This window comes from Anguilla rostrata, chromosome 18 (assembly GCF_018555375.3).
Source record: "Anguilla rostrata isolate EN2019 chromosome 18, ASM1855537v3, whole genome shotgun sequence".
In the NCBI taxonomy this organism is placed as follows: Eukaryota; Metazoa; Chordata; class Actinopteri; order Anguilliformes; family Anguillidae; genus Anguilla; species Anguilla rostrata.
In genome coordinates this window covers 24550667-24622755 of record NC_057950.1, presented here as the reverse complement: position 1 = coordinate 24622755, position 72089 = coordinate 24550667, and the positions used below count along the sequence as shown (strand labels likewise).

The following is a 72089-nucleotide window of genomic DNA, read 5'->3' as shown; positions in this document are numbered from 1 at the left end:
ACTATCTAACCTGTGTGTCAAACTATGGTCAAATGATTATCTAATGAATTTGCAGTGGGTGTGGCATATCACAAAAATGCTAATAATTATGAAATGTGTTATGTGCATTAACAGATCAACACTCTAGCCTTAAAGTTTTAGCCCAATCCAACCAAATGGTGAAGCTATAGAGATCAAATATTTTAACAAGAATTCACCTAAAATGTGGCATTTTGCCTCAACTCACATGCATTTATAAGAATATAATTTCTTGTGGTTATGTCTAAATAATGATCCAATGTATTTACTTGGTATAAGCAGCGTCAGTAGGATCAAGACTCCAAATATTTAAAATAAAAAAAAATCAAATCACTCCTGCATCAAACATCAGTTTTTGTTTGTAATACAAGGTGTTAACATTGAAATAGACTGTTTGATGCACACTTGTGTTCCTTGTGTTTTTCAGTAGAAGGCAGTTAAAAGTGTGTTAATATAATTTGTACTAATTATCATATATAAAGTATATAGTTTTATGTGAACATGACCTCATTGTCCTCATACAAGGACATACATTTTGCAAAAACGACTTCCTATGCAAACACATTGCTTAGTTTCCATGGGTATCTGGTGCTATTAGCTACGAATAGCAAGGAAAATGCACACATAAACATTGTCTGGGTCTCAGGAGGCTAAGAACAGCAAGTACATTTTCAGAGATTTCCTTTGCAGTTGGAATGAAAACATTCTGCAACTTTTTTCATTCTAAATATGCAAAAGCATTGTATTCTCAGTTGGGACCCCCTCCATTTTTAAAATGACTAATAAAGGGCGATTCCTATTCTTCAAACCAGGGTTTCTCAGCCCTGGAGTTCTGGTTGTGAATCATTTAATTTACCATTTAAAGCAGTTTATCCCACATTTAACTAGCCTCACCTGGTTTCTGGGCTGGAACTGCTTGCTAATTTTTAACCCCTTTGCGCACATGCCAGGCCTGGCCAATTCTCACCAATTTTGGTTAGTGTTCTATTTAAGGCTTTATAACTCCAAATGTGAGCATCACAGAGAATAGGAAAATGGCTTAAATGAAGCAGGATACTTGGACCATTTTAATATGTCCCATTCAAGGTTTGGGGGTAATTTATTGTGTTGAACAATCCGTTTGAATAAACATGCAAATAGAAAGCGGTGGCAGGCATTTACACGGGCCATGCACAAAACCCCACTCGCTTTTTATGCCGTAACTTTTTCAGTTAATTCTAGTTTGATTGATTGTTGCAGATGAGGCTGCGTGGAGGGTACCTGTTAAATCGACTAACTATGCAATTAGAGTGGCACTTATTAACTGTGTATTTAGCTTGTTGTAAGGTATCATCAACTAATAAAGCTAGAACACCGAGTTTGTTTTTTCCACTCAGTTTGGTTGCAGTACCACTGAATGTCTGAGTTGAGCGATCTCCAGTTGCTGGCATCCTGGCCACTAGGGGGCGTGTGCAAAGGTGAAAACAAAAAACCAGCATGCCCTGTGGCCCTCCAGGATCACGGTTGAGAACCCCTGCTTTAAAAACATTCTATAATGGCTTATTTTTAAATGCTTTGTTTCTACTCCCAAGCAAGTACTCGTACAAGCGTATCCTGAGTTTTGACATCTTGGATGAGCAATTAGGTACCCTGCAACAGCGACTGAGCATCAGTGTGCAGACTATGCTTTCATTACACGCACAGGGGAAAAAAATCTTCCGGCTGTCTACCCTCATCTGCTGCTCCACCCAGGGATGTGTGCTCTGGAGGATATGGTAAAAATTTTGATGGTAGTGTACATTAGGCGACATCGTGTAAAATAGTCTAAGTATGACGTTGTGATATCTACTACACCGCTAGAAAGCAAAACAGAGCAGGAAATGATGATGTCATCTGTCAGAGTCAAGAGTGCACCTTAGCTTGGAACAGGGAGTATGCATAAGCTGCTGCTGCTGAAGACAAACTTTAATTTTTTATCTTTTTTTTTTAAAACCTCAGACGGAGTGATCAGTCATTTATATTTATTGTGTAACCCATACAATGCATTACATACATTGTGGTGAATACATTTTAATACCTTACATATCATACAATACATTACACGCATTGCACTGCATATAGTACACACATGCGGCAATAGGTTATTTATTTATTCTGTTTTTTTTTTTCTTTTTTTATAGCGCACATGACCATCATCCCTGTTTGCTTGTCCTTATCACCAACACTGTTTTACTTTGCAAAAAATAAAAAATAAACGATAAAAGAACCCCAGTCCTTGTGATATGATTTTCTTTCATTGGGAGCACTAATTCGTTTTTTTTTTTTTTTTTTTTCCTATTCATGAACAGATGATCCTGGTAGCCAGTGTATATGAAGTGCTCTGTTTCACCATGGAGAGTCGTGATACACAACTATTTGTACGTACGTGTTCCTTTTTCAAAACTTAAGTCATAAAGCTCATCATTAGTTATCATTAGTTAATTTGCCTGTCTGCACTCCTTTTTTTGCTCAAAAAAAAGGAGTTTTTCTTGACAGGAAAAGTCTATCATATTATTATTATTATTATTATTATTATTATTATTATTAATAATAATAATTTTACTTTTTCCCTGTTTCAAACCCAGTTAATAGTGGGCAGGAGGCTGCTGTGACATGTGACTGACTCTGCCGGCCATACCACACAGATTAATTGCCCGACACCATGAAAACAGCGATTGCCCTGTAATGACAACCAATGGTGCCGCTGCTGTGAGCTACATTAATGCCTTCATTATAGAGTACATGCTTTTCATTCAGACCCGTCCAGCTGTACATATTCTATTACTTTCCTTTTTTTCACTAGGGTGCAATCTAAGCACTAAGTGAGCACTGCTGCATTATTGTTAATCATACATTTGAAACAATGTGCATACATGAGAAGTTCAAACATTAAGTCAGTGGCATTAATATTTCATACACAATTTAAGTCCATTACGTACCATTGCACTGTATGAATAAGAAATACGCTGACCCTATGTATTATGGAGAAACAGGGCCGCTGGTTGTGAGGTGACTCCTCTTTCCGGGGACCGCATACGGGGAAGTGGTGCTGGAAGCGATCTGCTCGGGTGGTGCAGTGTCCCAGCCCAGGAGAGGAGAGGAGAGGAGAGGCACAGGGAGCTCCTGAGAGCTGAAGCTGAGCGAACATGACTCTTTCTCTCCTGGGTGTTTTCCGAGAAAGTCTGCAGATAGCCTGTATTGGCTGGGACAGTCAAAATGACCTGGTAATTTTTTTTTTCTCTGGCTCCTGGGGGACTTGTACATTAATTCCAGCGCCCAATCGGAGAGCCAGTATGAATGTCGCCTTGCTCTGTCAAAGGGTCAGGCACAGCTTCCCTTGATGTGAGCCCAGATCCTTATTCCACTTCCTTCCTAACTCTCTTTCATGTTGAGGGAAAGGGAAAATAACGTTTTTTTCCTCCCTGTCAGTCACAGACAGTGGACGGCTTTCTGCTCTGAGTGACCTCTTGGGAGTCTGCTTTGACCATGCGTATCACAGGGGCCCCCAAACCATTAATAAAGTTAACCCTGGGGCCCCAACACCATGACCAGAGGTCTACCGGGGGATCCCTCATTGCTGACAGGACACCCTCGGCTACCAAAAACAGTGGAGAAGGTCCAGCCATGGGCCCAATGCAGTGAACAAACCACGCTTAGGCGACCAACACCAAGAAGGAGCTTATCCAGGGACCAAAATATGGCAGACTGGGCTTACCTTAGAGCCAAACACTGAATAGAGCTCACCTGGTACACTGTGGACTGTGGATGCAGTGCAAAAGTTTGGTTGTAGACCCTTCTGATCTAATGAGATCCAATGAACCACTATCATTGATATTAAATCCTCTTCATTGGACCAACCGCCTGGGGACCTGGAACAGTGGCTCACATCTTAATCATATGGATATTCCATAAACTAGCCCCATCCTACCCAAAAATTAACAACCAGAGCTCTGGTACTATAGCAATTTCTCCCAGAATTGAATTTTAAGTTCAAGAGTGGATGGGGATTTTCTGCAATAGAGAAGACATCTGGTATGAAAGTAAATTATGCTTCATATCCCCTTACAATCCATCACTTCTGACACCGTATTGTGATCGGCAATAAACAGCACAACCAAAACAAAGATGCATTAGCATTTAGGTAAGAACTGCTTGGATATACAGCATCATTAAAGTTCTGTTGCTTCATGAGCGAATCAAGTACACATGCACATGTCTATGTGTCAAGAACTCCAGTAAGACAAATGGATCATTTCTCATTCATAACTGTATTTGATTTGATTTATTTAGTTGCACTCATAAAAATGACGAAATAGAACAAATATACTTACTTAAAACAGTACAAAGAAGGCTATTGTAAAAAGTGAGATGCTAAAATGAGAAACAATTGACTGTAGCTGGCTTCTCTCATTTGTTTTAAAACCACAATGCAGTATCATAGCTAATGGACCTATGTCTCAAGACACAGTATTCAAGTAAGGGGACATTTTCATTCTGAGCAAGTGAAACAAACAGTGGGAGAATGTGAGGGACTAAAACAGCAAGTAAAGAAAAATATCAGTAAAATGTTTTGTTCAATGAAACTAGCATTGTGTTAACGATGTTAATCGGAGAGCTGGAGTGAGTGCATGCATATAAGTTTTTTCATATACATTCCAAAAATAAACAAATTGCGGGACATCAATCTCTAAACCATCCATTCACATCGTGGACATCAACTAATCCGTATGTTTTTGGTGTTCACATTTAAAGTTTTTATGAGGTGAAACCTGTTGTTGTTGTTGTTGTTACCTTCACAAAAGTCATCCAATTCAAGCTAGACTTTTGATTTGTTCCAAAAATTATAAGAAGATGATTCACAATCAAGATAACGGATTGTCTTGAGGAATAAAGACGCAGCCTGTCAGATGTGTGACTCCGTAAAGACACCCCTCGTCTAGTTCTGAGCTGCTGATAGTCATGTTGATTGATTACCCTGAATTTGCAATGAATGTCCGAGTGACTGGTCCCTGATAGATTGTCTGGGCATACTAATCCAATTTCCTTTATTTCATTTTCATTTATTTCAGAGTTGGAGGACCAGTTAGAGCTATGTGTGTATGTGTGTGTGTGTGTGTGTGTTTCAAGGACATTTTAAGGACAACCCTAGGTCCTCCCAAGTATGCTATCTCTGACTCTCTGAAGAAAAGATTTTGTGAAACATACACAGATTGTGAGAGATGGCTGTAGTGTGCTGGAGGAAGGAGGAGCCGAAGGACTTCAGCCTTGACCATGGTGCATACTAGAGATTTTTGACTGTGATGGCCATGTGAAAATTTTATTGGATTTTGAGTTAAAATGTAATATGAATGCAGCTTAAATTCCACCTTTATATGGTGATAGCAGCAGCACATTTTGTGTTTGTTTGAAATAGCTGTCATCCATTTGCTGGCTTGGTTACATGCAAGTTTTGTATTTTACTCATATGTCTAGATTTCTAAATCAAAAGAAAAAATGTGAATGCATTTTTATACCCAATTGATTGCAGTTCACATTGGAAGGGTATGCGGGTTGTCTGCACACAGATTTATGGAGGTGGTGGCAAACATTTATGAACTGAGTGTGGTTTGAGTGGCTGAAATCTGAAATGGGTGCTCACAAGGATGTGAATCACCAGTCTGGCCTCGGGGGGGAATTGCAGAGAAGCAGAAAAGGAGGTGACCTCTCTGCCCCCAGGTGCCCTACCAAACCTCAGCTGCCCTATTGACCCCCAGGTGCCCTACCAACTCTCAACTGTCCTACCAAACCCCAGGTGACCTATCAACCCCCGGCTGCCCTACTGACCCTCAGGTGCCCTACCAAGCCCAAGATGCCCTACCAAAACTCAGCTGCCCACAGGTCAGAAGCCATGGATGGGGAGGAGTACAGCAGTTTTGTGGTATGTCAGCCCACACCAAGGTTTAACACTGCAACTATCTAAATCCGGTGGTGAGGTTTGCAGTTCTGAAGTCTGTGGCAGGAGTTAAACATTCTTCTGATTTAAAATATGTATGAATGTTAACCGGGGTATTTTCTCCACCATGGCAATACATCAAAATATCATGGCTGGTGTCCAGAAATAAAAGGGAATTATTTCTGGACCAGTGAACTCTCTAAGCTTTCTTTTTGCTGTTTTCATTATACTGACAGGCCACTTTCAACACTGTATTGCAACTTAAACCATTCAGTTCATCGACAGAGTAAAAAAATTTTTTTAAATGTTTGACGCATAGCACGCTCTGCATCCTTAAAGTATAATAATCACGGATCACTCCTGAAATAGACTTTTACCACTTATTAAGTGCTAAATATTCCACTTGCTAAATATCCTGTGGCATGTAGAGATGGCCACAGAAACTTTTCTCTGTCCCCATTACTTTGAAATATTATTCATTGCACATTCTAATTAATAACTTTTCAGCCCTTGAAATGTAACTGATTGCGAAAGTATTCCGTCCGAAAATGTGAACTAAAAGTGTGTACAGTTTTAAGTGCCTTCTTTTAGAATGAATAATTAAGGAAGTCCATATAGCGGGCATAAAAGCCATATTCAGCTGTAACTCTGAATGAGAAATAGGCTCGGGAACCCATTTTAATAAAGATGACCACTTAACTGCAGAGTAGATAATTACTTTGAAAGAGAACTCCAACAGAATAAATTGATGTATTCCCATGATGTCTTATCTTGAAATATAAATGAGATACTTAGAAAAGTACAATACTAAAATAAAATAAACTGGAAAAAGAAATAATAAAATGTGGCAGAATATTTTCAGTAGGATCTCCAGCACCACCCTCAAATACAATAAATTTACTTAGATATCTGGACAGGGATAAAAAATGCGTAGAGAGCATTTGATTTGCAATGCAGGAATGAACCTGATTGGTGGATCCATTCTCTACACATTCTACCACCGCCTCATTTAGCTCTATTTGGAATAGCCAATGGCAGCTGTAGCCCAATTTCCACGGCTGCATTATCCTCCGGTGATTCATAAAAAGAAGGACCACTAATGTGTCCAGCCAATCACAGATTTGAACAGTAGAACCCATTGCTGCACAAGATGCCATTAATGTGTCCAACTCACCACAGTTTTGAGTCATAGAACCCATCACTGTACAAAACACTCTGGCACCATGTGGTCAGAGTTTTTTTCGTCTTCTTTTTTCTCTCTCTCTCTGAGCTTATTTTAAAAAAATAAAATGTTCAAAAAAGGATGTTAATGAGGTAAGAGCACAGATAACAGCTGAAGTTCTCTCCAGTCTTTGAAACGAAATCGCTTGTATAAGGGCTGGTCTGCACAAATACGCATACACAAACACAAGCTGTTTTATTTCTTACATTTTGCTATTTAAAATAACGTTATTCATTCTGAGCCTACATCGGCAATCAGAGATCTGATTGGCAGCCCTTCTACAATGCATTCAACATTAAGATCTTTTTCTGTAGACATCTGGTCTGTTATATATTCAGAGAACTTGGCAACACCTTGCTCGAATTGGGTCTCATGTAGAATTCCTATTGCCTTAATGAGAGTTACATAATTAATCATACCCATTGTCAAAAAGCTTGCAGGAATATTATAAGCAGTTTATACCAAATGGTTCTCTGATCACATGATATAGATCTTATATAATTGACGCCATAATGCTGTTCATTATGTGCCGCGTAATGTATGTCAGTTGGATCAGTTTGGTCATAATTCTTTAAATGTAAGCTTATGGCAAGCATTATGCCATTAAAAATGACAAAGAGATTATGAGACATTTAGAGGACTCATTTGAAATAAATTAACAAATATAATTTTTGATGAACCGGTAGCTGATCATATTCATAATTCAACTTCTATAGCTTCAGCATAGAGACTTCATTCAAGAGTGCAATTACTGAGCTCACCACTGCTCTCTTTCTTATAACTGTTCATTTGGTAAGCCCTTTTTCCCTCAGCTTCCTTGACTTTCATTGCCACAACTCTGTAAATTGGGTTGCATCCTTTGTGTATAGTAAGCATAGGATGTAATGTCCTTGTAGTGATAATCTCTTTAATGCTGATATATCATTTATTACCAGCTTCCCTGTAACAAGACTTTCAAAAGGCTTAGATTTAGCTGACAAGTCAACTGGACATTGAGCAGCAACCCCTTATAATGATTGTTTCAGCCTATTGGGTTGGGGGGGGGGGGGGGAATTGGAAAATGTTTAGGAATTCACATTCAATATTGATTCAGTGAAATGTGTGAACTAGTATCTCTCTTATGGATCCACAGGTCTGTCCTTCATTAACACATCTTGCTGGAATGGGAAAGAAAGAAAGAAAAAAAAAAACTACGAGCATAATTAAATCTAAATGCACAGGTGCCAGTGTCTTTTAAATAAGGTTGATAATATCACATAACGACAAACTATAATATCACATAACAACAAACAGTGAGGTTAACCAGACCAGCTGTACCAACACTTTTTATAGTCAGAAACAACAAATTTGATTAAACCGCGTGCATGTGTGTGCGCGTGTGTATTTCTGTCTATATGTGATCCAGACCAATCTAAGCTGAACCTTGAATAAAAAAAAATAAATAAACATTCTTTGCTCTGGAAAATCAGAGTAAGAAACATGTTACGTTCTTATCTTTTCATCTACTTGCTCATTAATTTAGAAAATTGTACTCCCTGTTTGTACAAAGAGTTTAATTATGGCCTTCAAATATCCACATATTCACCTGATTAATTCAGTGGTAGGAAGCTTCTAGTTCTATGAAAGCCCTTTCTGAAAAATGGTTAAATAACCAACATTGAAACCTTGACTAAAAACTTTGATTTGGACCAAAATGACCTTTAAAAATGTAACCACAAAAGCTAACTGTAGAAGAACCATTCCAAACTGTCATACCCTTTCAAAAAAAAGCGTGAAATGTATTTTACTAAGAAGGTAATAAAAAAATCTTTTATGTATATACACATCAAGATTTTGACCTGGTCACAACATGGAGGAAGTGTCTCTGTATCTAAACTGTAAGTGATTTCACTCCCCTTACCTGGAATGTATTTTTCCCATCTGCTGATGGATTTCTGTGCTGTACTTGAGGAAAAAAAATTGTTCTTAAATAATTAACTTAAACTAAACTACAAACCTTTATCGTCCTTCCCTTTCAGCTGATGTCTTGTTAAAAAAATATGCTTCACATGTAGAATCATAGAGAATCCTTTCTCTCTCCCTCTCAAAGACACAGACAGACAGACACACACACACACACACACCACTTACGGGTATTGATGTTCTCTTTTTTAATCAATCAATCATACAGCCTGTCTGACGATATATAAAATGTGAACCATTCAATCAGTCAGAAGGACTGAGGACTGCTGTCAATATAAATGTAGATGATGGCATACATTCTGTGTTAGACGCTGCTATGTGCACGTGTACACATTAGTTTTATAACAGTTCTGTTTATCTAAAGGAAAACTGAGGAGGAATCGCCGGGTGTAGATGACACCGTCGCCTTCGAAGTGGCAAAGGGAATCACAGCTTCCTGTGCTGTCACAGAACTGTTAATGAAATACCGAGGTGGTGTGCTAGCAACACGGACAGCGCAGGTAGCTAAAGCTTTTCGTAAAGGATTGCCCCCACTTAACAGATAGGGAAACCTGCTTTGTTCTTTTATCTCTGGTGGTTACTCTATCTACACTCTGAAGGGGTTTACTTCCAAAACGTGTCAGTGTGAAATTTAGGAACAGACTTTGCTGTCCTGACCTATGTTTCATTTTGTTCTCAATTTGTTTTCATCCAGTGTTCTTTCTGGAACATTCTTTTTTTCTGTGTGGGTAGAAGAATCATCTCCAGTACCTTGGAGTGAGCCACACCTACTTTCAGTACCTTGGAGCAACACCCTACTAGTATCCATGAAGACAAAAAAGAGCCCCCCTTTGTCTTCATGGTTATCAACAAAAAAAAAAAAAGATTAATCCAAGATCATTAGGTCCAACTGTACTGTTCAAGCAAACGATGACGCATGCAGCCGATTGGGTGCAGGATGTTGAGGCGGGGGTGGATTCAGCGGGAGGAGGCGGAGACCCGGTCGTCACGGAGACCCGCAGCCTGTTCTCGCTCAGCCTTCTCCACCGCCCACCCCCCCCTCCCCGGCACACATCATGGCCGAGCCGGCGTGCAATTAGAGGCCCGAACCAACCAGGTGAGAAAAGGTCGCGCCAGACGGGACGTGTAGAGCGACTCAGGGAAGTCCGGATTACCTCTCTGGGTCAGCCTGCTCCCTCGTGCCTTGTACGTTTCTCCAAGCCCCCGGTCGGCGGGATTGGCGGAGCCCCAACCCCCGGCGGCTCCTCATTATCGCGCCGCCGGCCCCGCGGCCCGGCTTCCCTTCCGAGCCGGAGGGGGGGGGGGCGGGGCCCGAGGTCCGGCTGGGGACCGCGCGCGGGTGTGGAAGTTCCTCCGGCGGCGCGGCGGTCGTTCGGATTCAGGGGCAGCGGGGGCCGCGCAAGGCGCTAGCGCGACGCCCGGGCATCGAATCGCGCCGCGAGGCAGCAGCCGCCGTGCGGTGTGGCCACCTGGAAAATGAGGTGAAACCGCGACGGCGCAAATGGAGGGTTCCGGAATGGGGGGCGGGCTGGAGAGACGAGGGGGACGGGGGGGGACAGGCGGTCCTCTGGGCCATTAGCTGGGAGAGCTGACCCGTGCCAGATTAACTCAGGTGGGGAATAGATGTAGGTGAGCGTCTTCCATGCAAATGCCTGCCGACCGCCGCGCGGACGGGGAAGCGGTGTAGAGCTGTAGAGGTGGCGGTAATGAGAGGCCACCGGTGAGGAACAGGAAGCTGGGGGGAAAGAGAGAAGGGTGAAGGAGGGGTTGTCGCACGTATTCCCGGGGCACCCCTTAAACGACGGCATTATGCGGTAAGGGAACCCCTTAAAATGACAACGTTATAAAATACGAGCAGATTGGGAAAACGACCCTCGGGTAAGAGAAGGACCTTGGAGCCACAGGCACTGTTCCACACCCCCCAACCCAATGAAACGGTCTCTCGTGGAGGGGGCAGGGGGGCGGCCCATTTCGCCGACACCCCCTTCTGCAGCGGGCTTGCGCAGTCAGACACCATCATAGTGCTGTGGGCGAAGGGACTGCTCCTCTCCCAGCACGCTAATAAAAAAAGGGCCCAGACGCCTGTTCCAATGAAATCACAACGCTCGCTTCATATTTACTGTTTGGCGTACGCTTGGGTTCACTGTAGAAAGAAGAGAAATATGCTGGCAATAATATCGGTTTGCTGCAATACAGAATAATAATAATAAAAACATATGAAATAGAGATAAAAACCTTGCCTGACTTTTGTTGAACCTCCAAGCATATATGGATACATATGTTATATTGTAACAGGGGTAATAGCCGTTGAAAAGGGGTCGTATCCCAGCAAATACTTGTCCCAGCCTTTTCAATTCTATGTTCATTTTGCCATTAATCCTGGATTCAGCTCTCAGGAATATAATTGGCTTACACAAATCTCTCAATGGCCAATGACATGTGTGTGCCCTGCGTTACATGGTGACTTCTATGGAGAGAGATTAGTCTTAGTATTACTGGCAAACACATGATCTAGAAATAAGGGACACATTTGCGAATGTGTTTGGCTGTCCACAAACAAATATCTCTGAACTTGTCATTACAAATGAATGAGCATTGATCTGTACATACGCATACTTATTTGTAAATACGTGTTTTCTCTTTTGCTCAAATACCTCTCACTTTGTATGTAAGAACCAAGTATGTGTTTCCAACTTGTACATTGTATTTTTGCAGTAAGACATTCACAGATATATAAGCCTGCGTCCCACCACCAGTTGTTTTTGCTCTGCCGGCCAATAGCTGAGGAGTGCGGTGTTGGAGGGCCATCAAAGTGCTGCAGCTAGTAATCTACCCCACAAAAAGCAAGGAAATCCCTGATGCCTACAACCACCCCGGCCTGGGCGACGTTGAGGGCAACGATATAGCCCTCCACAGGACCCCAGTCATGGTCAGCACTGGATATACAGCAGCATCACTATACCATGGACAAGCAATACCAGCCAAGAGCAGCTTTTCCCATCAGAGATGATGGAAGGAAAAGGACCATCAGAGAATCTGACCCACTGGGGCCTGCCTCATTGGCCTGGCTGAGAGATCGCATCACTGGCAGTGTTTTGCCAGGGCGTGCACTTCGTTACCTCGACGACGCAGGCTCAAATGTGGGCTGATTTTGCTTAAAAAAAAAAAAAAAAGTGAAACAATTTCAAGGTGAAAAAATAAAATTAGGTGTTCACAGCCGGAAACGTGTAAATTAAATCAGGAACGGTGCTGAAGTTCACACATTCGGGCAAAGAAAAAGTCCATCGGTCTCTAATTCCGCAGTTAAATGCAGTCGTTCTCCCTGAGTTTACCGTCTCCTCTGTCATGGACTGACAATAATGGGCGAAAGCCTGCCAAAAAGGAAACAGACTTCTGTCAATATCAACAGAATTTGGAAGAACTGTCAAATAGTGTTTGGCTTTCTGTGTTAAAGTGGCAAACATTTTTTTATCTATCGACTAACCCAGAAATCCCTGAAGCCCCAACAGAGGATGTAATACTACTTTATTTTATTTTTTTAAAGTGTTTAGTTTAACATTTGTTAATGTCACCTTGAGATTTTAAATTATCTCCAAGGAACAGATAAACTAGAGTTATTTAATGTGTCAAAGAATGTATGTGCTTATATTCCATAAGTATTTAGACAGTGACACAATTTTTGTTGTTTTGGGTCTATACTTCCAGACATTGGATTTGAAATGACACAATCAATATGAGGTTAAAGTTCACTTAAGGGTATCTACATCCATATGAGGGGATCTTTGTAGGAATTACAGCCATTTTTATACATAGTTTTATATGTTGTCCCCCCATATTAGGCTAACAAACACTTACGGATTGCATAGCGTGTGTGTGTATGTGTGTACACGTGTGAGCCTTGCATACAGTTGCCAACATTCAAGTGTACAAATTTCAATCAACGTTGGGGTATCTGCAGTTTCAACACAGATAAATACTCATTTTTGACCAATTCCCTTTGTGCATCACTATGTACTCATAAATATTCTGCCGTGTATATATTCTGCCCAGTATACAGTACTATGCAATAGACACTGAAATGTCTTTATTATTTTCTGTGCGCATTGAATTTTGTATTATCGCCCAATAATTCGTATGTGAAAACTATTAAAACATGCAGTGCTCGTCTCCTCTCCCCGTTAAGTGCGAGGACTGAACTGGGCGACGGCTCGTGGGAGGGTGATATAGCGCAATACGTTCCCACAGCTGCGCTGCTGAGATACTGAGATGCAGACGCTCGGCTCTCCTTCTCTGACAAAGGCTATTGTGACCCGTTAGCCACTCCACCCCTGCTCTCGGGGAAAGTCGCTGGGGGGGAGACGGGGGGCTTTGTTGATGCACGGCTTAGATGGAATTTCTCTCCACCCCCACCCCCCACCCCCACCCCCCCCTTCTCCAAAGCAGTGGAAAAGGGTTGCCGGTGGAAAGTTGTGGGTGTTCATGCGTTGCACGCACAAGGCAAGAAAAAAAAAAAAGAGTTTAATTCGGCTTTATGTCTATTCTCAGGAGCCCATCGGTGAAAAAATGTAGCTGCCCCTATAAAGACACAGAGGAGGACAAAAAAACTGACCACTAAACCGATGACTTTAGTTCCTTTTATTCAAGCGTGGGCATTTTTCATCCTGTTCCGACACTGAGCACCAGCAACATAGTAATATCAGTAATTCCAGTAAATACAATAGGATGCCTACCCTCAAGCAAAACTGGCTAAAATAACCTTTTCAGAACACAGTCTTTTGTCTAATTGGTGCGGACCCATTAAGTTAAGCAATTATTTTCATAATAATGACAATACAATTCATTGGATGTAATGCATTCATTTTACAAGGCAATCAGCAACGTGTGAAACTGGAAAAAAAATTGGACAACGCCAAGTACTGTAATCTACCAGTGTTGCTAATCCAACGACAGTCAGGCTGAGCTATATTTACAGTGAGCCATACAAATGAATACGGGTCTTCCTGCATCTCCTCAGTCTAAATACATGGAGCGCTCTATGGTGCGGTTGTGGCCTATCAATAATTGAATTTGGACATCCTGGGAGGGAGGGAAACAGTGGAGAGTAGATCAGACAGAGGCCATGATGTACCGGGGTCATCTTTGAAATCCCCTGCGTCCAGATGCAAAAGCTTTCTTGCATTTTAATAGGAAATGACTCAAAATGTCCAGAAATGGCTGCCCTGGAAGCGTCCCACTTCTGCTCTCCGTCCGCAGCGGCGGTGGCCCACTCTTCCAAGCCAACGGCACACGCAACCTCGTGGTTTGCAAAATATTTCATCTTCCCTCATGAACACTGCAAAAAAAAGGTCTGTCCTAACAAGTGTTTTAGCCTTGTAATGACACTTAAAATGAGGAACTCAGGTGGAAACCAGTTAGCTTAAGATGGTGGAGTGGGGGTTGGTGGGGTCTGTTTAAGAAAAGTTCCTCTAACTGTTAATCACTTAAGGGCTTCCGATTGTTTTGGTTCGACTAATGGGTTTGCACATTTATAGAACCCAATTAAAATAAGCACCTTACACCCCTGGCGGATTTCTTTGCACTTTATTGCACCTAATGTAGTTACAATAGTTGTGTGCACTTCTCATTGAATCATTTTGATTGTAACAAAGTTATTGCGGTCCATTAAATAATCTTGCTTAAGAGATTGATGTAAATCTCGGACCACCTTTTTTAATGCTGATGTAAATTCTCATTTAGATTGGAGTATTCTGAGTAATGACACACATGTTAATCGTATAAAACCATCTGGCTGAAGAATATATTTCCAGGTGCGTGTTTCTTATTTTACACATCTCCCATTTTCAATTAGTGTCTAATGCAAAGTTTCTCAACGCTCTCAACTCCTTCCCTCTGCACCCCATGATGAGCATCCACATAACATTTCCTTATCCCAGACCTTCCATATCCTCTTCCGCCAACCCAGGAAAGGACTCAGATTTTCACCTTCTTTATTTCAAGTTCACAATAATCTGCTCATGGACTCAACCCTGGAGATTAATCTACAGATGTATCAAAAACAACAAAGAAAGACAACTGGGCTGAATGTTTTCTCCTGAAATACCGGAGAGGCAAGGAATTTGACAAGGGACTGAATTAGGTCAAAATTGCTCAACCACCTTAAAGAAAAATGCAATTTATCCAAAAAAGCTTAGCTATATGGAGTCAAATCAGTGTTCCTGCTTTAGAGTATAAAAACCCAGGAAAAAAATGAGGCAGCATGTTGGTGCAGTAAGGTGGTCTGTAAGAAGTTACTGAGCTCATAATCCCAGCCGAAGGCCTTTCTGTGTGCGGCTTGCGTTTTCTTACCATTTCCACCTGTTGCCTCCCACCGTGCAGGGAGGCCCACTGGAGAGACACAATTGCCCTCAGGTACGAGTGTGTGAGTGAATGGTGTGTGAGCCCTGTGATAGAATGGTGACCTGCTCAGGGTGTGCTCCTGGCTCTCGCCCACTGCATGCTGGGATTGTGCATTAAAGCGCCCTCACATGTGGACATTGCAGTTTGATTTGATGTTTCCTAGGTAACACGACCTGCAGAAAATCTGCAACAAACATTTTCCTCAGCATAAAAATAATAAAATACTTACTTTTTCAGAACCAGCAAACGTTAATTGTATAGATTAGTCACGCTAGAGGTAAAATCTACTGTAGTTGCCATAGAAACTGTTAATAGGCTGCTTTACTGTAAATTCTTATTTTGATCCTCCACAAAGCAACATTCTAAGATGCTGCCTCTTTCACAGCATCACAGCAATGTTATGGCAATTTTCAGTGCCGTCGCCTTGTGTGAACAGGAGCAGGAGTCGATTCTTTTGTGCAAGACTTTCAATTTGCCGGGTCAGGACCTGGTAAGATTTACAGGAAACTTCCCCCACAGCTCAAGTGCGAACAAATGATTCCCAGGCAAAGAATGCAGGTTGCGGAATTGTTATGTAACACCTTTATTTCTGGCACAATTTCTTTTATAAATACTGAATCTCCCCTCTCAACAGTTCCTGAACAGATATGAGACTTCACACAGAAGATATTGCATGTGCATTGCGTGATTTTGTGAGGGAAATCTGAGAATTAATTTTAGGAATGGAATAAATAGTTATTTTTTAATCCAATGTAGCAAGCTGGCTAGCACTACATCTACATAGGCCACATATCAATGGTAAATATGGCAAGCTATTTAACTATACAGTGTACTAAAAGGAAAATACATGTTTTACTTACTCCATCAAAATCGTTATTCAGCTTCATGCTTCTATTCAGCCATTTCAGGTTGCTTAATGTGGGACATCACACTGTTCCTTAACTCAATGTCAGCCTGCAGAGTATATTTATTATTGGCCTGGGCATACACATGACAAGTATTCAAATTTTATTGAACCATTTGACCTGAAATTGATTGATTAACAAACCAAAGCAGAAAAAAATTGATCAAACTTCACAGAACTTGACTGATATAGTGCGTATTATATAGTGATTTTTCTGTCAATATAATGTGTTAACAGCTGTTTTTGTAAAATAGTAAAATATATGGGCATGTACATATCACAGAATAAAAGCTATTCGTTTGTACTTCTGTTTTTTTTTTTATAATGCAATGAAATTTGATTAACGGGACAGCATTTATGATTTTGAATACTTTTCTACAATTTAAAAAAATGCATTTTGTGATCATGAGCCCACTGCAGTTCTTATCTGACAGGAGTGGAACCCGGCGTGGTCTTCTGCTGCTGTAGTCTATCCGCTCCAATGTTTGGTGCATTCAGAGATGCCCTTCTGCACACCACTGCTGTAAACGGCTGTTATTATTTGCACTTGTGGCCTTTCTGTTTGAATGAGTCTGCCCGTTCTCCTCTGACCTCTCTCATTAACAAGGTGTTCTCACATGCAGAACTGCCGCCGCTCACTGGATGTTTTTCATGTTTATGGCAACGTTCTCTGTAAACTCCACAGACTGTAGTGCATGGAAACCCCCAGGAGGTGTTTTAAAGGTGCTGGAACCACGTCGTAACGTACGAACTCGGGGAGGAGTTGGCGTGTTTACAGAGCACCCGTCGAGACGCGCGCAGAAGCGCTAGCCGCGGTTTCACTCTTCCTCGCCGCGTTAGCCGCGCGCGGTGGTGCCGTCCGTGGCATTCGCAGACGGGCCACGGTCAAAGTCGCTTGGAGCACGTCTTTGCTCATTCTATTGTTTGATCAAACAACAACCAAACCTCTCCTCACCATGCCTGCACGCTTTATTTATTATTTCAGCCACATGATTTGCTGTTTGGATGAGCAGGATATTTTCATGTATCTGAAAAAAAAAAACTGAGGATAGTGAAAAAATGTGAAAATAATAATAATAAAGTGGCCACTGAGTATATGTATATACACACACACACACACACACACATATATATATATATATATATATGTGTGTGTGTGTGTGTGAACACAAGTGAACGTGTGGTATCTGCGTGAAAGACAGCCGCAGATTGGCTATCCTCCATGCGCCTTCCGTTGCAGGCAATTTTTCATTCTCTGGCTGACCGATCCTGACTTTGAACAGGGATGATCTATATTTCTGTGGAGTCTGGGGAAATGAGGGGCCGCTGTGGGTAATGTCGATAGAAGCTCTTTTTTTTTTTTTTCCTCCTCCTCCTCCCCTTTTCTGGCTGCTCTCCCGGGGGAGGGGGGGGGGTCGCCTGCCTCTGGGTACTTTTAGGTCCTGATTCGTTCCGTCTTCACCTGCGGGGAGAGAAACACCTGAGAGCTTTTCATGTCTCCTCTCGGAGGTTATTTGGGTTGTCGTATCTCGCGCTTCGCGGCGTCGATTCTATTTTAAAACCCGCTGCCTGCTACGCCGCCATTAGTCCTCCAGAGGTTCACGCGGGGGATGACCCAGCGAATCAGATTCTCGCGTGGCGCAGATAAAGCCAATAAACCGAGCGTGGCAATGTCCAGTCAAACCATGAAGGACATTTTTTCTTTTTTTTTTTTTCTTTATAGGCATCGCATTAGTTTGATGTATCGTCTTCGTGGCTTGGCGAAATAAATCACTCGCTTCAAGAAAGATGTAAATATATGAACGCTGCAAACTGAAACATTGCTCAATAATTTCATTCTCCTTTGTGGTGTCCTTGACTTTTTTGTTTCCCTGATGCAGCAGGGTCCAAACTGCAGACGTGGAATACAATTTTCTCGAATGAGAGTTTTCTGGGAATATTCCAACGCTCGCAGAATAATGTTTTATTATTTTTAAAAATGTGTAGCACTATTAGCCACAGCAATGATTGTTTAAGCTCCAGGATTCTTTCACTGGCTTTTTATTTTGTACACCTTAACATGAGGTACATTGAACTTCCATGAACATAGCACCAGGTTAACAGTAGTTCATATATTTGTTTTAGGTAACAAAGATGACCGTCAATATTTCATTGTCAAAGACATGAGACAATTAAAAAATAATGTAAGTATGTGTGCAGTACAGTGACCACTCATGACTACTTTTATTGAATCATTTTTCATATCTGTAAACTGAACGATGATAGTATTGGATGTGCCTCATATTTAATATTTTAATATATATTTTTTTCTTTAATTTATTTTTTTGTTTTTACTCTGAGAACTTCTTGGGAGAAGTGAAAAAAATAAAATTAATTTGAATGAACTTACGCTCAATTGTCGTATTTTTATTTTGTTCAAAATGACAAACCAGCCTTTTGGGCCGAGTCTCCAGTGAGAGGAAAAGACGACAGCATTTTAATTTCTACGGCCGGGGAACTCCCCTCTGAATACGAGTCAGACGCTGACCTACATACGGCCTTATTGAGCGGGGCGAACGGCGAACGGCGAACGCCGATGGCGCCCGCCCCCTGAAACTACGCCCGCAAATAACGGCTTCTGACGGCGATTCTTAGCCCCCCGCTTCTAATGAGATCAGAGAAACGGCGGCCCCCTTTCCCGCCCGCGACCTTCGCCGACCCGGCTGCCGCTAATGCTAACGCGGCGACCTTCTCGCGCGCTTGCGCAACACGGCGGGTAAAGGGCACCACCGCGCGCGGCTAACGTGGCGAGGAAGAGGGGAAACTGCGGCTAGCGCTTCTGCGCGCGTCTCGGCGGGTGCTCTGTAAACACGCCAACTCCTCCCCGAGTTCGTACATTACGACGATGAGAACGAGGTTGTGATGTGCAGGCCTGAGTGGTGGAGTGGCTCTGATGTTCCTGCATTCCTGCACGCACCTTGCATTCAAAACCACAGCGTTTCCGTGTAGCGCATGCGTTATCTCTCTTCCGACTACCTTCTTCATGTTACTGAGATCCAATTCACTTCAGCTGATTCCTTGTACTACAAGGAAAAGTATTATTCTTGCAAACGGATGGCTGAGTAGACATATCAAATAAATTTATTTTATTATTTATTTTTTTATAATATATGTAAATACTTGAGTATGGGGGGGGGGGGAGACAACAGTACAAAGTGGTTCCAATATCAGACTCATTTCTAAAGGGGGAGGGGGGGAGGTATACTAGTCTGAAGGAATGTTGCATGGCCCTAAACCAATTAGTCTGGCACCTTTTGATTTCACTTTGATTTCATTTTTAATGATGGCAATCACCCCGACCGTACTCTATGCAGGGTTTAAGTTAATTAGGTATAATTGATTCTCGCTGTCAAACCCTGAACCCCTCCCCCACCACCACCACCCCCACCACCGCCATTGGCTTACCCTCCACCCACTTCTTCTGAAAGGCTTAGCATCCTGTAATACCGAAAGCTCCTCTTCTGAAGCACCGTCTGTTCTCCGCTGCTCCCTCCCATCCCACACACAGCGTCACAGCTGGAATATTCAAATTCGGATGGATCCTGAGGAAGGATGATGACACCCACCCTCAACAATTACAATCACAACAGAGCTCCACGCGCCGGGGCCTACGCGCTACGTAGGACGAGCGTGCGCGCGGGGGGACGTTTCAGACGGAATTTAACGGCTGGAGGTCGGAGGGAGGAATCATCCCACGGGGAGCGGGGGAGAGGCGGCATAAAGAGCGACAGAAAAGAAGTTCCTTTTCTTCGCTGGCGTTCCACGCCCCGTTTTTCTTCCCCTTTAATCCTCGGCGTGATGGAGACGTGGAAACAAACGCAAGCCGACGCAAAGTGAACGCTCGGCTTTAATAATGAATGATCTTTTTAAGAGTATGTGTGCACAAAGCCTGTGTTTGCGTGTGTGTGTGTGTGTGTGTGCTAGATGCAAATGGATGGTATGGCTATTTTTAAAGGTTTGTAAAATTAAACAGACCCAGCAGAAATAAACAAATAAATAAATAAATATCAGTTGTAAGTAGTGCTTTGACCTAAGGTCTTAGCTGATTTGAAGCCTTATTTTCTAAGTGGTGTAGGAGTTTGATGTTTATTCATACGGCATCACAAATGTTCTCAGCCCTCTGGCGACTTACATAAGCCAGCGATAGCGCTGTCGAGTTTCACCCAGCCAAACGAACCGAAATCAGGTTCTGCCTCCGTGTGTCTTCAGGGTAGGAGAAACAGCAGTCACCAGGAGGAGATGCGCCGAGCATGCTCGCAGCAGTCCGACTCCCCAGGGTCTCCATGGCAATAAGGGCAGGCCATTCCCCCTTAGTCCAGGAGACTCCAGCGGTTTGAGCACGATTCTCAGATGACCTGACAAATGGCTGCCAGAACTCTTTTTCTGGAATCCTGCCAACACCTTTGTCTTCTGGATTTATGTATAAAAGTGCTGTTATCTTTACGTGGTGAAATGAGGGCTGAGAATCTGTACTTTAACCACATATTAGCCTTTTCCCAATCTTTTTGGACCAGTGTTGATGATGCTTAGCCTACTAGAGACTTTTCGTCTTGTTAGCAGCACGCAAGGGCTTTTTTTCAACAGATTGTAGTCGCCATTTTACTGTAGTCAGAGAAACTGGTTTCTGTCTATTTGCAGTTCTTCCCGTAGCTGTGCTGCAGTTTTATGATGGTTTCTTTGGCTATACAACACAATACATTTGTCTTCTGCCTCTTTATCTTCCTGGTCTTCTCCTGTTAACATTACTGTCCATCAGCTGGACCATTGTAAGTGTGCACTGAACACTACACCTGGAAATATTAAGCTTCTTTGAAGTTTTTTGTTGGGAACAACCTTCTTGCCAAAATACATTTACCTGGCCCTGCACATCTAAGCCTCACTCATTCTTTGCCATATTTCTTGCAACTTTAGTGCCTGTTTTACTTGCACTACAGTCCAACGGTATTAGGCTACCTGTGGTTTAAAAAAAGTTAAGGTAGATAAGATTTCACTCCATTTAATTACCCCTCCACCTCCCACTTTGCAAAATGATTGCATAGACTTCCAATAAGTTGTTTAATTGTAATTAAAGCCAAATTAGGCTATTTTGAGAATAGTCATGTCTAAGAATATTTTGTGTGATTGTAGGTAGAAATTTAAAAAAAAAAGTTTTTAGTTTGGTTTATTATTCAATATATGTGTATACATAAACTGAATTCTTCTCCACCATTCATTCTTTTTTTAAACCACATGTGCCCTAATGCCACCAATATATATTTTTACCCAAATGTAATATGACATAAATCGTTGATTTTAAGTGCCCAGTACACTACATAGATGGAAATATAAAGACTTTAGTTTTTCACTTCCAAAAAAATTAACGGAATTTGGAATGTCTAAAATGACCTTCATATTGATTCCCCAAAATGTACTACGTTTAGAATGAAATTATGAATACAAAAATGTCAGGAGAGTTAAAGAATGTACCTGAGAAAATCTGCTGGAATGTGTTGCTATTGGCAATGCGCTTGCCAGACTCATAAGTCCTTCACCATAGCCCAAACACTGACTCAGACAGGCATAACTGCACTCTTCCCCTATGTCCTCCCACATCAGGGCTTGAGAAGAGGAAAATGTAATAAGGCAATAAATCAAACATCTCTTTGCCTGACCGGCACGATCACTGTATCCTCGGGCCTTCCTTTAATTGGAGACCTCTCATCTATTGCACCTTAAAATACCTCCTCCTCCTCTTCCTGTGTGCCTGGTGCTCTGACGTGAAAAAAAGAAGCACCTTATGAATTTGAAATGCCGTAAATGGCTTCTCCTAAGGTCACCTGCTCTGCAGAAATAGGCCACCTGCTTTGAAAAATCCCAGAGAAGCTGGACACTGGTGACCCTAAAAACAGCAGAGATGTGGGGGGCAGTAACCCCTTTTCTTTATCCGTTTTGGATAAAAACAAGCTGCCAGTGTCCACAGGGGCTCTTTTTCTCTAACTTTCACCCATCTGAAGAAAAGCATTCCAATCGATGCTCTTGTTACTCGTGAGTGCAAATAAGTTAAAGCCGCAGATGAAAGGTCCTCCTCTGACTCCGCTCTGTGAGCTCAGGAGCAGTCCGCGGTATGAAAAGGGCAGACGTCCATCACCACATCCTTTGGCGGGAGAAACGCAGGTCTCCTACACTCTCCCAAATCAGCAGCGGGGTTCGCGCATGAACGCGGCTGCGGCTGCAAACGGTTGGCCGGTTCAAATTAGGGTGGGAATTGGACATGCTCAGCCTCGCGATGCGCTCCAAGTTTTTTTTTGTTTTTTTTAAAAGAAGAAAAACTCTGCTCCGTGTATGTATTTATCTTCCCTTGACTCGAATACAGTATAAGCAACCCAACTCTAAATTCAATGTCAAGATGTTGTCTGCATATTATTCAATTCTGATTAGATTCAAATGCTTTTGATTTGTGAATAATAAAAAAGTACTTCCTGATTTCCTCAAAATGTAACATTAGACAGTTTCTCCAAGGGCACAGTGACAACTAATCCGGAAAGTCACAAAATATCCCAGAAGAACATCCAAAGACCTGCAGGCCTCTCTAGTCTCAGCTAAGGTCAGTGTTCATGACTCCATAATTAGAAAGAGACAGGGCAAAAATGGGATTCATGGGAAAGTAGCAAGGCGGAAACCACTGCTAACCAAGAGAAACAGCAATGCACCATTGAGCATTTGCAAAAAAGCTCCTGGATGATCCCCAAGCCTTTTGGGATAATGTACTATGGAGAAAGTGAAACTGTCTGGATGACATGGGTCCCATTATTTCTGCTGTAAAGCGAATACAGCATTTCACATTTACCAACATGGTGGTGGTAGTGTGATGGTGTGGGGATGCTTTGCTGCTTTGGGACCTGGACGACTTGCCATTTTTGTAGAAACCATGAATTCTGTCCTGAACCGGAAAATTCTTATGGAGAATGTTCAGTCATCTGTCCGTGAGCTGAAGGTTAAGTATAATTGGGTTATGCAGCAAGACAGTGATCCAAAACACAAAAGCAAGTCTACATCTGAATGGCTGAAAAGAAACTAAATTTAAGTATTGGAGTGGCCTAGTCAAAGTCCTGACTTGAACTCAATAGATATGCTGTGGCAACACCTGAAACAAGCAGTTCATGCTTTAATTTAGACAAATTGGTAGGTTTTCAAGCATTTCTGCAAAGAAGAGTGGGCTAAAATCTTTTCACAGCATGGTGAAAGACAAATATCAAATTACAGGAAGGGTTTGGTTGCAGTTATTGCTGCCAATGGTAGTCCTACCATTTATTAAGTTTAAGGGGGAAATTACTTTTTCACATGGGTGATATGGATGTTAAATAAATTGAATAATAATTTTTAAAATGTGTTTTGTGTTTACTCAGGTTCCCTTTATCTAATATTACATTTTGTCTAAAGACCTGAAACAATTCCACGTAAGAAATATGCAATAATAGACAAAATCATGGCACTGTATTTCATTGGGTATCACTCATAAATAATATATTATTTATTTACTGTAATCCCCTTTTCCCCTCCAATACTTCAGTCATAATAGCTCCTTACCAGTCTAAATGAATAAATAAAAACATGTACATATGTTTTTATTATTGTCCAATTGCTGATTTGTTGTTTACCTAAAAAAATATATATAATTTAGCAATGGATCTCAAGTTTGCATGGGCTTACATACTTATATTGTAGAAGACCATGGACTAGCTGTGGTTTTGCTGAGAAGTTCCAAAACCTACTTCAGAATTATATGGTCCTGCATAGGGTTCTATGGGTTTAAAAAAAAAAATCTAACAACTATTTGTAGCCTACACCAAGTTCTACATCCAATTGTAAAGTGGAGGGAGATACACGCCTTTTCTGAGGTGGCTTTCCAGTTTCCTGGTTCGGCCCTTGTGTTAGCACACGCGGCTTACATGAGGAGAGCCAGAAGAACACATCCGCATTACACACAACAGAAACCAGATAAAAAACCAAGTCCGGTCCAAATATGGGCAGAGAAAATACATGAACGTAATGTTTTCCACACGGCACGGAGCAACTTTCAGCTTTACGGTGATGACTTATTACATTACATTACAGGCATTTGGCAGACGCTCTTATCCAGAGCGACGTACAACAAAGTGTATAACCATAACCAGGAACAAGTATGACGAAACCCCTAGAGAGAAGTACCGGTCCAAGTACAGGGAACAACCGCATAGTTCAACCTGGACCCTGGTGGTTAAACTGATTAACACTAACAACGAGAACGGCAACAACGCAATCTATGGAAAAATAAAAATAAATAAAAATACAAGTAGTCGTTAAGACTGGCGCATCAACTAAGTCACCTATTAAACAGCTGCCTAGTTACAACCCTAAGTTTAGTCATTTACAGGGGGGAAGGGATGGGGAGAGGTGCAGCCTGAAGAGGTGGGTCTTCAGTCGTCGTTTGAAAAGGGTCACAGTCTCAGCTGTTCTGACCTCCACAGGGAGGTCATTCCACCATCGTGGGGCCAGAACAGAGAGGAGACGTGTTCTGGAAGTGCAGGTGCGAAGAGGGGGAGGTGCTAGGCGTCCTGAGGTAGCAGAACGGAGGGATCTGGCTGGCATGTAGGGTTTGAATATCTTTTGAAGGTATGCTGGGGCTGATCCCTTGACTGCCTGGTATGCTAGAACCAATGTTTTGAATTTGATGCGAGCTATAACAGGCAGCCAGTGGAGGGTAGTGAGCAGGGGAGTTACGTGGGAGTGTCTGGGGAGGTTGAAGACCAGACGAGCCGCAGCATTCTGAATGAGCTGCAGGGGTCTGGTGGCAGATGCCGGTAGTCCAGCCAGAAGAGAGTTGCAGTAGTCCAGGCGGGATAGAACCATTGCTTGGACCAGGAGCTGGGTTGAGTAGGTGGTGAGAAAGGGGCGGATTCTGCGGATGTTGTATAGGAAAAATCTGCATGCCCGGGTTACTGCTGCAATGTTGTTGGAACTTATGGTGATATTTTACCAGAAATGCACTACAGAACATTGGATCGCATTGTGTGCGTAACTCCAGCTGCTGAGGTCGTGTCCACCCGTGGGCGTGAGCTCAACCTGAGCTCACGCTCATTTTCCAGTGTGGGCAAGGAACTGCCTCCAAATATCAAAGACAAAAGAGTGAGCTGAGCGAGTCTGAACACCTGCTCAGAAAACACACGTATCTTCGACTTAGCAAAAGGCTTAAGCAAGTGCGTAAATCTGCCGGATCTGAATCGAGCCCACGGAGAGGGCGTGGGGGTACTGAGAGTCACAAAGACCCTGTGAGCAACAGATAAGGGCCCCGCCGTGATTAAGATCAGACAGGCGTTTGAGCCAATCAGATCGATAAGGGGGGGGGGGGGTCCTGGGACCTCTGATACAGAACCACCCGGCGCGGGCAACGAGGGGGCGAAACAATGCCTCCATCGACGAATCGAGCTTGATGGTCAAGAAAAGTGACAGCACGGGATAAGGCGGCCGGGGGAACTGTCGCAATCTCGAATCGAAGCGCGCGTAACGCCCCGCAAAATAATCAACTCGCGTCAAACGACAGTCGGCGTGTGACAACGGCCAGACCCGCTTTCTATACTTTTCGATTTATTTATTTTTATTTATTTATTTCGGTGATGCTTGAGCTTAAATTTCAAAGTGGTTCAGGGTGGAATTTACCGCTTCCCTGGCCAGCGGATTACAGTTTATCCAGTCCTGGTGTTTTGCATATCACAGGAGATTTCGCTGCCTCATTCTATTTTATACTACTGCTATAAAGTAGACTGCTATAACTGCGCGCACACACACACACACGCACTAGAGTTTGAAAAAAGAAAAAACACGGAAACATATATTAAAAGAAAATGCACAGGTATTCAATCACAGTGATGCTAATTATCATATTCAGACTTTATTTAGTCCCTGTACATCAAGTAGCAGAGAAAAAAACAAGCTCTGCTTATTGGATACTTATTTTCCACTTGCGAAGACAAGCAGCCATTAATTCACATTCTGCAAGATAGGCTCCTTCATGGAAATCTAACCACCAGCAACTTCCTGGCTTTGGAGGCTGGGAGAGGGCCAGCTTTGTCTCAATTTAGGACCTGTTTACACTGCCCAAAGGCACAGTCCGTTGGATTTCACAAGCTCAATTTATAATAGCTGCCTTTATTGGTTTTCTTTCCCCAGAACACTCTAAACCTTTTTTTGCGATATGAGAAATGACAAACTTTAGCCAGCTGTTTGTGTGCCTCTCTTATCCCTTATGTTTGGACTTCCGGGTCAAAAAGTAAAGCAATTCCTTTCCTTTCTAAAGTTGAACTGTGGAGTTAATTTATTAATGACTGCATACTGTGTAAACAGGGCTGTTTCCAGAGTGCCATGCCAGAGAAAAGAAATGAGGATTATGACGAAAGCCTCATGTTTGTCACCAAAAAATATTGGCTCAAGTCTCGGAGCAGTCATGGCAAAATTGTCGAAGTTCTCAGAAAACTGAAAGTGTCAGCAATCATGGAGTATTTAAAAAAGAGAACATTAATTTATTAAATTAACTGAGGTCTCAAGTACAGCGATGGGAAATGACAGAAGTAACTCGAGCAAATCCAGTAACATGGGCTTGAAGTTTAAAAAAGAAAAAAAATCAGTGGCAGTTGCTGCAAGGGACAAAAATGAGTACAATACATTGACAGACTGGTGCATTTCATTGTTAGAAACAGAGCATGCTCAAAATGCACTACTAAAATAATAGGTTACCATGTGACTGGTGTTATTTCTTTGAAGTTTGTTTTGATACGACATGTTGTGCTCCTTTTATGAAGCGTGTGTCGTCAGGAGAGCATCTGACTGCAGTCTGTGGGAGGGCGGGGCTTGATGTCACAGTCAACCCTTAGACATGCTAAGGGATAGTCCAATGGAGAGATTTGAATGGCGGAATTGTTTTTAACCAATTCCAGGTGTCAGGCTGGATGTCAAACCCCACCCATCGATATCCAACACTGCCCCCCCCCCCCCCCCCAATCCTGCAGTCAAATATACTTGGTTGTCACTGACAACAGGGGCTGTCAAACGCCTGATTGCAACTGACAAGGATGGGAAGCTCAATCCCAGCACGCTCCGGAATCCGTATACATTGTCACACTTTGTTTATCTCAGCATTTGCCAATATGCTTAAAATGTGCAGGCTTATATAAACCACAATGTAGGCTATGTTAAGGTTGACAGTTGCCATCCAAGACTGCCAAAAAATCACAGAAAGCAGGAAAAATGGGAGGAAATAGCAAGAATGGCAAAAAAAACAGAGAAAGTCACAGAACTACCCCCCCAAAAAAACACTCCTTCAAACACTCAGCAATAATTATCATTCATTTTTGCCAGAATTTGAATATGCCAATAACCTGACACAAATTAAAATAAATAAATAATTCTAAAAACAAACAAAATATTGGATCATCCAATGGTTTATAATTTTCACCAAATGAAAAAGGATTTTGCCTTTTATTTACAGTACAAATGCTAAAATGCTGTGTTGAAACATCCATTATTTGAGGATAGAAACTATTCCAGTGGTTACTGGACCTTAGATCTTGACCATCATTTCTGCATCTTATGCGCACCACAGCCTGATCGAAACGCAACTTCCTGGTTAAAGTCAGTGGAGTGAACGCTGCTATGTGCTTCATCCTGCTATCCACTGCTGCTGTTCATTGTGCTGGAGGAAATCCCAGCTCACACGGTTTATGCAGGGAGATTAACCAAAAGAGCTGCTGTTGTTCAATGAGACAGAATAACTGGCGTGGGGGGACATGGGTCGAGGGAGGGGTGGAGGGGGGACTAGAGTAGAACTAGAGTTTGAGGAGTTCCACACTACTGTTTTTTAAGGCGATGTTAAAGGTGACATAACAAAAGGTAACATAAAAATGACTTTTATGGAGAAAAGGATGTTTCAACTGCCAATGTAAAGTTGCGCAAGGGCTGTGTATTCTGTAAGATGGCATTTTGCAAGGGAAATGGGAGTTTGGCCTGCACAGAATTTTCAGTAGGTTTAACTGCGGCACAATGTGAAGTTTCTGTTTTTAAGTATGTTTCAAGTTGTAACCTAATGTAACGGCACCTAGAGGTGCCAGTAGAAGCACTATGTCTGTATCCTTCTGCATATTCTACACTGAAAATCATTCCAAAAACTCTTCACTGTTTCACTATTAAAACTTTGATGTTGTGATCATTTTAATCTTAATATTAATCATCCTCCGTCCAAGTAAGTTTACCCCCCTCCCCCCTATAAAAAATAGTTCCACATAAAAATAAAGGAAAATAATGTACAACACTGGTCATCTTTAACACGTAAGAGTTCAACCATTTTTTCTGAGGTGTACAATGTCGCATTTTTTTGATTGCATGGTGAGCTCAGGCTTCATGGAATGGCAAGATTGGGACCAGCACAGACGGAATAAATATGCAGGCAGAACAGATTGGGCATCAAAAAATATATATATATATATATATATTTTTATTTTTTATTTTTTTTAAACAACCTATCATACATACAAGAATGATTTTGATGGCCAGTAACTGACATTACAAAATGGAACACACAATGAAAAAGTGGTAAGATTAGGCACAGCTACACTAAACATAATACACTGATACACAATCCATAAATATGGAAACCCTGTTATCTACAATATGGCAGGTCATTTCGCAGAACTCACTGATGAAATGAAACATGGAGCTTCTTTCTTCTCAAAGTAATGCATAGTTAATGAAAGCAGTCAGAAGTTAATTACTACAATCATTATTGTTGAAACCTTAATGTGAGCTGTGAATTGAAGATTTCCTAACTGAAATAGCAAACATTAAATAAAAGTTGTAAAATGGAATGCGCCATCTTCAACACATTTCTACTATTAAGATAATAAAGTTATAATTATAACTTTTAAAGTTATAACTAATAAAGTTAATGAGAATTTTTTTTAACTATTCAAAAAATAAAAAATAAATGATACGCATCATATTTAAAAAAGCTTAAAATAATCATCTGGAATATTATAAGCTGTGTACTATTTTCAATACATAGCAAATGATGCAAAAATATACACTGTGGTAAGCAGTAACACCTACACATGCGCGCGCACGTACACACACACAAATCTGTCAAAAATGTTGAAAGAACATTTCATAATCAGGAACTAAATTTAGAATGACTGAATCATATGAAACACAAAAAAAATGGCAGTGATTTCTACCATTATAGCATTTAGCATTTACATGTATATCTCACATACTCTATCATAGGGATGTCCAATATTTTCCGAACAGGGCTGGTGCAGTTGCAGGTTTTTGTTTAAGCCCAGCACTAAGACCTGATTCAACTATTTAATTAATCACCACCTTCAATCAAGACACTGATCAGCAGAATCAGGTGTCTTAATGCTGAACCAAAAACAAAAACCTGTACCTACACTGGCCCCTTTCACATAAGACTGGCCTCCCCTGCTCAATAAAAACAATGCAAGTAAATAAAGGGCTGAACAACATGCTAACTCTAACGACCGCTCATTTTTCACATCTCGGGGTCTTGCGTGGAGTTCGTGGGTCTCTCCCCCAGGTCCGAGGACCTCTCCTGGCTGGCAAACCACTGCGCCCTCTTCAGGCAGGGCACGTACCTGCGGGCCGCCTCTCTAAAGTCGCCGCGGAGGAAGATGTAAAAGACGGGATCCAGGAGGCTGTTGAGGCAGAGCAGCGCTCGGCCGCCCTGGTAGGGCAGGTACACGGCGTCCTCCCACTCGCAGTCCCCCGGGCGGAACAGCAGCCCCACGTACTTCACCGAGCCGGCCAGGTGGTAGGGCCCCAGCACCAGCACGAAGGTCACCACCAGCAGGGTGAGCAGGCCGCGGATCCGCCTCTTCTCCCCCCGCGCCAGGGAGCCCACGCCCGCCAGCGCCCGCAGGGTCGCCCGGTTGAGGGCGGCGATGAAGGCCAGCGGGAGGAAGAAGGAGAGGACCAGGGTGACCAGGCGGTAGGTGACGAAGGCCTGCTCCGACGGGTACTTCTCGATGCAGAGGGCGGAGTCCTCCGAGACGGGGAACAGGACCTTCAGGGCGACGGAAGGGGGCACCGCCACCGCCACCCACAGGCTGAGCGCCACCCAGCGGGCGTTCCTGAGGCTCCGCGCCGCCTGGAACCGGAACGGCCGGGCCACCGCCAGGTGGCGCTCCAGGGCGATGGCGCACATGAAGAATATGCTGGCGTAGATGCTGACATAGAAGACCAGGGCCATCACCTGGCAGGCCTGGGGCCCGTAGCGCCAGCGGTGCCCACTGCTGTAGTAGTCCATCCACAGCGGCAGGGTGAGCAGCTGGAGGAGGTCGGAGAGGAGCAGGTTGATCAGGTACACCGGGAGCACGTTCTCGGACTTGATCAGGCGGTAGAGCCCGTACATGGCCAGCAGGTTCAGCGGGAGCCCCACGGTGAAGAAGATGCCGTACAGGACGGGGAGAAACACGGTGTCCTGGCTGAAGTCGATGTCGCACGCGTTGGCCACTCTCGCCATGCTGAAGCCATCGGAAGAGTTCAGGTTTGGGGCGAAATCCATCTGTCATCTGGTGATGGAACAGGCATGCTAAGAATACATGCTCCAAATGTATCTATTTCTTCACTTATTTTTTAGTATGGCACTTTTTGCTTCTTTACTTTTACATAGATGCGATATCCCGGAACAAATTTCTGTCTGGAAAAATTCCATTAAACAATGGTTACTAGTGTATTACCTTGACATGGACGTTACTCCTTTTGCAAAATTGAGATTTATCATTTGAAAAGTTGAATAGAAAATGGGTGCGGAGACTGATTCCTTTCAGATTAGAAGGGAGACAGCAACTTGCCTGCAGAGCATGCAGTTAATGTGCATCATTGTCATGTCTACTGCACTGAAACAAGATTATTTTTCCTGACATTGCAAAAGATCAGAAAACACCTTACATTGTATTAATTCCATGACCATATCCAACTTCATGTAACACTTATAATTTGGCATTTTGTAGGTTATCATTTTTTTAAGCTATTATTTACAAATAATGAGGATTGGAAAGTTAAAGTTGTAGCTAAGCACAGTAGGAACATTTAATTCAAAATCCTGAGGAGCTTCAAGTAAATATACACTTCTTATGCGCCTTAACACATCACGTGAATTGTTTGATTACAAATCTAAATTTATGAAGTACAGAGCCAAATCAAGAAAAAATGTCTTTGTCCCAAACATTATGGAGCTCTGACGATCAAACTGTTTTTTGCTATCAAACACTTTTTGCACAACTATGAACATTTATTTAAAACTCCAAGGGTTTTGTTTTGTACCTCCTTAATCTTATGCTTATTGTTTTTTGATATTCATGGTATTGCCAGTTCACATCCTGTACAAACAGTATTACTTCATCTGCAGATGTGTGCTTAATCCATAAACCTAGTAATGAATGTATCAACCAGATGCAATTAAAACTCAATATTTTTAATATTATATGCTTGACTAAATTCAATGAAATGATAAAACTTACTCAGGAGGCGGTAATCACAAGCTGTGGATGTTTGGAGAACGGACAGTCAGAAACTCACAGTGATGGTTTAACAGGATATATTGTAATGCAGTTGTGGTTAGTTGCACCCCACCATCTCTAGTGCGCATGTGTATTTATGTGTGTCAGTAGGGCAGTTAGCCATACAACAAGGTAAGCAATGTCCAAAGTAGGTTTATTTGAACTGCAAAAAAAAAGCAGTGAAATATTTAATATTTATAAAACACATCAATACACATACACATACACACACGTGCATGCACGCACACACACAAAACAGAAATCTGTCAAAGAATGTTGAAAGGACACATTTCATAATCAGGAACTGAAAAAAAATGACTGAATCATATGCAACACAACACACTGGCAGCAAACCAGAGTTGTGTTCTCTAATTTGCTTTTGCATGTTTCTCAGCTCCAAAAATTGTTATAAAAAGTCCATATTTTTTGAGAAAACATGTTGGTTGTTTGTCCTTTTAATTTTAGGATCTTGTACAAAAAAGAAAGCCATTTAAATTTGTCCTTTACATATTTTAGAAGCCATCGCAGAAGCGTTTATCATGCTCAGGTAACTGTAGAATTGAATTTTGCATTTTCTTTCTCTTGTATTTGATTATATTCGATTACATTTTCTCTCCCTGTAGATGCTGCATTTGATTGTATTTTCTGCTTTTACCCAGTGGATTGCACGGGAATCATTTCAACAAATTCATCTCCACATGTTCTGCCCTTTGCTATGAATATATATACTGTTTACATGTGTAGTGTATGCACAGATGGGTGACATTAAAGGAAAGTGTCTTAGTAAGTTGGGCCTCCACGAGCCACGAGTCCAGGGTGTATTCCTGCCTCTCTCCTATTGCATGCTGGGATAGGCCTCAGCACCCCCCGTGACCCTGACCAGGAATAAGCGGGTATAGATAATGCATTGGAACAGTGACACAATTTTCGATTTGGCTCCGTACTCCAGCACATTGGATTTGAACATTAGGAATTACAACCATTTTTATACATAGTCCCCCTTTTTTAGGGGACCAAATGAAATGGCACAATTGGCTGCTCAGCTGTTTTTTGACCAGCTGGATGTCCATGCATCATTAGTTAATGCACTAGAGATATATTTTAGGCTATGTACAGAAGAATTTTATATATAATTTATATACAGTATATAATTCATTCTATTGATTTATCATGTTTTCTATGCTCAGCAATATGAGAAAATTATATCATCTCATTGTGATACCATTTCTCAGGGGGAAAAAAAATGCATATAGTATTTTCTGCACCCTCCATCTGCAAAGATAGCAAGAGTCTCCTTCTATAATGTGGGATTAGGTGGGAGAACTGAACAGAGAGCAGAATCTCCAGATCCATTAAAGTCCATGGTCTTCACTTGTGACCTGTCCTGGTCTGCTCACACCACGGGTTTTCAATTGAGTTTAGAGGAGAGTACTAAGATGGCTGTTTGTTGCAAAAGCTTGACTCTGTGGCCATTTTGGAGGAAGGCTTTAGATCGTTGTCCTGCTGTAAGATTCAAACATGACTCACTTTTAGCCTCCTCGAAGATGGCAGATGTCCCTCTTTTAACACCAAATCTAACTCTGGTGCTTGTGGCCAAACAAACAAACAAGCAAACAAATAAATATATTAACAAACAAACAACTAAATAAATAATGAAAATTCCAATGTTTAACAAACTCCAGGCACTTACATTTTCAATTTCATTCCAAGAGAGGCCTTTTTTTTGTAAATCTTCCGCATAACTCCTTGATGCAAAATCGAATTTCTGAGTAGTTTTGGAGAGTTTCTGAAATTCTATTTGAAATCCAAATTTTATTTGTATAGCACCATTTTCAAACCCAAGGTCATTTAAAACAACATAAATGCATACGCCACATTGTATAAACAAATAAAAGGAAGGAAATATTTTGTAAGCAGTACAGCAAATCTGGTTGGTGGGGAGAGGGTGAACTGTGAGGGAAGCAGTGTTGCATGGAACAGTTGGGTAGCGTTGCATCCAAAGTTTGGGGGTCATGACGCTGAAAGATCTGCCACCTATAGCGGATAGTCTGGTCTCAGGGACCAGAAGCAGACCAGTGTCGGGGGACTCAAGGGCACAAGTGGGAGTGTAGGAAGAGAACCATTCAGAGAGGTGGGAGGGGGCAAGACTGTGAAGACCGTTACATATGAATGGTGAGCCAGTTATAATGTATGTATGATGTAACACGGAGCCAATGTAGCTGACCAAAAACGGGGTTTGTGAGCAGATTACTTAGCGTGTGTGTTTACAATATGTGTGAGTACCCCGATTTCTGGATATACTGGAGTCCATGGAGAGCTTTGGATGGGAGGCTGGTGAGCGGGGCATTGCAGTAGTCAAAGAGAGAGGGAGGAAATGAGGGTTTCAGCGTGGGTAAGGCTCAGAGACGGGCAGGGGCGAGCGGCTACGGAGATGGAAGAAGGCAGGTCTTGCGAGGGAGTTAATGTGAGTTTTGATTGACAGCCTCAAATCAAATTGCGAGCTTCGAAGGGCAGTGTAGAGTCAAAAATGACTCCTAGACTGCAGACACCGGGTGATGAAGCCGAGATGTCATTACCGTGACAGGACAGTATTCAGCGGTAATGACTATAGCGGATAGTCGGATGTGTGGACTATAGCGGATGTGTGGTCAGAGCAAACAAACTCGCAAACTGTGTTGCACAACTAGTAGATATTTTTTATAGCCAGATTTTTTGAGTTATTTAGTTTGTGTTGACCTTCATAAATCAAGCCATGGCTATAACAAATCTCTACTAGTTGTGCAACACAGTTTGCGAGTTTGTTTGCGCTGACCACACAATGCAAGAACATAAACAAGAAGCCTCTTCCACCCCCTCCCTTACCTGAAAATTTCTCAGCAACACTATTGGGAAATCTGTACAAGCGATGGAGTTCTTTGGCACAGGGAGGGGAGGGGAAGAGCCTTGTTTTGAAAACACAATGGTTAGTGGCATATAACTTAGTGTTGCTTTAATTTTATCCCAAATTGGCAAACAATAAAAAAAAAACGCTCAAAAATACACACACTCAAAATAAACAAGCCATAAAAACCACAACTCCCTACTTTTTGCAACTTTTATCAGCATCTTTCTTTTTTTTTAAAAAAGAAGCCAAAAGTCGATTGTAATAACTGGACTTGGCAACAAGCGATGAACATCTTCTGAGTTCATCACTTGAAGAAGTTGAACTCAGAAGAACTCTGAAGATCACTGTTAAAAATACTTAACACTTGTAGGATAAGTGAGGGGTTCTAGCACGCTATATCACTTGGTTCAGTATTCAGAGAGCCGAACATTTAACAAAAGCATTGCCTGTTGGGACCGCTTCATTCAGAAAATAAACTTATTCTTAATTAATCCTTGCTTGTCTGACACACTGTAGGATACAACGTTTAGAAGTAGTTCATAAATGGTACATGTATGTGTAAAGTATAATTCCAGAAAATGTTTGAAGTATACTTAAAATAGGCTAAGTATTCTTAAAAAAAATAATTTGATGTGCTAAAGTAACCTTTAAAATAAAATAAAATTTAATGTACTATTTTTTGTAAGGGAACACGCAAAGGGAGACTAGTAGAGCCATGTTCCTGTTCACGTTTGACAAACTGTTACAACTCAGTCAAGAAGGTTACAGGAACATAATATTTCGTGCTGTAGCAATCTATATCTTTCCAGCAATTCTGTCTCCACACTTATCCAAAGGGTGGGCGCAAGCACCTAAGATTTTTGGAGCATACCTCTGTTTCCACACAATTAAAGGAAACGCCAAGCTTGCAAGGAAAGAACCGGATGTGCGAGAGGACTGCAATTTACACGCAACAAATTTTCCCGAAGAACATATTGACAAGACATTGTGACCTGCGAGGGGAAAGATCTTCGCGAACCGCTCTTGTGAAACGAGGCCCAGGTCCTCAAGAGTAATGGAATGTAAAACAACTCTGCCCATGAGAGAGTACCACGAGAGAGAAAAAGACAACATTAAACACATTTTAAAATCTCACCTGGGGAAAAGGAATCAAGCGTGGAATTTAATCACACACACAGAAAAAAATGAAGACTTTTGGAGCAATGGGATTATCAACAGGAGTGTGAACACAATATATTTACGCTTCATAGAAAGAGAAGCGTCATAAAAATAAAAGAAAAAAAAAATTCTTCTGTGCACTTCTGTTTGGAGTGTAATGAGGGGAAGACCCCCTGTGGAATCCCATAGCCAGCCCCTTGCCAACTGGGTTGCGCAACAAGAGATTCAATTAACTAGCTGAGCTAAAGACCGAGGTCCCCAGCGATGGGAACTAATCACTCACTTTTTTGAAGCTTACGGGGGGTGACGGCGCCTTCTGTGGCGGGGTGTTTGTACGCTCGCTGACGTCTTTGAACTCTCGCGATTTCCCACGCGTGCGCCCATCACAAACGGGGCCGCACCGCGAGACCGGCAGCCTTAGTCAGCGAAGCAGGGGCATCACTCGCCGCAGGTAGGCGAGGAAAACGGAGCGCTTTGTGAATAACACATAACAGGTACACTTTAAAGGCGTACTATGCAGGCTTTTTTACCTATAAAATCTTCTAGGATAACCCTGCTAAGGCATATCTGTGATCAGTGGCGTAGGTTTCGTTTGAACACTCGGGAGACACATTAAGTGGGGGGTCTGGGTTTCCTCCCCCAGGAAATTTTGAGCATCAAACACATGATTTCCTGCATTCTGGTGAATTTGTATGTACCAAATTTGTGTCTTTATTTATGTAAAGGAAAACACAAAATTCAGTTTTTTTATTGGGGGGGGACAAATTCATGTGTTCTAAATATTGAGGGGGATGTATCCCCTGCGTCCCCCCTCCCGAAATCTACGCCTATGTCTATGATGCACTGTTTTTATCATCTCTGTCTTCATGCGCTTTCACTGAATTTGTGCACTTATAACTGTATTTGTCATTCTAAAATGCGTTTGGGACGTTTCTCGGCATGGCATTCGTTCCCATGTGGGGAGGGATGGGCGTGGCTACAGAGCCTGTGCTTTGGGATCAGTTTTAGTTTCCGGGGAGTGTTTGTTGCTAGTTAGCTAGCTGCTGCAGGGGCCCAGATGCAGCAAAGCAAAAAGACAAGCCGACAGGGCTCATTCAAGAATAGCGTTAACCTTGGACTAACTTTTCCCTGGTGGGATCAGCTGAAGTTCACCAAGGGGATGAAAAGCAAAGCGGAATTGGCTTGTTTTCTGTTGGACCTGTGCTTGATGTTACCTCTATCAACCTGTGAGGAGAGTAGAATATTATATGCGTATTGATAACACGGACAACCATTCTCTATGCCAAAGGAATGTTTCGCACAGACTCAAAGAAGCTGTTTTAGCGGGAGAGAATACATTTATTTGCCTCAAACTCTGAGAGGATATATGCAATGACACTGAAAACATCAATTAGCCATTACGTAAGGTCCTGCCTGACATCATGGAGGACCTGGACCCAGTAGCCCAGAGCCTGGTAAGAAATTGAACTCCACCCATTTAATCCCCGCATAGGAACAGATGGAAAATAGCCTGAAGCCGTTCACGGATTCACTTTTGCGGTCTCTTTAAGCTCCTTGACACTTTCAACCATTACGCGAACGTAATTGGCGCACACACAGACGAGGCCGCTGGGCCCAGAACGGCTGTCTGAAAGGGATGGAAAGAGAACCTGGCAGCCGACACGGTCGTCAGAGGAGATCTCGACGCGAGAGCAGAGGGTTCGCCGCGAGGAGCCGGGCTGCGGGTGATGAACTGTAGCGCGCCGACGTCGTCGAGGAGCATCACGAGCTATCCGCTAGCGGCGACGCGGCAAGAAGGCCCCGATCCTTCCCGCCGTCAGGGCCTGTCCTGGTGATACGTTTCAGAGAGAGAGAGATGGAGGTATAAACGCTGTTGAAACGCACCACCCGATCTGAACTTCCACTGCAGTTAAGCCCATATTAATCCATTAAGCCAATTCTCGATTAGGACCATACAGAGGGCTTATCTCGCTCTCCAGAGACCGCACCAGAAAAAAAAAGTACATTAAAATTTTTCATTTATTATTTTTTGACATCATAAAGCATCTTGCATAACACACGTGCCTTATATTATATATCATGTTGCAGTGAAAATATTTTCAAACGTATTATTTTATTTTTATTGAGCGTAGGTTTCTGCATAGTAGAATATTATAAAGAAAAAGAAGGCCAAAGAGTTGTGTTCCCAAAATGAATTTCTGGGTATTGAGAGAGAAAAGGGATATTTAAAATGAGGAACAGTGGTCAGAAAAAGAAAAAAAAAAAACAGGAAGTTGTGCACTCTACTGAAAATGGCAGTGCGAATTTTCTGGTATTTTTCACTAAATGATGGTAGTTGACAAATTGGATGAGTATTGAGCTGCAGAAACCCTGCTGACCTGTCTGCCGTCTGCTTTGGAACAGCAGGCTAATCAATTACTTTCATTTCAGTGTGTGTTTGTGTGTGCGTGTGTGTGTATTTGTGTGCGTGCATATGGGCATGTGCGTGCGTGCGTGTGTGTATTTGTGTGCATGCATATGGGCATGTGTGTGTGTGTGTCTGTGTGTGTATTTGTGTGTGTGCATATGTGCGTGTGCGTGTGTGCGTTTGCCTGCACGTGTGTGTGTGCGTGTGCGTGTGTGTCTGCGTGTGTGCGAGGGTGTGTGTGTCTTCGCACAGGGAGTGCTATCACTGAATCTGGCGTGTATGCATTCAATGATGAAATGTCACTGCTTTTGTGTGCATGACTGTCCCCCGAGTCTCCCACACATAAAACAATGAAGCACGATGCTAATTTGCAAAGAGACATCACAGCACATTGGCAAGAAAATCTCCATTCCTGTTAATAAACAGGGACTAACACATGCTGCTCCAGATAGTTCAAAGAATGAGTGTCATTATCTTATCTAGCAACTGTTTTAAAAAGAACTTCAGCATGGAACTCTTTCCTGCATGCCTAATCTTTACACAATTAATAATTTGCCATATTATTTCATATCACCTCCCCAGTGACTGTTGTGTATCTGAGACCAAGGATATGTTGCATTGACAGTCTCTCTTGTGCATTTCGCATTTCATCAACAGAGAGAACGAGAACAAAGACCTTGGGTTGGATGGGCGACATAATTAGTTTGAGATCAAAGTGAACGTGTTTCCTTTGAGTGTGTTAAAAACATTAAATATCAAGGTAAGTGCGCTACAGTAGGCAAAATGGGGGTGGGGGGGGGGGGTGTCATTACGAGTAAATGAGTAGAGGAACATGATGTTTTTCAAAAAAGATACTTTGATAATTGGCGGCACTGTCATATGTAAGCAAATTACTGATTTGCTCTCAGCAACATTTGCCCTGTACTGTAACTAGTGTGAATGTGTCAAGCAAAGCCAATCTTATATGTGCTTTTTTCATTCCATGTCATTCATTCTATTTGTCACCTTGACAACACTGCACATTGTTGCATAAAATAAAAAAATGCAATATGCGTAAATATATCTAGGAAAAGACCCATCCACATTAGCTTTGAGATCCATCAAACTAATCTCTGTACTATGGAAGGTGGCAATGTTTTGCTCTGATCTTTACAGCACTTGGTAAACAAACGTGTTTGTCGACCAACACTCTGAAAACGGAATTTACGTGATTGAGGAGACAGTAGCCCAGACACATCCTCCAATTAAGCTTGAGATAGATAGATGGATCAGTTAAGCATGTCTACAAATATAAATATTGCATTCCAATATTATTGTTAAGCTATGAAAGAAGTTCTTACTTCTGACACGTTTAATACTTAAAACAGGCAGAGACATATACGCAGTCTACATGCACACATTACAGGTTTTAACACACCGCAAACGGAAGACTTTCTCTGGCAGTGTTCCAAGCAAAAAGGTAGTTACCGTAATACACAGTAACTAGCTAAGATGATAACATTAATTAATTTAATTAAGACTTTGCTATACTGCCACCAGTGATATGCTTTCCTTGCTTCTGTTTATTTATTGCCCTATATGAGTTTAACGTACCTGTGTGAATGTTCGGTTTTTGAAGGAAGTGGGCAACTTCACAAATCGACTCCCCTGTGACATGCTATATACCTCGGGTTTAGTCTATTTCACGTTATTGTACATCTCAGACGACTTGTTTGAACAATTTCATTGTTATGAAATGTTCGGTTGCCATTGTGTTTAAAATTTATGCGGCTAGTTCCGCGATAGGGGATGAATAAGGTAATTGCGAAAATAACATTATTTACCTTAGATAAACATCGGATCGTGTGGCCCCCCCTCGTGGTTGTGTGCCCCCCCCCCCAGCGGTTGTGGCCCTAAACAACCACCTAGACCGTTAATGCCACGGGCCGGCCCTGTCCTACACAAATTATGAATCAGGTGGAGGCCAGTTTTCACTGTTCATCTACACTGACAACAAAATAAAGCTTCTGACCCTTTATCGATGTGGCTACAAATAAATACATTTAGACATAGTAGAAGTAAACGTAAATACACACACAAAAAAAAAAAAAAAAACCCAAATGTTGTAATACAATTACTCATATTATGAATAAAACTTGAATTTATATTTTGTATTCTGCAAACATGCTTATTTATCATTCAAATTTTAAAGTGAGAGAGAGAAAGAAAGCAGGAGAGATAGTGAGCGACAAAAAAAGAGTGAGAGAGATGTTTCATGGATTCTTTTTCGCAATAAGCAGCCAATAGCTATGCCGTGACTGTACAGAAGGGCTGAAATCCAAAGCCATATCCACCTACTCTGACAGACAGCCATACTAAATTGTCTTTGTGGATCCGTTGGAGGCCTGTCAGCCCCTGTACACTGCAAGCCCACACAATGAAAAATAGATAACTGTTTTTTTATTCCTTATTTATTTATTTATTTATTTATTTATTTATTTATTTATGAAGAGGCCTCCCATATTTTATTCTTCATCTCGAGCCTGCTCATGGAAAATCGAGCAGACACAGCGCTGTCTGGAGTAATTATAAGCAGGGTAATTTATTAATAATGTCATATGGTTTATGCACATGCTTGCCTGCCTCAGAGGATCTTTTTCCCCTGTGGTCACACTTTTGGTGTGCGGCTTCATACAAACTAGCCCATGCCCCAGGCGGCTCCTGTTGGAGCCTCTCTCTCTGAATAATGTGTTGCTTCCCCCGCAGGGTGAATATACTGAAGGAGATGTATCGGATATTTGTGTCTTTTATTTTTGAGGCTGGATCATGGCCCTCTCTATTTCGGTGGCAGTCTTCGCTAGAAGTGTGCAACTCAAACTGGTGCTTTTCTGGTAAAACTTCACTTGTGGACACAGCTGAACAAGTTCCACGTTCAGCTCTCGTTCTTGCGGCTTACTTAAGTCTCCTCCTAGCAGAAGCAGAGAATGGTGTTATGTAAAGTGATTCATCGAAAATCAACCAGATGACCGGATAAGAACCTGAGGAGGCACCCAATAAAAGAAGCCATATTTCAGAAGAAGATTCCCATCAAGGAAGCTTCCTACAAAAAGAGATTTCCAGAAGAAGAGGTTGCCTGGAAAACGTTTTCCCCCAAAAGACAATTTCTACTGGAGGATTCTATTGGACAAGAAATTTTGCAGGAAGAGAACTGCCAGTATATGATCTGAACAATATTTTCCCCTTATTATTATTATTATTATTATTATTGTTATTTCATGTGAAGCATTTTGATGGGAGAGTGTTGATGTGGAGTTTCATAAGAAATAAATGTGGGTCCCATTTACTTTGAGGCCAGCGAAGTCCAAAACTCCTGAGGTGTGTGAGGTGATGCTGAATTTACATTTGACCTCCACCTAATGCTGCCATGTCTAGTGGAACATTTTTATAATGGAGCTCTGTGCATTACATTTCATGTTCTGTTAGATGTATGAAGCATGTGCACCACAGTGAGAAGGTTTGAAACCGCAGTGCGGCTGTGTACGGCAGTGTAAGGGTTAAAGCAGCACTGTTAACCAGTGGGGGTTTCCAGACTTATTCTGACTGAGTGACAGTGTGCTTTTAAAATAGGAGTCATGTTCCTTAGAGTCAGTAACACAAACTGCCCATATATAAATACAAATCGTAGTTGCCAAGTAACATCCAAAACAGTTTGCATACTGTTAAGATTCCTGAAGAAGAAGAATTTAAGCATTCTGTTAAATATAATTAAAAAAATAAAAATAAATCCTTCCTAGTTTTGATGTGGCTGCTGTCTAATACTGCATGGAGTTGTTGAAGGACAGACACCCGCTCAGTGACAGTTACACAAACCTTAGACTTATTCTAAGATTGCGATGACTCCTTCTGCACTATTCACTGCCTGAACCTGTATGCACGCACTTATGTAAGTCACTTTGGATTAGAACATCTGCTACATGCCTCAGTGTGACTGTGAATGCAAACGTTGGTTGTCACTGTGAGCTGTATGACCAGGAACATTTGAGGTTGACAAATGAATATAGAAAACAAGTTCATAACCTGGTTTTTTCCATTTGGCCACCAAACCAAACCCACCCCACCACCACCACCACCACCACCACCCCCACCGCCACCCCCAGCACTACCCATTCATTGCAACTGCTTAGAGAGGCTTGGAGGGGCAATGTAAATGCAATCAGTTATTTTTGTAGTCGTACTTGATAGCTTTGAGAGGTGTGTTCTTTAAAGTCTGCCCGTTATTAAAATCAACTGTCGGCCCAGAATCTATTTTTGCGGCAGTAAAAATGCCGAATGACTGAAAAGCTAAATGATTAACATGAATGCTACCCTGCAGATGTTCTGTTTCTCTTCCATGCAAATGAAGTAGCTGTGAAGTATTCAAGAACAATGCTGTATCCGTCATCTGTTCAACAACTTTCTCTTTCACAAAAGCACAAGATTGTGTTAAAAGCCCTCTGCAGGTCAGTTAGCTACCTTTCCTTCTCTGTCCTCGTTAAAATGACTATTTATGGGTGTCCAAACGCCTGACTTACTGGGTGGAACAAATCACTGTAATTCGGTAGTTTCATCTGTTGAGGTTCGAGCATATTTAATTGAACAAATTGGATTTTTTCCAAAAAATAACTTTTTAACTAAATTAACAGAGATTGACATGCCATTAATTTTACAGTGAACTGAGTTCTCAGAATTAGCGCCTTCATTTGCTCAGCTTGTTTTATTTTGAAATGAGCAATCAGAATACCATTCTGCAGAGGGTCAACCGCAGTGTTGGCAAGCTGGGCATAAATGCATTTTGTTCTCAGTTAATGTGGAATCCAAGCATAAACATAACCTGTTTAAATGTGCACGGGGTGATTTGTGAACCATTATACTGAAGTTTCCGGAATTGAGGAAAAGAACTGTGTACAGCTGTTGTTTTAGGGCAGACCGTTTGTCACGTTGTGCACAGTATGCCTACACTAAATGCTAATATTTAATAATGTCTAGCATAACAAATAGGATATGGAAATTATATGTCTGGGGCATATACAAATAATAAATTCAATAAATAAGGAAATAAGACTTGAAAATAGCAAAGAAAAGTATCTATAATAAATACAGCAGATTGTATTAAACACAGAATGCATTATGCCGATTCCTCCAGAATTAATCAATGTAGCCTTCATATAATGCAAAATAATTTCAAATGTATTCCAGGGTCAGTTGTAAGTCCTGTAGTGAACTGTAACATGCAGGATAAAATATGCGTTCCAAAGTCAGTCATAACCTTCAGAATTAATTGACATCTACGGTGTGTGGCTAGTGTTAATGTGCACCTATAAGCTTTCAGTTGTGACCAGTAAGGTCAACTGAAAGCTATTTGATCAGCTGTGACCTGGCTGGTCAGGTTTGTAGTTGATTGTAACCCGCCTGATTAAATGTATATCCTAGGGTCAGCTCAACATTCTGTAAAATCATCTGTTATAAGTCAATTGCAACCTTTCCAAACCTTTTGTGGGACAACTGAGTTACCTTTTAATCTAATATTTAAATGCAAACTGGGTGTGCTGTTAGATGATAGTCTTTTCATAAGACTTTAAATAAAAGCAGTTCTTTTGATTAATGTCATCAACTTCCCTCCCACACCATCCCATCTCGAAAAGAAAATACTGAACTACATGTCTCACATTCTAATTAAATGCATATTTATAGTACTCCAAAAACAATGCCCTTGGTGGTCAGTTGTTATTGTTGATTTATTATTTATCAATTCTTATTATTTACTGTCTCCAGGTGTGTTCTTCTTTTAAATGAGTGCATTTTAATGGAACAATAAATAAACTGATACATAGAAAACCTGGCAGGATCTGTATTAGCATCAACTAAACTGATGTCTACAGGGACTATGTGGGTAACATGGTGTCTAAAGGGACTATGGTGGTAACATGGTGTCTAAAGGAACTATAGTGGTAACATGATGTCTATGGAACAATGGTTCTTCAGTTTTGAACCTGCCTTAATCTGTATAGACTATGAGTACAAGTAGCTGCAGTACAGACATTATGGAGACAGACAGGTCTATTCTATTTAAAGAATGTCCTTATGAACTCACAGATAGACGCTATTGTCCAGTGTGTCACACTTGGGGATATAATTGCAGAGAGGGAATGTTTGTTAAATGGATGAACTACAAGACAATGGTGGTGCTTAGAAGCTGTGTATTCACCCTAGTTGTTGTGCATCATTTATTAATAAAGCTAGAACACAGAGTTGGTCATTTCCACTCATAGTTTGGTTGCAGGAGCACCGAATGTCTGAGCTGAGCCATCTGAGGATGCCGGCATCCTGGCCACTAGGGGGCTTGTGTCATGGGGTTAATAAAAGATGAAAATATTCACTTCAACATGTGAATTGTTTGATTAGCAATCTAAATTTATGGAATACAGAGCCAGATTGAGAAAGAAAAATATGCGCTTATCCCAAACATTATGGAGCCCACAGTATATATGTTACCCTTCCCCCCCTCGCCAATGGTAACTGCGGTCCATTACAAATGAAAAATATAATGTCAAAAAGGCAACAGAAATATAACGTGGCTCTGGGCAGTGCAGAACTCCTGGGAGGCTGGAGAGCGGACGACGGTGGGGAGCGTTTTTGCACTGCCGCGCAGCGCGGCATGCTGGGATACGGCGCGGCGTGGCCGGCCGCCAGTCTCGCCGCGGGTCGGCCCGTGTCACCGGCGGTCTAAATCAAGCGGGCAGCCGCGCGGGCGTCAGCGCCGACGCCGCCGCGCGGAGCGTGAGCGTTCCGTTAGAGCAAAGCGTCTCGTAATAAACGCAGTCCATCAGTGTCCGCCTGTAATAAATAGCATTTGGCACCCTTTGGCTGGAGCTCTCTGGGTAAAACGCTGGAGTCGTGCACAGTGCACCCAACCCCCCCGCTGTCCTCCCCCGAACCCCCCCCCCAAACACCCGCACACCAACCGCCGGGCATTATCTTGTGTGTTCACACTGGTGCTGTGAAGGTCTTCTTTCTGAAACGCTGAGATTTTTCACAAGGCAGTGTAGTGAAAATGGAGAGAATAAATTCATATCTATTCCACACATATTTATTAGAGTCCATTCTGTCAAGAAAAGCTGAACTTTTCAATGCTAACAGGATAACTTTATTAATAATGTGAATATTTATGGTTCAAAATAAATGACTTTGAATAATAAAGCCAGTTTACTAAAGTGGTCATTTCTGAACTATGTAGTTATTCTACAAATTAAATGGAGAAAAAAACACAAAAGGAAAAAAATAAAGAAATAAACTAATGAAGTGATGTTGTTCGGAAGATCCTCAACACAAAGCATACTGACAAGTGATTAATATTATGTAGGCTACATTCATACATGTTATAACTTGAAAAATATACTCTGACTATTGCTTAACATTTTTATTCAGTCCCATGTCTAGCATTAATATACATAATCCATATACATTGCAAACTAAATACATCATATGCAGTATTTGTATTGTTAGAAAACGCAGCCCTGTTTAATTCCCTTGAAGGACAGGAAATGTTAATGTACATAATTACTCTAAGGATGACCAATCCTAGATCAGAGCTATGGCTTGTCAGCTGCTGTCAGAGTTGATGGAATTCCAGCTTTGTAATCGCCGTAGTGACAGTTCCCTGGTGACGGCATGAGGGGATTCAAATCCAGTGGTTAGCCTTTGAGTGGAACTCCGCCAATAACTTCTCAACATAGGAGCAAGTTATCCTTCCCAAAATGGCCTGCAAGACATTGACCAGGCGCTAAGTGACTGCCGCAGAGGGACTCTTGGGACATGCGAAAGAAATCCTTTCCACGTGGTTAACCGAGATTTGGCGACACTACTGTCTCAGAGTCCTTTTTGGAACTGTAGCCGTTTATCGGGGGCCAACAAGCTGGCACAGCAGAAATTCTCAGGACGCAAGAGAAGCTCTTTCAAAGGGAGTGGAAGCAGTGTGGACCACAGAGGCTTGTAAAGCTGGTAAAGCGCACGGTACCTAAGTGAGCCATCAAGAATGCAAACGTGTGAACTCTGGCAATACCCTGGAGTGGAACGTGACAATTACCCGTTGTAAACACGGAGCATTTGGTTTGTGGTCTGTGACCCTCTTTCCCTGTTTGCTCTTTGTCTCTGGTTGGAGGTAGGTGCCAGGGCGATGATGAAGCACTGTTCCTGTTATTCTGAGGTCACCAGGTCTCCATGGCCAATAATTAAGAAGCAGTGCAGCACAGTTTAGTGTGTGCTACAACAGCTTAGGGCACTATGAAAAGGAAACCCTAATTAAAATGCATGCATGCACGCACACATGCACATGCCCACACGCATGCATGCACATGCCCACACACATGCACGCATATGTACATATGCACACACACATGCACAAGCACACACACACAAACACATGCCCAAGCACATGTACATATACACACGCACACACGCACAACCACATACGCACACACACAGACACACGCACACACACACACATTACCAGCAGCTCAAAACGCAAAACGCAGAGGCATGAAGTTTTTGTTGTGCTTCAGTTTCTAAGTTTGCAATTTACCTCTGTACATTAAAAACATTTAACGAGTTAATCAAGAAATTTAAAAAAAGATACTGACTCAGGTTGCTGTTCATTATGCAACCATATGCTGCATAAATATCCCGTTTCTTGGTGTATTAATCCATACGGTCTGCGCTAGCTGCTTTTAATGCCAGAGGGAGCGACAGACCTTAAAGCTTACAGCAGACCAAGCAGACCAAGCAGGCAGAGAAGCAGGCTTAAGGAGGGCCTAAGAGTGGCCTAATTACAGAGAGACTCAGGTGTATGCAAATACGGCCCGGAGAAAAAAAGGTTTCCTTTTAGCCTTTTGCTTCTTTAAATGACCTTTACATTTTAATTACCACTTCATATTTGAACAAGAGAAACTGTTCCCGATAAAAGGGGAGGCTGTCAGAGAAAAAGGCGAGAGGGGATTCACGGCATAACAGACAACATGTGAACAACAGTTTATTGGCAGGGGTGCAATTTACAATTATAAGGTGTGGGTGTACATTGTACATATTGTGGGTTAACATATTTATACGCAGTTATGACTAAGCATTACCATGTGGTTCCATTCATTGTGTGTCTGAGAAATAGATGTGTTTTAATGGATTATTTTCTTTCATTGCATTAAGTTTTTTTCTATTTTTTATTATTTTTTTGCCAGTTGCTGGCTATATATATTCCATACTGATGTTGTATTGCCTGGCACAACCATGATGCTTTGAGCAATATTAACAGAATTGTTCCAACATTCTATCTACAACTGTGTAGACCTGAATGCTTGTGATCAGTAATGAGTAGCATTTTGTACAGGTTTTACCACTCACTCTCAAACACACACACACACACAGAAACACACATGCGCGCGCACACACACACACACAAAAAAACACATGCGCGCACACACACACAGAAACACACATGCCACATGCGTTTACGCACACACACACAAACATACACACACAGAAACACACACAACACGTATACACACACACATACCACACACATACAGACACACACACACGCAGACGCACAAACACACATACAACACACACATACACATAGAAGCACACACACACGCACTCACACACACACACATCTACAAGATAAAGATACTGCCATACTTTTAATGCATGAAGTTAAATAGTTGCTCCAAGGATTTTTTTAAATGGACTAAATTAAACTTCAGAATTAATCTAGGTAAAATTTAAATCAAATTTTAGTCCATGATTTGTTTTGTTTGTTTTAGATCAAACCAAGATCAATTGCAATCTTGTTACAGCAGTATTTACAAAACAAATTTAATTTTGAAATGGGGATTTGTTAGGAACTGTCTCAAGAGATTGTTTCAGTTAGTCAATAAAATCACTTTGAATATCATTGAAAATGATGCAGAAATCCTGCAGTTATGATAAGTAGAACATTAACATACCTAACCATACTTAGCTAGTGTTTATAAGGTCAAAAAGCACATCTATGAGCATTTATGAGAACATGTTGAAGAAAAAGATAAATTAAAATTTAAAAGCACCCCCCGCAACCCTGAGGATGGATGAATGGATGGAAGGTGTTGGTGTTCTTCTCAAAAAACAAATGTGGCCACAGATCTATTGAATGGCAAAGCAAAGTACAAACCTTTTTTTTCTATTAATACACACAATGATACAAAAAGATCAGTTTTACTTCGTAAAATAATTATTGGATGTCTTTAATTTTTTAAATATTCAATTTTCACATTCCCGTTTGCAAAACGTAAACTAATCTTGGGGAATCTTGACTCGTGGCTCGTTTACCTTTCCTAGTCTGTTCCAGGCCGTGGAGCCAATCAGCGACCCTGCAGGAGAACCTCTCTCAGGTGCATCGCCCAGCACCCCTACAACGACACTACATCCCCAGCCGGAAACAACACGCAGATTATTTCAGATGAACACGACGACTGAATCCATTTAGCCCTCAGCGCAATCGGCCTGCGGAGTTTCTCCGGCAGGCGAAGACAATGGTTACCATGGCGCGCGCTGTGTACTTAACAAGTCAAGCGGTGCGTTTATTCAGTGCTGCACCGCCAACAAAGGTGGGGACACAACCGCCGCCGCAGACAAAGGCAAACTGCAGCAGCGAATGCCTTTCGGGCCCACAGTCGACGGCGGCGCATAAAACTAGTTCACTAATGATCTATATGGCATGATTAGCGGCCATTACGCTAATTACAGTGAGCGCGTATTAGCAAGCAATTAGCAGAAATTTAAGCGTAATTAATCCCTAATAAGGAATGGGTGTGGATTCGTGCCTTGAAGATCCGTAACTGGGCAAAAAGCAAGGAAAACCTTTGTTAGGGTATTTAATATCCTTTTATATGAGATCATTTGGTTATGACCGTGAATGAATGAATGAATTGTCAATTTAAATAGTGATCGTATGTTTATCAGTTAAATAACTAGCTAAAAAAAGCTAAATAAAATAAAATAAAATTTTAAAACATTTTATTACCTCTTAGTACTAGTTCGTTATATTTATTCTCATTTGTATAACATACTCACAGAATATTAGGTATATTAGGATGTAAAAATTACTCTTTATACTACAAATATACCTTCATACCTGCTTCTCGCCCAGTGCACGCTAGGATAGGAAGCCTGCTCATGATAAACAGGTATAGATAATGGATGGACGGATGGATGGATGGATGGACTACAAAAGTGTATCTTTGAAAATCCAAATATATGCATGCACACACACATACACACGCGTGCATGCTTGCACGCACACACACAGTTTTCTTTTATTTTCTTGCATTTAGCTATGAGAGGAAGAACACATTTTCATTGAATCCACAAGCAAAGACAGAATTTCTTGTCTGTCTTCCCTGGTCTTTTTCACTAATTTTTTTTTCACTGATATCAAATTAGTTTTCACCAAGTCAATAATAATAATACTAGCATTTATATAGCACCTTTTCTAACCTAACACTCAAGGCACTTCACAGTGATGAGGGGGAAACTCTCCTCACCCACCAATGTGCCCCCCGCACCCCCCCCCCCCCCCCCCCCCGTGAATTAGAGTGGAATGAAGCAGGGCTGACAGCCCTTCATGTATCAATATCTACCTGACAGCTGATCATCCGGGGGGTGGGAAACAGGGGGGGGGCTGCTTCAGTAATATGAGACAATGTGTCTGCTCTTTATATTCCTACCTTCCTGAGTCTGACATGTTTACTGACAGGTTTTTTGGCTGTATGCCCCGCCGACCCCACTCTCCCATCATCCTCCAGCTTCCTGCGGGAAGCTGACCAATCACAGAGGTGCGGCAGACATGGTTTCCTGGGCCCAAGGTAAATTGGCTGTGCGAGAGTGGGACCTGAAACGGTCAAGGCACTGCAAACAATGTCTCCCATTCCAAAGACAGACTGTGTGTCAAACACAGGAGTAATAGAGATGGTACACAACACAACACCCTCCCTCCACAGCAATGCTCCCCAAGCCCCCCACCCACCCACCCCGGCCCCCACTACCCCCAAATGTTTCATACAGCGCTCCAATAAACCCATTACCACATGGATTTGCCACCGAACACATAAATATTCATTACCGTTGTTTGACCTGTTAACCATCCGTAGGTGATACGCATCCGTGTTACATCGCTGAGAATTCTCTTTCCAGGATGGACTGATTTTGGTTATTTTGCCACCCACTGCTTAGTGCTGAACAATGCGGTTTCGTGTTGCATTAATAGATTGAGTCATACTGGGGAGATTTCTCGACGCTACCTTCTGTTTCATAAAATGACATTCATTCGCTGAATCACAGAGCAAGCAGAGGCTTTTCCGCCTTCCCCCGGTGACAGTAATCCACTTCTCTGTTCCTGTCTGCCAGCTTTTGCCAAGTGTAGCATTTATATCGGGCTAATGATTTATACATGTATATCGAGGGAGACACTGACACACCATGCGCTCTGTTCTGGGAACAGGTCAGCTGTATTTAATCCTACCTCAGTGTCTTCCGTAACATTTTTTTTACTAAGCGTGACTCCACCAGTCCTTTAAAGGAAACATGTTATATATCATCTGTCCAACATGCACTCGTTCATGCTTAGCGGTAACACCTTGCTCAATGAAGATCATATACCGTAAATGGCCCAATTTGATTTTGGATAACAGGCTGTGCCATGCATTAGCACTGTTGTCAATTATTTCGAAAGCCTCAGTGTGGAAAAAGTATGGCTTATTAGCAAGGCTGTCTCGCTAGTGTTAGCCAAGTAGCAAAAATACAGACGTCTATTCTCACACCAGCTTTCATCAAACTGCAGAGAGTCAGCCGTCCATTAAAAATTGTCGTAGCACCCCCCCCCCCCCTTTATAGCGTTATTTCCCATAATGAATACCGCCATTTCTTTCCTTTGTGTCGTCTCCCAAGCTTTTCATGTGATCCTTTGTCTGGAGGAAGTGGGAGAGTGAACTGGAGGAGAAGTGGGTAGATTGTCACTAGTAAGAAGCATCTGATCACATTACAGGGATGACAAAGTGTGATTGGCTTAGAGTATTAGGCTTTAGCCGGTACAATAGGATGTGCCTTGAAATCAGCGTGAGTGGTTCTCTGTTGAGCGTAATGAGGACACACTCAAGGCCATCCTCGGTTCCAGAAAACCTGCAGCCCAGAATCCCTCAAGGAAAAAATCACGTGATGTTTGCTTTTTCCACACGTGAAACATGTCACGTGTGAACTCGACGTGTTCACGTGCGATTCGGCTTTTTTTTTTCACACGTGAAAACAAACCGTGTTACATGAAATCATGTGAAATTCCACATTTTCTCATGCGACTGACTTTTTCAAACAGGAACTACTATATTCACAGGTGAAAATAAAACACTTGACTTGAAAAAGCATGGGTTACCTTTTCCCACTCTCGCCGTATAAGTGAGATTATTTTTATAGTGTGCTCTTCACGTGTTGGGTGTTCACATGTGGTTTTTGACCATGTGATTTTTGGACATGTGATTTTCTTCATAAGTGTTATCTTATTTTATACACATATACACACACACATACACACACACAAGCACACAGTCAGTGGGGTTTGTATAAACATTGTATTCGTATTTTCGTCTTGAGTTTTATGATCATCATTAGGAAAAAAAAACACTTGAGAACTTGCTTTCTTTCCACTTCTTAAAAACAAATTGTGTGATTTTCTGACGTTCTAAGAAAAGAAAAAAATAGAGAAGAGATGACAATAGCTGCCAGAAAAGTTCTTCTCCGTCTCACACAAGCTCCTGAAAGCAGCGGGCAACATGACAGGCAGCAATCAATATTCCTCTGATGTCATATGACGGAACAAGTAAATAAAAGTAAAAGGTGGGATTGTACGTAGTGTGTGGCCGAACTTCCACTGGAATGCCTCGTCCTGAGACAGCAGGCATACTTAGCGCCTGAGTACCGCTAATCCGCCTCTGATTGAAATACAGGAAGAGGACCTGACCAGGAATATAAATCATTCCAGGGACTTCCACAATTATTTCGTGTCTCCATTATGCATTCAGGTTATCGCTCGCTGGCACACATAAATCATTTCAGATTTCCCTTTTTTTTTACAGGCCTAATGGTCGCTGAGGACAGCTTACATTGGGAGAGATCGGATCGCCGGAACGTTCTGTACATCGTAAGTGGTCACGTTTCGCATTTCAGATAATCTCACTCACCGCTAACTACTGCCAAGAAATGTATTTGCTACCACCACCATTTGAAACCCATTTCAACACACCCCCCCCCCCAAAAAAATAGAAAATAAATAAATAAATGGGAATAAAAATACTCCTGACCTTCTATATCCATACAATATGACATTACATTACATTACATTATAGGTTCTTAGCAGACGCTCTTATCCAGAGCGACTTACAACAAGTGCATTACAAAACTCAGAGACAAGCGCTTTACAACATTCCTGCAAGAGAGCTACAATAGGTATAACTTTGCTTAGGTATAAGTGTGAATTGTACACCCTTTTTTTTTTTTTTTTTTTTTTTTTTTTTTTTATTTAAGAAAATGTTAGAGGGTAGTGGGGGGTGATGAGGTGAGATGTAGCTTGAAGAGGTGAGTCTTCAGTCTACGTTTGAAGACGGCCAGGGTCTCTGCTGTTCTGACTTGCACAGGAAGGTCATTCCACCACCGTGGGGCTAGAACAGACAGGAGGCGTGACCGGGTGCTGGTGCGAGCCGGGGCAGGGACCAGGCGACATGTGGCAGCAGAACGGAGAGGTCTAGCTGGGGTGTAGGGTCTGATGAGTTGACGTAGATAGGGAGGGGCTGACCCCCTGGCTGCTTTGAAGGCAAGCACTAATGTTTTAAATTTGATGCGAGCCATCACGGGGAGCCAGTGGAGGGTGGTGAGCAGGGGGTAACGTGGGAATGTCTGGGAGGTTGAAGACCAGACGCGCTGCTGCGTTCTGGATGAGTTGCAGGGGTCTGATAGATGATGCTGGGAGGCCAGCAAGCAGGGAGTTACAGTAGTCCAGGCGGGACAGGACCACTGCCTGGACGAGGAGTTGGGTCGAGTAAGTTGTGAGGAAGGGGCGGATCCTCCGGATGTTATACAGGAGAACCTGCATGAACGTGTCACTGCTGAAATGTGCTCGGTGAGGGACAGTCTGTTGTCCATCACCACGCCAAGGTTTCTAGTTGAGGGTGATGGTGTGAGGATGGTATTACCTAGGGAGATAGAGAGATCAGAGAGAGGGGAGTTAAGAGCCGGAATATAAATGAGCTCTGTCTTACCTGGATTGAGCTTGAGATGGTGGCGGACCATCCAGCTCTGAATATCACTCAGGCAGGCAGTGATGCGGGCTGAGACCTGTGTGTCAGAGGGTGGGAAGGAGAGAAACAGTTGTGTGTCATCAGCATAGCAATGGTAAGACATACCATGAGCTGTGATGACAGGGCCAAGGGACTGGGTGTAGAGAGAGAAGAGGAGAGGACCAAGGACCGAGCCCTGTGGGACTCCGGTGGTGAGGGGGTGTGGCGCAGATACTTTACCAGCCCAGGCTACCTGGAAGGAGCGATCTGAGAGGTAAGACTCAATCCAATTGAGGACTGTGCCACAGATCCCCATTGCAGATAGGGAGGACAGGAGGGTGGGGTGGTCGACTGTGTCGAAGGCTGCCGATAGGTCCAGAAGTAATAAGACGGAGGAGAGGGAGGCTGCTCGGGCTGCGTGGAGAGCTTCGTTGACAGAGAGGAGTGCGGTCTCTGTCGAGTGGCCTGGTCTGAATCCAGACTGATGGGGATCGAGGAGCTCATTCTGTGAAAGAAACACAGAGAGTTGATTTGATGCAGCACGTTCAATGGTTTTTGACAGAAATGGAAGGAGAGATACCGGTCTGTAGTTCCCAATGATGGAGGGGTCTAGTGTGGTCTTTTTCAGGAGGGGGGAGATGAGGGCCTTCTTGAAGGTTGACGGGAAGCAGCCGGATGTCAGGGAGGAGTTAACCAGGGAGGTGATGAATGGGAGAATCTCGGGTGAGATTGCCTGGAGGAGTGGTGAGGGAATGGGGTCAAGGGCACAGGTTGTGGGGCGATGGGAAAGTAGGAGTTGTGAAACCTCAGAATCGGTGAGGGGAGAGAAGTCGGAGAAACAAGGGAAATGGTGAGGAGGGGGAGAGTACAGGTTGAGGGGTGGGGAGTTGGGAGCCAGTGACCGTAAGCAGAGGAGTGGAGAGACAAGGGGAGGGAGCATAGGGTGAGGTGGAGTGCAGAAGGAGTTGCGGATGACTGCAATCTTCTCGTCAAAGAAGGTTGCAAAGTCGTCAGCAGTGAGCGAGGACTGAGGGCGTGCAGATGGCTGGCTGAGGAGAGAGGAAAAGACAGAAAACAGTTGCCGAGGGTTAGAACGGTAGTTATGGATTTTGGTTTGATAGTAGTTTACCTTGGCAGCAGTCACCGTGGAGGAGAACGCTGCAAGGAGGGATTGGTAGGCAGAGAGGTCTGAAGCATCTCTGGATGTCCTCCACTTCCTCTCTGCTGCACGGAGTCCAACCCTGGAGGTGCGTATGGCATTGGACATCCACGGGCGGGAGGAGATGGACGTGTTGGCCTAGAGACAGTGGGGCAGAGGGAGTCAAGAGCAGATGTAAGGGAGGAAAGTAGGGAGGTGGATGCAGAATCAGTGGGGAGGGTAGTGAAGGATTCGAGAGGAGGGAGGGCAGCAGTGACAGATGAAGCAAGAGAGGAGGTTGAGAGGGAGCAGAGATTGCGGCGGACAGATACAGTGGGTGTGGGGGGAGAAGGTGGGTGAGAGGGAGCAAGGGGGAGGGAGAAGGAAACGAAGTGGTGGTCAGAGGTGTGCAGAGGGGTTACAGTGATATCGGTGCAAGGGCTATTCCTCAGAAAAACCAGGTCGAGGAGGTTGCCCGCCTTGTGGGTAGGGGGAGATGACTGTAGGGAGAGGTCAAAGGAGTGGAGGAGATGTAGGACAGCTGAAGACTGGGATGTTTCCAGGTGGAGGTTGAAATCTCCAAGCAGGATCAGTGGGGTGCCGTCCTCAGGGAAAGAGCTGAGTAGGATATCCAGCTCATCGATGAAGTTTCCCAGTGGACCTGGGGGGCGATAAATGACAACAATGTATAGATTAGTTGGACAGGTGATTGAAACAGAATGGTATTCAAAACTGAATCGGGGTAGGTCAGAGAGAGGTAGGGCTGAGTATTTCCAGGAGGAGAGATTAGAAGACCAGTGCCACCACCACGGCCTGATGGTCGGGGAGTGTGGGAGAATGAAAAGAAAGAGGAGAGGGCAGCAGGGGTTGCAGTGTTCTCTGGGGTGATCCATGTCTCAGTGAGGGCAAGGAAATCAAGGGAGAGCAGGGAGGCATAGGCTGAGATGAAATCAGCCTTCTTTGAAGCAGACTGGCAGTTCCAAAGTCCTCCAGCAACTGTGCAGTTATTGCAGGGAGACAGCTGGGGGTAGGAGAGGTTAGCTGGGTTCCGTCGCTTAGGGGGGCCACGTCTTTGGAACCGGGTGCTGTAGGGCAGAGAGCAGACAGAGATGGGAAGAGCTTGCATAAAACTGAGGAGGAGCGACGCTAGCGTCGCTCAGAAACACTATTTTAAGTGCCGCGTAATTACTCAAATAATGTAGCGATAAGCGGCTCTAAACGGATCAAATACAAGCAATTTACAATACCTTGAACCAAAACAGCTGCGCAGATAAAACGGGGATGAAACAAAGTTACCGATCAAAGATTTACGCGATACTAATTACTACCAATATTGCACAGCTGACAATCAATCAAGACTAGGAGTTTAACCGGTAAAAACAGCTGGCTACAAATCACTAATATGACGACGCAACAAGCAAAGACGACTAATTTAAAGAAACTAAGGCAAATTAAGGCCACAAGACACAACTAACAAGCAAAACAATACTTAGACTAGCTACTCAGAGGGACGGAAGTGAAGCTCTAGTCACGCCGAGGAGAATGCACTTTCTGAAGAAGTTCTAGAAAGCAGCAGTTTTAAACTAGCGTCGCTCAGAAACACTATTTGAAGTGCCGCGTAATTACTCAAATAATGTAGCGATAAGCGGCTCTAAACGGATCAAATACAAGCAATTTACAATACCTTGAACCAAAACAGCTGCGCAGATAAAACGGGGATGAAACAAAGTTACCGATCAAAGATTTACGCGATACTAATTACTACCAATATTGCACAGCTGACAATCAATCAAGACTAGGAGTTTAACCGGTAAAAACAGCTGGCTACAAATCACTAATATGACGACGCAACAAGCAAAGACGACTAATTTAAAGAAACTAAGGCAATTAGGCCACAAGACACAACTAACAAGCAAAACAATACTTAGACTAGCTACTCAGAGGGACGGAAGTGAAGCTCTAGTCACGCCGAGAGAATGCACTTTCTGAAGAAGTTCTGAAAGCAGCAGTTTTAAACAGCGTCGTCAGAAACACTATTTGAAGTGCCGCGTAATTACTCAAATAATGTAGCGATAAGCGGCTCTAAACGGATCAAATACAAGCAATTTACAATACCTTGAACCAAAAACGGCAGTGAAAACGGGGATAACAAGTTACCGATCAAGATTACGATACAATACTACAATTTACGTAAATCAACAAACTAGGATTTAACCGAGTAAAACACTGTAAAATACTAATTGCGACAAAAGCAAAGACCTAATTTAAAGAAACTAGCAAATTAAGGCACAAACAACTAACAAGCAAAATACTTAATAGCTAACATATCTACAAAACCTAACAAAATAAATATAAATTACAATTCCCCACCAACCCAACCGCGATACAAGCTGTACAACTTGCAACATCATCAGCAGTAACGTAAAACAGCTGGCTACAAATACAAACGCACAACAAAGACATTAAAAAAGGCAATAAGGCCAAAACACTAACGCAACATACTTACTCACTCAGAGGATACTCTAGAATACTTTCAAAATTCGAAAGCACGTTAATGTGCAACAATGAATGCGAATCATAGTGATCACACAGCATTTCACGAACCACGCTGCGGGAAGTACGGATAAAAGTCGTAAAAAGCTGTCACCAATATGACGAACACAAACGATATTTGCAAAGCCAGACAAACAAGCAATAACATAGGAAATGAGTTATGAAGAACTGAGATTCTGAAGCAGCAGTTTAAACTAGCGTGCTCAAAACACTATTGAGTGCGCGTAATTACTCAAATAGTAGCGATAGCGGCTCTAACGACAAATACAGCATTACAATACCTTGAACAACAGCTGCGCAGATAAACGGATGAAACAAAGTTACGATCAAGATTACCGTAAATACTACCATATGCACAGCTGACAATCATCAGACTAGAGTTAACCGGTAAAACAGCTGCTACAATCACTAATGACGACGCAACAAGCAAAGACTATTTAAAGAAACTAGGCAAATAGGCCACAGACACAATAACAAGCAAACATACTTAGACTAGTACTCAAGCGAGTGAGCTCAGTCACGCCGAGAGAAGCACTTTCTGAAGAAGTTCTAGAAAGCAGCAGTTTTAAACTAGCGTCGCTCAGAAACACTATTTGAAGTGCCGCGTAATTACTCAAATAATGTAGCGATAAGCGGCTCTAAACGGATCAAATACAAGCAATTTACAATACCTTGAACCAAAACAGCTGCGCAGATAAAACATTACATTACAGACATTTAGCAGACGCTCTTTTACATAGCATTTACATCGCATCCATTTATACAGCTGAAGGCATACTGAAGCAGAGCAGGTTAAGTACCTTGCTCAAGGGTACAACGGCAGTGTCCTCGAACCTGTGACCTTTAGCTTACAAGCCCGCCTCCTTACCATTATACCACACTGCTGCCCATCACTGCAGTATGAGCTCTAGATGCATATTGTGTCCATACAGATGTCTTTTCTCTCCCAGTAAATAATTTATTAAGTCACATGTTGGACTCTTTCACCACCTCCCCTCGCCTCTAGAGAGAATGCCTGCTCGATATGTTCAGCAGAACCTTGAACCTGCCCATCTGCATATGATACCAGGCCGCAAGACAGAATGACCCTGAGCTGTAAAGGGGGGGTGGGGAAGTTGACTCTTCTTGAATAGTTACAAGCGGATTGCGGGTTTTAATCCCAGATGATACATTGCTGTCGTACCCTCGAGCAAGGTACAGAGCCCAAACTGCTTCGACATACCCATGGCTGTAGGTTGCAAATGCAAATGATATCTGTAATAAATGGGTAATATGTGAAGTACAAGTTATGTAAGTCCGCCGAGATAAGGAGGACTGTTAAGAAAATAAATCAAAGTAATGATTCCTCTTGAATTGTGAGAGCCAATCTCTGAAATCACCGTTGTTGCATAAATCACTTGCAGTGCGCGGGTCTTTGTGAAGTCTGAAAATAGAGTATGCAGTCTGATTTCTCTTGACAAAAAGAAATGAAAAATAAACACCTCTTGGACAGATATGACAACTTCTCTACAAACAGTTCAATTTGCGATATGAGCAATACTTCTATAAGCTTGACCTTAAAGACACGTGCATCTAACCCATTGGGTGTTCCCCTTTCGGATGGAAATGTGAACAGTCAGAGTGTGTACATCACATGCCTACTTTACAGTACAGTGTGTGTGTGTGTGTGTGTGTGTGTGTGTGTGCGTGTGCGCGCAATACAATACACAAATATAAAGCGGTATAATGCATAGTCAATGTATTTTGTACAAAAGGACAATGCGGTGGTATGCTTTGTTCAGTTAACAAGAATACATTTTCATTTATTTTCTTGTGAATCACATCATATCTCAAGATATTTAAAAGCTTGGTATTTCTTTTCTTGTTGCTTGTACTGAATGTAGTATTTTGTAGCATTGTCTGTAGACAGAATGCCACTGTCCAAGGGTACATTTTCCAAAAGAATGTTTCATAATTCCACTATTACATTCTCCTTGCAGACAACACTTGTTTCCCAAATGCTCACATTAGCTATATCGTTTGTTATTTTCCTGATAACTGTGAGGGACCTGGAGTGCTCATTAAATTAATGAGAGTTGTCAAATCCAGCATGACCAAAGTTATACATTCCCTATGGTTAAACAAAGTTATACATTTCAAATAATTAATTTTAAAAAGTCTCCCCTAATAAGTAAAAATGAAGAAAACAACATGGCTAGATTGTTAAAGGAATAGATAAGGCAAACCTTGCTCATATCAAGCAGTATTGCTCTTTGATAGAATGTGTATTGTAAGTATTGGAAATTTTATTGTAAAGGTATAAAAGTATTGTAAATGTAAGTATTGTAATTGACGTTTGGCATCTCGATGCAATGCTAAGCTAAAGGAACGTACCATATAAATACCACGTCTGCTCAGTTCTGTGTTGCTTGGGTAGCCGATCCATCCTGGCAGAATGGTGTTAATTTATTACATTTGTCTGTTACTCGCTCCATTGATCGCCTTCGCAAAACCCAGGACCCGTAATGGAAGTTGATTACGTGCTTAACATTTAGGCATCTGTCAAACATCTGTTCACCTGTATTATCACAAAACTAAGACAGATGCAGTAAACCACCAGCGCCGTGGTAACAACCGCACATCTGCCTTTGAAAAGCTCAGCGTTTTCTTAAGGTGATATTACATCCCTGCTCGTACGTGCTGACACTCTGCGATTAAAAGAGAGAAGCAGACTTTTTAGGGGCAGGACATGCTATTGCATGTTAGTGTCGCTTCTGTCTGCAGATTTGGTGTGAACAAAGGAGATTAAATGCATACAGTAGTAATTGTTTTGTCTTTGGTTATAAAATAGCTAAATACCGTGTGCCTTATGCCAGAGGCCCTCTAGGTAGAGGAGAAGTATGTAGAAAATCAGACATGTTTTCTGTATGGTTGGTTTCCAGCCCGTCTGCTAATGATTTGCGTTCACTAAAGTTACATTTGGAGACTTTCATCTGCTAATGATTTGTGTCCACTAAAGCTACATTTGGAGACTTTCATCTGCTAATGATTTGTGTCCACTAAAGCTACATTTGGAGACTTTCATCTGCTAATGATTTGTGTCCACTAAAGCTACATTTGGAGACTTTCGTCCGCTAATGATTTGCCTCCACTAAAGCTACATTTTGAGACTTTCGTCTGAATAATGGGTGACATTGCATTGCTCACTTAAATGCATGTAGAGGTTAATTAAGCTGCTACGCATATGCTATTTACTGGAGCGTGTTCCGTTTTTCTTCATGTATTTATTTTCAGTATAAACAGAATATATCTGGAGAGAAGAGAGATTAAAAGACTATTACTACAGTCTTTTAAATAATTAGTTCATCTTACTAAACCAAATAAGAGTTGGATAGACATTTATATAGTCAGTGGGCCTGATTTACAAAGACCTTTGGCATGGGCAAAGCACTTTAGCACATGCAAAACCAATAACATGACCAATGATTGGTCAGGCTATTCGTTTTGCACCAATCATTGGTCATGTTATTGGGTTTGCGTTTAGCAGGGTATTTGTTTTTAGTTTAGTGGGATGTTTGCTTCCATGAATGCCCCTGGAAACTATTAATGCATTTATCACTAGCCACTGTTAAGAGATTAACAGGCATTGTTAACAGGCTTGGCAGCCAGATTCTGAGCAGGTTTTGAAAACCAGGGGTGGTGAGGGGTTGGCACAGATACCTTTAACACAGTGAGCGCCACACCTATGGGACATATCAATAAGTTTTACTCCAAGTTGTACATTGTGTGACTGTAATGACAACTTACTATTTTTAATTAGATCTCCCATACAACTTAATCAATGTGGACAGCCAGTAATGATGCTTGAACTGATGCCGTGCTTTCCTAAGCACTGGGACAGTGTCTGTGTTGGTGCAGTAAACATTATAAAAAGGTAAAAGGGAAATCCTATTACAGCCATTTTGTTATTACAGCTGTCAGTAACAGTTCCTAGGAAGGACCCAGGGGTGCCAAGGTTCATCTGATTTTCCTTCCAAGTCTTTTATTTTGCTGAGAAAATCATATATTGCATTGCCTGAGAGTCTGAAACTTTTCAAACAGCGATTCTGTCCAAAAATATCATCAGCTGCCACTTGGTTGAACTTAAAAAATAAAAAAAGTTTGGCACCCAATATTAGATTAGATTAGATTAGATTCAACGTTATTGTCATTGTGCAGAGTACGGGTACAAAGCCAATGAAATGCAGTTAGCTTCTAACCAGAAGAGCAAAATATAGTATTATTTACAGATAAGTGCAGGAAAGTACGTACTACAGCATACGTGATGCTATATCTTATATTTACAGTGATGGACAGTGGAGAGTTGCAATATACAAATATTATATAGCCTATGTAAATATTTTAAATACGTATATACAGAGGAGAAGGGTTAGAGACAGAGTTAGAGAATAGAATGTGCAAATGTAAGGTTGTATGTACAGTATGAACAGCATATGTACATTTGGTAAGTATGCAAGTAAATATGGGGTTGACCATGTCCAATTCCCACCCTAATTTTGAATGTCCAATTATAAGCAATCACAGCTGTGTTCATGTGCAAACCCCACTGCCAAATTTGGAGATGGTGTAGAGATCTGCAGTTCCCCTTTGAAACGTGATGTCACTGGTCTGATTTTTCAATCGGCAGACTACAACTAAGCTCTCATAGAGTAGAGTAGGAGGAAGACCTATCATATTCACACTTGATACGCAGTCAACGGGCGCCGGTCATTCAGCGGGGGGCATCAGAGAGTGATGATGAAATCAGGGGGCGGGATTTCTCTCCTAGTGCGTGCCATCGGAAGTAATGATTGTTGGGCTTCTCAGCACAAATAATGAAGTCATAAACCTGCAACCTTGAAGGGCTGTGCAGTGATGTTTGAAGACTAAGCTCTCTAAAAATCCACGCTACATATTATAGCGAATTATTTTGAGAACGTGAGTAATTTAATTTATCAAAATGTCTAAGTTGATTTGTGAATCATGATGATTTTGCATCCCAACCTCAATGCTGTAATCTAACTAATTATGGAGCGCAGCTACTACAAGGAGTACATCTTTTTGCATCACAAACCAGAGACTTGGTGCCTGCGCTGTCTTGTGTGTTCTCAGTATTCACTGCACGTCAGGCCGATCAGGAAGTGATATGATTGGCCTCCAATCTCGCCCACTGAAAATAGCAGTCCTGTCGCTCATTTATACACTGTCAATGGATGAAATGAGGACCCCTAACCGACAGAACCCTCCCTTGTCCTGAGCAAAGCAATCGGCAATTGTACGTCGCCCTGTGGAGCTACTAGTCTGGCATGGAATGGACTTAATCTGAGACCGTGGGGCTCATCCTTGCACCATAGCCTGGTTCCTTAACCGAATGAGCCACTCGGGAGCCCCCCATTCTGATGTACTGTTAGCATCAATGGCACACAGTCAACTCACATAGGCCGAGCTGTCACTATTTCGACAGTCATTTGGTCCTATGGGGATATGGTTTGCAAAAGGCCACTCCCATGGTTCTCACAGTATCAGGACGCCTGCCATTCTGTACGAATGAAGGGAGAACAACATCCACTCCTTTCTTATGTTTAATATAAACAAACACACTGTGAATGCTCAGTAAGTACCCTAACATCCTATCATGCACTCCGCAAACTAAACCCTCACAAACATTAAACACACATTGGCCTTCATGTTCATACACTTATTCAGTGAGCTCTGTATACATAGTGACAGAGCAGGGGCGTGGTCTTGGAAGGCAGATATTACCTGGCAACTTGGCCCCAGGCACCCTCGTGGACAGCCCCGCCCCTCGTTGTGAACACCTGATCAGTGTTGCTGATCAGCAGGGACGGGCATAAGAGAGGATGTAGTAGAGTTAGTGGGTGGGAAGGCATGATGTCTACAGATTGACTGGGAGAAGCGCTTCCACCTGACCTGTTGACCATTTTCTTACCGCTCGTTCCCTGCCAATGCCAAGTTTTTTTTTTGGCTGTTTGTATAACCTTTGTTGTGGCTGGCAAGCAGCTTACCTGCCTGGAGTTAGACAGAAACTTCAAGACTGCTCAACTTGGAGCTAAGGTTTTGTTGTCTTTGTTGTTTCCTTTTCTTTGTCTCCGCTGATCGGTATTGTCAAAATAAGTTTCACCATTTCCATGCCGGGATCGTACCTACTCTGGGATTATGTTGATTCGTTGCACTGCTCACACTTTCCTGGGTGAGTGACACAGTGCATATATATATATATATATATATATGAGAGAGAGCGCAAGAGAGAGAAGCTAAATTATAGATTTTTACCAGTCATTCAGGGCTGTAATTTGAAAATACTTACAAAGTGTTGAAACCTTTCTTGGCAGAAATCGCCCGGCTCAAAGAGTTTGGCAGGCCAAATGTTTACCGGTGAACCCCTCCAGCACTTGTGACAGCCGCCATCAAGGGCATCGCTCGGACTCCGACGGGAACAGCCGTTCCCCCGGATCAATAGCGAACCTTTCAGGTGCGCGGAGAAAAATGAAACCTAAAAGCCCTTCACCGAGGGTTTACTCATAAAACATAACGGACTCCATAAGAGGATACATTTTCATTATCCGCTAACTCTCATTCATCATGGTGCCATGAATAGTGAGGCTTAAGGCGGAAGACCAGTAGCGTGTCTATAAATAGACCGCGATGGCACCCTCAATTAGTTAGTTCTCTTTGAGTAATGCACTGTAATATACCGTGGCTCCGTACCCTTTATACGAGTGCAAGGTCCCCTTTGCCTTCTGTCAATTTGGTAGTCTGCCCCTTAATTGAATTGGAATTTAGTTCCCTCGCGTTTCGAAACGAAGGTCTTCGTTTTTCACGTGCAGAGCCTTATTTAAATAAACCGAGGGCCGGTGGAAAAAAAAATTTTTTTAGGTGACACCGCCGGTTTCTCATGATTAATATAACGGGGGAAGCGTAGGTCAGGAATCTAAGGGACCCCTCCCTTTGTGGGCCGCGCTAGTCCGGGGTGAATGTGGAGAGGCTGCGTTGATGCATTAGTCTCTCACACGCCGAACGGGGAAACCGTAGCCTTATCAGCACGTGCCGTGTGGAGAAGGCACCGGCACAGAGAACTCCAGCGTTTCTAATGAACTTCTCTGATAAAACTAAAATAAATATGTATGTATAGTAAAGAAAGAAGTGAAGGAACACACGAGGGTGTGCGCTGAGAATGTTTTAAATAATGTCAGTTGTGGTCTGATAGTGCCTGTGCAACGCTGTACTGTACGTTCATTTCATAGTTTGTGCATCTCAAATTGCAGTGACCCATACTAATCTCTCTGGAAAAAAAATGAATAGTTAATGGCTATTATTATTATTATTATTATTAGTCCATTTATAAAATCCAACCCAATCTTTATTTAAAATTTGTTGAGTTATTCCCTTTGTTTCTGGATTAATCTGAATAATTAATCCTTTTAGAGGGGAATTCTCTACAATATAGAAACCCTTATTTAAAATATATGCAATAAGCTGCTTTCATATCATTATGTTCGGAGAAAATAATACTGGTTAAAAGTTTTATGTTTCACTCCAAACTGCTATTTGTTTAATACGATGGAAAAGGTGGGAACATACAGGGCAGGGCATTATGTAGTAATACCTGTCAGTTGTTGCGTTCTTTATTGTAGACATGCTTATTAAGAGTGACAAACAGCTCACATTTCTTAACAAGCTTATACTATATTATAATTTTATTGTTAATTGTATATACATAATATATGTATATACAGCGATCAGCCACAACATTAAAACCACCTGCATTTTTCTGATTTAATTTTTTTTTTTTTTTCTGTTTGTAATCAAACAATTCACATGTGGTCAAAGTGCATGTACATACATACAGTACACTACATGGCCAGAAGTATGTGTACACCCCTTCTAATTACTGGTTTTGGCTACTTCAGCCACGCCCATTGCTAACAGGTGCATAAAATCAAGCATACAGCCATGCAATCTCCATTGACAAGCATTGGAGTGGGTTAGAATGGGTCATTCTGAAGAGCTCAATGACCTTCAACATAGCATTGTCATAGGATGCCACCTTTGCAATAAGTCAGTTTGTCAAATTTCTGCCCTGCTAGAGCTGCCCCAGTCAACTGTAAGTGCTGTTATTATGAAGCGTAAACGTCTAGGAGCAACAACAGCTCAGTCGCAAAGTCGTAGGCCACGCAAGCTCAGGGAAAAGGACCACCAAGTGCTGAACCATGTAGTGCGTAAAAATCGTCTGTCCTCAGTTGCAACGCTCACTACTGAGTTCCAGACTGCCACTGGAAGCAACGTCAGCAAACAACTGTTTGTCGGAAGTTTCATGAAATGGGTTTCCATGGTTGAGCAGCCACACGCAAGCCTAAGATCACCATGCGCAATGCCAAGCGTTGGCTGGAGCAGTGTAAAGCACACCGCCATTGGACTCTGGAGCAGTGAAAACACGTTCTCTGGAGCATGAATCATGCTTGAAATCTGTGAATCACTGTCTGGTAGTCTGACGGAGAAATCTAGGTTTGGCAAATGCCAGAAGAATGTTTCCTGCCTGAATGCATAGTGCCGACTGTAAAGTTTGGTGGAGGAGTAACAATGGTCTGGGGCTGTTTTTCATGGTTTAGGCTTAGGTGCTTATTTCCAGGGAATCTTAATGCTACAGCATATAATGACATTCTAGAGAACTGTGTGCTTCCAACTTTTAGCAGCAGTTTGGGGAAGGCCGTTTCCTGTTTCAGCATGACAATGCCTCCATGCTCAGAGCGAGGTCCATAAAGAATTGGCTTGCTGACTTTTGGTGGGGATGAACTTGACTGGCTTGCACAGAGCCCTGACCTCTAGCCCATGAAACACCTTTGTGAATTGGAACCCCCAACTGCAAGCCAGGTCTTATCGCCAAGCATCAGTGCCTGACCTCTACTAATGCTCTTGTGGCTGAATTATGAAAAAAAACAAGGTACGTTACTCCACCCTCCTACACAAACCCAAAAGTTTCCACTTCTGGGGCACAGTACTGTCCAAAAAGAGCAGCATCAATAATAGAAATCCTCAGTGTACCTAACAGTCTGGAAGGAGCAAATAAAAAATTAAATGGCTGACAGCGAATAGGAGAAGCGCTGCCACTTCAGTTCTGCGGGTGTTTTATCTGACGCGGCACATCAAACGCACCAGAGAAAGGGCTGCACACAAACTGGGCTCAGGGAAAGTGTGTGTGTGTGTGCGTGTGCGTGTGTGTGTCTGTGCGTGTGCGTCGGTGCATGTGTGTGTGTGGGTGTGTGTGTGACAGGGCTAGGTATCGTCAAGTGTGTCGTGTATTTGCACGTTCTGATACAATGCAAGTGACAATACAATATGCATCCTGACACAAAAGGCGAATGGATTTTTTTAAAGGTTTTAAAAACCAAATGAGGCATCACTGAGGAAAGCAAGTACAACAGTTGTTTATTGAGATCAGTGAAAGTAACCTGAGTAACATGAAGTGCATTGAACTCCCAGACAATATATATCACGAGCACACAGATCTGTGAAGAGGGATATTAAATGCATAAACAAATTGATTTGAAAATGAGAAGAGGAAGCTTGATTTATTTCTGTCCCACATACAGCTTCACTCTGCTTCCTGTTTACCTTGTGCACAGCTTCTGTCTGTACATAGGTGTATCCTGCATATGAAATAAGATTGAAGAAAGAAAAAAGAAAGAACACCATACCGCAAGGCCCCGGCGTGTTTATCTTGGGCCGCAGAACGAAACGCTCGCGATGGAGGAAATCCCCCCGCGGTCACATGTCGTTCAGGGTCAAGCTGGCGCAGACGCCCCCGTATCGCGATTCCATTCAGGTTGACATGTTCCTAATCGCGTTTGGGAGCCCGGAGAGGTCGCGGGGATGGAGCGCGCTCCGCCTGCGTCGCCAGCCTCTTCAGCGGGCCCCGGCAGGCCCCACCCCCCCCGCAATTTCCGCGGAGAGGCCTTATCAGCGAGCGTCACCTGCTTTATGCACAAAGGGACAAATCTGGACAAAGCATCTATCTTACCGCGACCTAGCCGCGCATCATTTTTCCATTTTATTGTGTTATTATTGTCTGGCTTTGTATCAAACAGCTAGCGGTGATATGCTATGCTAATAAACGGATTAAAACTAGGTTACCGTAATTCCGTCCTGGATGCCGATTGGCTGAGGTGGTGGCTGAGCGATTGTAAATCCAATACAGTAACAGTTCATCAGAGAGCCTGTTTGTGAAACAGTATCACTCCATGCACAAACCATTTTGAATAATAACGTATAAATAATGTTAAATAACATAAAAAAATAAATAATGTTACAAAAGGTTTCTCCGCTTTGCAACGCTTCCGAACCTACCCCCCCCCCACCCCCCCCCATGTAGCTGTGACTGTATTCAAGACACAGCAGGGCATCTCATGCCATACTGCTTAAGTAGACCTGTTTTTTTGCGTTTTGAAGTACAGTAATCAACGCTGTCCACATTGCCTCATTCCTCTCAGTGCTAGAAAAATACGACTTTGGTGGATCAGACCCAGGGGGTTTTCCTTGAAGAAGATCCTCTGGACAGAATGCTCAGATGTTGAGTGTTGTGTGTGCAGGAAGGAGATTCTGTGGAGTTTCTATATCTGTGTTTCTCTGCTTTCATTTTTTTTTTAACTTTGAGCACACATCTCTTACGTTGGGCTCTCGGAAGTCTCCACAGGTACCAAAGACCCATGGATGTGAATGAAATATTATTATTATTATTTTATTTATTTATTAAGGTATCCGTTGTGTTTGACTGTGTTTGATGGATCAATGGAAGCTACTCCCCAGGAAGAAGAACCTTTCCTTAAGAATGCCCCCCCATGGACAATACATTCTCCCTCACATACTTGCTGTTGAATCTTCTTAAAACCGTCATTGCTCTGCAGCCCTTGCCTGCTTTTCTGTTATTTGTTATTTTCTCTTCTACTTTCTCTCCATCACTCTCCCATTGTATTTTTTACCAACACGTAGCAGAATATAATAAATTAGACGAGGAGGTAAAAGTGCTGTGAATCCAAAGGCCTTCACCTTCAATAATTAAACACAGCCGTAGCAGGTAGGAAGACACTTTTTCCACACTTTTCTTGCTAATGCAAAGAGATCATATATTTCCCCGCTCCTCATTAACTTCAGTGCAGCTAAGGTTGCCTCTCAGACACGGAAAGCTCTCTCAGATTCACAGCATCTGGGAGCCAACGGGGGGAGCAGGCTGCCAATCCCAGAATACCTTGTGAAACGTCCTCCAGAATGTTTTTCTGAGGCGCTGCTGAAGACAAACCCGGGGCCTCTGCCAGTACAATGGCCGCCGGAGGGTAGATCACAACAGCAGCCGCAGTCCGGCCGAATCACCGCGGAGTGATCTCGAGGAGCGAAGCGTTTCGGTCGCTTTAAAATTCTGGTGACGGAACCACGCAGGTGCGAGCGAAGTCTGCGTCAGGCGACTGCGACCGCGGACAGCGCAAGCAGCCAGCGAACCGGCGAACCGGTAACGCCACAAACAATTGTACAGCACAGCTAGGGCACTTGCTTTCTCTACAGAACATCGTTGTCCTGCTCTGCCCTTATTACGGGAAGTGGCCGTCCATTGCCTGAATCTGGGGTTCAGCTCATTGTGTTGTGTCCTCGGTTGAAGGTGAAGGTTAACCATAACAGCAGGTGGGCACTTAGCCTCCGCGGTGGAGACAAAACAACCTTTCTCCTGAAAGAAAAACCGATGCAAACTTACAGATGGGGTCACGTTATTTATTAATTTATTTTTACCCTAGATAAAAGAAGAAGAAGAAGAGACGTAGAACTGCCATAATGTAAAAAGTAGAACTACTCAACTTTTTATTTTTTGTAATAAATTTGGCCCACACCCAACACGGAGCTGAGCATCTCCATTTCCCAACCCAGTTTTGAATTGTCCAATCATTTGCAACTGCAGCTGTTCCTGCAGTAAACCCCGCTGCTGATTGGCTGACCTCCAAAACATGTGGTGCCACCAGCTGCTTCTTTTCACACCGTGGACTGCAGCTAAGCTCACACAGAGCAGAGTCGAAGGAAGACCTTTCGTATGCGGCTTTCACATACAGTCCACGGGAGCCTGATTGACCAGAGGGGGTCGCTAGATAGCGATGAACGCTGACCCCTAACCTACTGAACCTTCCCACTCTGGGCGATGCAATCGGCAATTGTGCTTCTCCCCATGGAGATTCTGGCCACAGTCGGCACTGGCGCGGTCCGGATTCAATCCAAGATCGTGTGGCTCATCCATGAAACACCGTGTGGTGCCTGAACTAAATGAGCCAACAAGCTAGTGCCTAGTTCGAATGAGGCAAGAATCTTGTAAAACTAGTAATGGACTGATTTATTAGCGCTTACATGATGCCTTCATTCGCCAGACAGTTAGGGTTAGGTCTTGCTCAAGACACGCGCATCGGCGGGTTGAACCGACGGGGTTTGAACTGCAACCCTCCGACTGCAACAATGTCTACTCTGAGCTATCGCCTAGTATAGTTCAACTGGTATAGCCTGAATCCTCAAACATATTTAGCACATCTAGGGTTAATTTCACAATTCTTGGACCAAATATGCAGGAGCATGGGTTTCTGGGACCACACATTGAATGTAACTGAGAGATGGATATAACTCCAACTTGGGTCACTCCAGTGTAGACTGCCATTTTTAGAACTGTATCCATTTTTGTTTCTGCTCATCAACATATATATGATTAAAGGTAATTGCTGTCACTTTAATTAGAGACAATTGATCTTCCTTTATTTAGATCTGAGAGAAATTCTTTGATAGAGCAAGTTTAGAACATCTGCTAATTAAGTCAATAGAGAGACGCACTGTCTAATTATTGTTTAAAGATTTACAAAAGGCTATTTCTGTGTGAGGTACAAAACGTGCTGAAAAGCTGCCACAAAGCACTGAAAACTCAATGCATTATTATTATTATTATATTTCACTCATTTCACCAGTTATAACAACTGTTATGAGTGCTACATTATTTATAATAATTTCCTGCTGTGCTGTAGGACATTAATTAATACCTAACGCTAGATTTGTTTAAAAAAAAGTAAATGGTTCTGGGTTTGTTGGGTGATCAGCACTATGTTTCATAAGGGGATGGTGAACAACCCTACTGCTTTAATTTCACCCCTGGCTTTCCACTGTTCTCTCGTCACTTACAGTTGGACACTTTGTTCCCCTCCTGTTGAAACTGGATTAAAAAATAATGCACAAAGAGAGCAGTCAAAATGCATTATGGGTATCCTAGAGGGCCCTAAAGGATATCGCTGGCGGGGCCCCGTGTCGGGAGAATAATCCTTTTTAAGGAGCGATCGGCCTTCGTTTCGGCAGGGGTGCGCGCGGCGTCCTCTTCCCGAGGCCCGGGGGAATCGTGCGGGGCCCGTCACGACTTTAAGTTCTCTCCAGATCCGAACCAATCTCCCGTCGAACTCCACGGCAGGCAGCTGTCCGGGCCATCTGTCATAGTACCCACAGGTAACGTAAGTCTACTCCTATAATGATCTCCATAATCCCCCCCCCCCCCCCCCGCCAGTTAAATGGAATTTCCTCTTTCAACGCGATGCACGCAAAAAACTGCGCCGGCGCGTTACGTTTTCCACGCGTGGCTAATTTCCTGGCGGTCAGGTCACGGACGCTCTCCTCGATGGAAGTTCAGCGGGAACGACGTCGCGCTCTGCAGCGGCTCCCGCACAAGATGGCCGCGTATCGCCGCGCGGACGCCCGGTCGCGCCAAATGAGGTCATCTGACCTGACAGGCGAGCGCGTGAAGGTCGAATTTGAAGGCCGATCGATGCTGGGGGTCAGTCTCTTTTTGGTGCTATTAACCTGTCTAACCTACAAAGGGTCAAAGGTCGAGCTGAATGAAATAAGTGAAATTTACTAGATGCGTTCAATCGATACGTCATTATCTCCAGGGAACGACAACAACAAAATAATAATAAAAAAAACAATAAAATAATATTCTTCAATATCTGATGAGTCATTTACCTTTTCAAAAAAACGGTAATTATAATATATCTGTCTTGATATTGATAAATACATCGAAAAGGATCAATACAGTTATGAAATAGTCTACTTATTCAAAAGAAAGGACAAGTGATATTGAATAAATACAGGTTGTGTCGTCTGGATGTGACATAAAAATAGCTCTGATGTCAAATTCTATTGTATCTAATGTCTGGTACGTAAGTAAGTAAGTAAATAAATAAATAAATAAATAAGTGCAAAATGTAGCATAAATGCATGCAAAATACAGTATCTTCATCTAAAATATATTGTGCCTCTTCATCTAGAAATATTGTTATGGTTTTGTACCTGTCAGGATGCTACCTATTGCATTATTACTCAAAAAAAAAAAATTTCCATGCTTAAACCTCCACACAGTTCTGCTTGCATCATGGAAACCAGTGGAAATCATAAAGCACGGTGGTGACACCAA

The 72089-nt window shown here is 42.5% G+C and overlaps 1 protein-coding gene across 2 annotated transcripts; it reads right to left on the bottom strand.

Annotated features, from left to right (window-relative positions):
* Positions 1 to 27004: 27004 nt before the first annotated feature.
* On the bottom strand, positions 27005 to 32319 carry zgc:171579 (uncharacterized protein LOC557116 homolog). Of its 2 annotated transcripts, XM_064317699.1 has the most exons (3): positions 32037 to 32319; positions 31254 to 31367; positions 27005 to 31085 (listed from the first exon to the last, which is right to left on the bottom strand). In XM_064317699.1, exon 3 carries the CDS (start codon positions 31076 to 31078, stop codon positions 30047 to 30049), a length of 1032 nt encoding a protein of 343 aa, XP_064173769.1. In that variant the 5' UTR covers positions 31079 to 31085; positions 31254 to 31367; positions 32037 to 32319; the 3' UTR covers positions 27005 to 30046. The 2 variants fall into 2 exon arrangements, with proteins under 2 accessions (XP_064173769.1, XP_064173768.1); XM_064317698.1 differs by lacking the exon at positions 31254 to 31367 and having other exon boundaries at positions 32037 to 32316.
* Between the last annotated feature and the right edge of the window lie 39770 nt (positions 32320 to 72089).

Coding starts and splice junctions, on each gene's coding strand:
- zgc:171579 (XM_064317699.1), bottom strand. CDS start 31,078: ATGGATTTCGCCCCAAACCTGAACTCTTCCGATGGCTTCAGCATGGCG.